A 72,089-nucleotide genomic window follows, 5' to 3' on the forward strand; every position below is an offset into this window, starting at 1 on the left:
CGTGGGGTAACAAGAACACACGCACGTTTGCTACTTTCACCAACAACTGACACACACTATACAGACTTAACACTTCAACACTTTAGAGATGATTAATTAAGTTTATCTTGTGGTCAATTTAAAAAATGAAAAAATAAAATTACATTCACGAGTTACACAGATTGTTTTGGTATAATTATCCTTCACTAATACACAATGTCAAGACACAAGATATTTACTGAAATGTTTTACGTCTATTGTCAAAATTATATTCACAAGCAACCATGCTATCACAAACTTATAATTAAAAAAAAAAATCAAACAATTATCATGAATGAATCATATAATTATATAATAGTATATATATAATATTAATAATATATATATATATATATATATATATACTTTCGATCATCTCTGCGTCAAAATAAATCTTTGTTTATTCTAAAAACGTCACAGAAAGATAAATAGCCTACAAATGTATCTATTGTGTACTATTTTGTTACCAACACGCGAACTGTATGGACTCAGCTCACGTTTTGATCTCGTGAATCAAATTAAATACGCATGTGATGTTTTCGCGTAAGCCTCGCTCTCTTTATTCAATCGACAAGTATAACAAACAGTGTAATATGTGTGTTGATAGCACCAATCTTTCATTATATCAACAAATGGTATAACAGCTTTGACGTCATATAAACCAACCAAAAGCTGGAGGCAAACTTTAATTTCATCAATAATAGTCTTGGAAATTATGTACAAATGGATAGTTTTGTGTTTTGTTTAGCGTCTGATTTCTTTCCAGTGTGTTGGAAAGATATCTTAAGTCGTAACACAATCTTATTGGAGATGATTTCTGGTCACGATCAATATCTTAGCTCGCATTGTTACACTTTTTTTTGTTCATGAGGAAAATCAATTTCAAGTCCGAGTCCTAGGGGGCGCTGTTGACCGCGTTTGGGGTCTCGGTGCGTGGGTTCCAGTGGAGGAGGCTGCGTCTCAAGGCCATTTTCAAATCTCATTGGTGGACTCGTCATGTGGTCGGGACGGATCCAGACTTCCACAGGGATGATGTTTTCCCAGACATGTCAGCGTCCTCAGGACATCTGACCATCTTTTCTCCAAAAAAATGTCCTTCCACAGCGGCTCACCGGCGACCAGCGCCTTCCTGGTGGACTCTCTGATCGGAACCTGCAGGTCGGACACTTTCTACTCCAACAGCATGTACATGCAGCCCGGTTCTGACATGGGAACGTACGGAACCTGTGGACTCCTGCCGTCCTTCAAACGAGGAGAAGTCAACACCCAAAATCTGCCCATGAACGTCCACTCCTATATCCCCCAGATTGACAACTGGACGGACCCGAACCGAACCTGCAGACTGGAGCCGCCAATGTCAAACTTCTCTCACAGCATCAAGGAGGAGAGCAACTGCTGCATGTATTCGGAGAAGAAAGTCAGTCCAGATCTGCCCACCTACTCGAACCTCATCCCAGAGACCGGTCCGGTGGATGGACCCGAGGTTCCGGTCCCGGGCTACTTCAGACTGAGCCAAACTTACGCGAACGGGAGGCATCAGGAGTACCGGCACGAGCAGACGAGTCCGAACCTGCTGCAGCTGAACCGGGTCACGCCGAAACCACAGATACCGACGAATTATCCGGAGAATTCCAGCGCGGAGGTTCCGGAGATCTCCAGGACGCCGGTGTCAGCGGGGAGTCCGGAACCGGGTTCCGGGTCGGAGGAGAAGAGCTGCCTGCTGGACGCCCCGGTGTCCAGCCCGGAGCTGAAGGAGGAGGGCGCAGGTGGGTCTGCTTTAGGGTCCAGCACCGAGACAAACAAGTAAAGTCGTAATGTTTAATGAGAAGCTGCTCAGGTTACTGCTGCACACGACACCGACGGTACCGCTGCTCACCTGAGTCACCACCTCTGCGTGGATCTCTCGTGGCGCTTCTTTACGAGCTCCATTTTATTTCACTTCGAAATAGTACATATTGTTTAAATAGAAACATAAACGGAAGAAGTAGTTTATTTGATATAAAAGATAACTAATACACAAAAAAAGACCACAAATGTCATATAAAATATAAATATCTGTTAATATAACCCAAACTGTCTCTTACAATCCCACAATATGATTTAAAATCCACACGTTTAGTGACCTGAAATAGGTCGGAAATGACATGAATGTACAATGAACAAACAAAACGAAGGAAAAAATGATTACAATCGCTGCATGTGCGACATGCGCGTGTTTTTTTTTTTGCGTCTGTGACCTCTAACAATTAGTCCAAAGAAATTATACTATATATGAAACATAAATACACCATATTTCGCAAAACTAAATTAAAACATAACATTTTAATATTAGTTTTTATATATTAGAGACATTAATTACACATAATCACGCGGTTAACGTGATTAACAATTAAAAAACGACACTTTAAAAACCAGACTTTAAGCAGAAATTTGGGTTGAGAAAAATTCAAAAGCGAATTAAAAACATTCTTGCTTTCAAAGTTGCACGGACGTTTACGCGCAAAATGATTTTAATATTTAAATTGATGTTGGCTATGGATTGATAAAACACTGTTAGGAAAAAAACTTTATTTCCCACCACTATTATTACCATTATTATTAAATAAAGAAATATAATATAGTCATGTTGTGATGTGGTAAGTGGAAAGATTGTACAATGTGGCGTCAGTGTTCAGGAAGTATTGCCTTAACGCCAGTTTGAGTTACAATGTTCCAATTTCAACATGTCGGATGATCCAGATACAATTTTATTGGATAACCCAGAGTGATAAGTGACTACTTTTATTGCAGACTGCAAGAGTGAAACTCCCACCAGCAACTGGTTAACAGCCAAAAGCGGCCGGAAGAAGCGATGCCCTTACACCAAACACCAGACCCTGGAGCTGGAGAAGGAGTTCCTCTTCAACATGTATCTGACCCGAGAGCGCCGCCTAGAGATCAGCAGGGGCGTCAACCTCACCGACAGGCAGGTCAAGATCTGGTTCCAGAACCGCAGGATGAAACTGAAGAAAATGAACCGGGAAAACCGCATCCGAGAACTTACCTCAAACCTCACCTTCTCCTGAAGGTCCGGTTCCCTCCCCAGTGTTCACTTCTCACTTCGGTGGACGTTCATCTTCGATTTCAAAGAAACTGTGACTTTATGTGCCATTTTTGTTCTTTCTGTGGCGTCTTGTGGTTGTGTTTATTTCATCACAGGGTAACGCGTGTTGGTTTTCACTGACTGGAGTAGATGGCAAGAAGAAAAAATAATGTTCTTGACTTAAATAACAAACCACTGTGAATAATTAATACTTTCACGAATATATCCAATTTATTAAAACAAAAAGAAAAACATTTTAAACCCTATTTCACAGCCAAGTATATATACTTGAGTCTTTAACGTGTGAATTAGCTTTTATGAAGAAATAAGTGTTTAGATAAACTAGTTCACATTTATCAAGTAAACAATCAGAACCTATGATCCAGCTGAACGTGCTAACAGATCAAAGTATTTCTTTCTCGGTACTACATGTCGTTAGACCCCAATTTAACCATGTCTGTAATTATTTGCTCACCTGGATGCTTTTATTCCACATTAAAACGGGTTAAATGTTAACTTGTCATAGTCGTCCGCTAACAGGAAGCTGAGAAGCTAGCGAAAACAATTAGACAAACATGGAGACGTATTTTTTAAGGTCAATAGATTCTGGTGTAAAACAGCAGACATTGTGAAAAGAAAAGGTGGATCTAGTTCAGTCATGAAAACGTCCATTGTGAGTCTGTGTTCGTGTCACAGTGCTGGGTGACGTCACGTCATGGAAAAAATGTTTCGAAGCCTAAAATGTGGCTGAAGACATGTTCAAACTGTGAATTTAATGCATGTGTTTGCATGTATATAATCTGCAATAAATAGATGACTCATTCATTTTTTTGTTTCATTTTTCTTTATAAAATGTTTGCAGCTTGAAGTTGCGCCGTACATGCGCATATGGAAGGAAGAATATGAAATTAATCAATGCATTGTTAAATCTTGATAATACTCAAATGTTCTTGTCGCAAAAGATCAACCCAGTATAGGAAAAACATATTTTTAAGGCAATATTAATATGACATGAATTAAGACGTTGTATAAACTCTCCGTTAGTTACGCTTTTAGATGAGCCAATAGTAAGTGAACTTTATGATAAAAAACAAAAACAAAACATACAAAACTTACAATTAATTGGACAACATCAAGATAAAATGTCACGTTTAACATATGTTCAAACCACGTAAAGTTAGTGCGTAATGCCATTACGCACATACTTGATAATATTTTAAGGCGAGATATAACTGGATTCGTGTGTAAACTATACGGTTCATATCTAAATATTTCTGCGTTAAACATTAGAAGCACTATTGTGCATTCTGAGTGAACTCATTTAACTTTACTTTTAATCAGCGTATGATACTGAAAATAAGTTTGTAAGGCATAGAGGTCCAATATGTTTTAAAGACGAACCGTGGGTTTTTTTCAGTGGTGGACATATAAATGCTTTATTTAAAAAGTTGATTACAAGCAGCGAATACTAGGAATAGTTTTACAAACCTTAACCATAACTTAGATACAATGATGTTGATTAAAAGGTGATTATAATCAGTTATAGATATTTGCTCCATTAAATTCAGAACGCATTGGGATTTCAACGAAAAAAACATCTTTATTTTAAACTCAAAATAAGGTCACAACTGAGAAATAAATCATCTTCTTTCCCATCAAATGCAGCGTTCAGAGAGTAATCTACAGATGGATTTAGCTTTTATTTTTATTGGTGGCAGGTATAATCACACGCACCTCATAAAAGCTTTTATTGATACATATATAGTCATTATTACTCTCTCTTTTTCGACCATAATTTCACAGCTGCTGTTTCCACTTTCTATCCCCACAATGAAATGTTGATTATTTCTGCTGGAATATTAACAATAGTTGAGTTTTCTGGATGTGTCTTTTACTTTTTACAGCATGTTATTACATCTATTTTTACGAGGATTCTGTAAGTCTATAAAGTGTTTTACTAGCAGTGGGGGTGTGACCGGTGGAGATTATTAGAGCTTTTTCTTTTTTTACCAAACTTCTACAAGGGTTTCAAAGACAAGAACGAGTGTATCATTTACATCCGATTCTGTTTATGATTATTAAAATGAAAGAGCTAAATTGATGTTGACGAGAAGAGAGCAAGGGCAGGATTGATTTACTTGACGTATATTGGTAAATATGGTCACGTGACCCGTGTAAACCAATCCCAGCAGTTGCAGGCCAGCAGCAAAAATACTATGATTGTTCATAGAGGGCAGCTTCGCGAAACAGTGCCAGCCTTTATTATAAGGGGAGAGATCAAAAAATGTCTTCCAGTGGCACGCTCACCAACTGCTACGTGGACTCGATCATGGGTCAGGATCCGGAGGACGTGTTCGGGACTCGGTTCCTGCAGCCGCCGCACTCGGTGACCTCCAGGCCGCCAGGTGCCGCGGAGAACGCGGACTTCTCGTCGTGTAATTTCGCACCCAAATCTGGCGTCTTCTCGGCGTCCTGGTCGCCGGTCCATCCGCAGGGGATCTACCATCCGTACATGCACCACCACCACCAGAACCACCACCCCGCCTCGGACGCCAGATACGTCCGCTCCTGGGTGGATCCGATCCCGAACCACGTTTCTTTCCCCGGGTTCCACTCCAGCGCGCGGCCGTCGTACGGTACAAAGCCGGAGGTTCTGCCCGCAAAATCCCCCCAGTGCGACCCCGTGGACGAGGAAGAGTCGCGGCCGACCCTCGCCGACTTCTCCCACTCGGAGTGTCCAGAAAAGGCGCACAAAGAGCAGAGTGGAAGTGACCACAGCGAGGCGAAGGACGAGAAACAACAACTTGACCCAAGTAAGTAAAAGACTGATTTACAACCCCAACAACAAACTGGAGCTTTTACTAACCTATAAAAGTGTCTGGTGCGATACCGAGGCTGGAGAAGGAGCGAGAACCCGCCCTGCGTGCCTTATTACGCCGGATTTCTCACAAGGACTCAATTCCCATGATTATCCACAACCTTTCTACATTAAACATTATCCATCAACACACATTACAGCTACAATTAAAACATTTTTTGGGAAATCCAACGTCATTTTTACCTTCATTCTACTTAAAATGCTACTTTTTATTTAACACATTTACTTGAAATTCCATTTGAACAAAAACAATTCTTATTGATCACTAGAGAACAATTATAATTGGAGCAATACATTTGACACATGTATTAATATAAATACTAATAGATCAATGTCACCACTGTAGCTACGTGACTAATGTTTGTATCTATTAACAACATTGCTTTCATCTTGTGACGTTGGAAAAACACACATGACAAAAACAATAACGCCATTCGTTTTATATTATTATTTAACCACATTTATAAAAGATACTGTAGTTTAGGTGTTAAATCCATATATTAAATAAAAAGTGCCGTTGCTAAAACGTCACGAGGACACACGCTTTTCACACAAACAGTTGTTATTTAGCTTAAGTATAACTACACAACTTTTTTCACATTACATTTTAAATCTAACTATTCCGAGGCAGTTTCTCTCTCACTACAACCCCTTTTTGAGTTTGAAAATAGACTATAGAGTATGATTTTGTGGAAAGTAACAACATCCCATACTATTGTGGTAACACACTACTTCATGAATATCCACTATATCACTGCATAAACAACATATTTGAATAAACGTTTTGCCCGCAGACTTGTGAAATACATAACTTCAGCAACGGTTATGACTACTTCCTGAATCCTATATACTCGTAATCCGCTCAACACAACCACACAACAACCAAAAGCAACGATACCAAACGTGTTTTATGTTTGTATATAGTAATGACGCCGTAATTACTACATTACATTGTTGTCCAAAACAAACACACACACACACACACACACACACACACACACACACACACACACACACACCCCCACACACACACACACACACACACACACACACACACACACACACACACACACACACACACACACACACACACACACACTCCTCAAACACATTTTCACGTTCTATTCTTTCCTCCAGACAATCCGGCGGCCAACTGGATCCACGCCCGCTCCACCAGGAAGAAGAGATGTCCATACACCAAGTATCAGACTCTGGAGCTGGAGAAAGAGTTCCTCTACAACATGTATCTGACCCGGGACCGGCGCTACGAGGTGGCCCGGATACTCAGCCTGACCGAGCGACAAGTCAAGATCTGGTTCCAGAACCGAAGGATGAAGATGAAGAAGATAAACAGAGAGAGAGGAGGGAAGGAGTTGATTTGAGTTTTGGACAGTGTTTTTTTTTTTTTTTTGATTATTATTATTATTTTAGACGTCGTGAAACAACAAGACATTTCGAGAAATAATTTGACTGAACATTTGTTTATTTCTTATTCTGCACTTAGAATATAAAGACGGGAACTTTCAAATGGTGTGTTTGACTTTTTTGTTTGTTTTTTTAATTGCAAAAACAAATTATTAAAAAATATATATTTTAAAGCAAAGCGGAAAAAATATGTTCTGATCATAAGTTTTTTTTTGAATCCAACTATTACTAATACTAAAATGTGTCTTTGGCTTTTCACTCAAAAACATTAAAGCATTTGCTTAATGCGGTTTAAACTTCAGAGACTCGTGCACACATTTTTCATTATTTAAAAAATATATATTCGCTTAACGTTAATTATTTAATATTCAAAATAAAGGTTTTCGTTTCTATTATTGTTTTAAATAGAACAAATTAATTATTCCTTCTTATTTGGAGGCTTTAAAATTCACCTACCGACTCTTGGTGGTGTTATTATTGCTAATGCTTATTCATAATTCCATGCGTACAAATAAAGCGTTTACGCGTAATAACATTCCTCATCGAGTGTTTACGGTCACGAGAAGTGTTTGTGCGTATTTCCAAATTTATTGTACGGAGACTTTAGAGCCGGAAGAGCGCCATAAAACCATAGAAGTGACCAGACGTCTGGCCTGAATGAGTTTATGACGCTGACCAGTAATTACACTCTTCTTTGAAACCCTTTTTTTCTCCTCTGCGAGAGAATGTCTTCCACAGGGTGTCTGCTTCACCGATTGTCTTGGAGGAAGTAACCCCCACCCCACCACCTTTATGGTCACGTTTATTCCTCAACTCCATTTCCCACCGACCAGGACAAAGAAACTTAACATTGACTGGCCTGGTTCGTCGTAACTCGTGATCTGATCGAAATGATCGATTTGATCTGACTCTGTTAAATACGTGATACAAATATTATAAAGAGTCAATCGACACTTGAGTGTGACTCGAAATGTAAATGTTTTCTACTTGACTCGAGTGACACAAAGGAGGCAGGAGCGGCGCTGGAGGGCGCTGTTGCCCCGTGCGACTCAATCACGGTGGACGGTGGAAGAAGAGAAGCGCAAGTAAACAAACATTTGTTCATCTGTAGACGACAAATGTTTTTTTTTATTCGGAATTCCATCCCTCGGATTCGAAATGTGTCAACTCTATACTTACAACTACAGTTGTTGCACAACTTGACCCACATTTTTGTTTCCTAATACTAGTACTACAACTATCCCCGTGAGTCTTGCTATCAGTACTATGGAAGTTATACAACTTTTATTATGCTTTGATCATTCTAATACGGAAATTGAAAATGTGATTTATTTTACTTCTTCTGCTCCCATTACTACAGCAACAACAACTATTTTGTACTCCTTCACGTCCTACTTGCACTTAGTCCTGCATTTGCTACTAGTAGTAGCACATTAAGTATTACTTGTACTACATATCTGTTACTCCTCCTCTGCGTCCTAGAGTACCTCATCTTACCTCGCAACTACTTATACTACTATAAGTGCCATGACTATTGTTACTTCTACTATGACAACCGCTACAATGATTACTTCTAGAATCCCTATTACTACTTATTCTACTACTAAAACAATTACCATGGTTACTAAATAACTACTTCCACAATGCCATCTACTACTTCCATGATAACCAATACTACAACTACTACTGCCACAATTATTACTATTAGAATGTCTACTACTACCTCCACACACTAATCACTACTACATTTTCCACTACTAATTCCATAACAACTGATACTACAACCACTACTGCAACAATTATTACTATTACAATGTACTGGCCCAATGACCGCTTTATACGCTGCCTACTAGTACTTCTACCATAGTACTACTACCTCTACTATTGCTAAATGATTAATAATAAACCCACTACTTCTACTGTTAGCATTATTGCTGCTATTACCATTACTACTGCCGCTATTATAACTACTGCTAACTATAGTACTAGCACATAAATAAGTAGATACAACTATGACCAATATTCCAAAACATGTTTTTTTTAGATAAATAAAAGAGGAGAACTGAGTCTGGAGAAAAGCAAACTATTGATCTATGAAATGCAAAAAAGATTCGCTATAAATCTCAAGGCACCGTCACTCAACATGTTAAAAAACAAAAAGTGAACATTTTAACACACAGAAACAACACACAACATCTCAAAACTCAGTTTCGAAGCTCAATCTTCATCCAAAGTCAAACGTCTGGTTTCCATTCCCCAGTAAATCTCACCTGCAGCCAGAAACCGAGTCAACTCTGCAGGAGTCTAATCCAACATGTGAAGATGTTGAAAGTTCCTGCTACGTTCTTGTCCACAAACTTAAAGTCGACGGATTGATTTTGGAGAATCAGTTGTTGCTGCCGAGCATCTTCACAACACAGTGACTATTTTAACAGGACCAAACTTTGACTTTAGAGAAAAACCATTAAAATAAGATGTAATAACAGAAAACATGACTAGTTTCCTATGGAAACACTAGCTGGTCTATTCATGTACAATCCATTTTTCAAGTCACCAAAACCCCTTTTAAGAATCTGAATCCTGACTAAAAGCCTAAAAAATTCAATTGCAATATTTTCTTCTTCCCATCTTGAGTGACGCTGACATAGATGTTTGTTTTAGGATCTTTTGAAGCAAGTGTGGGGGGAGGAGGGATGGCTCATCTCTCCCGCTCTCGATCATCTCTTTTCCTTTACAGCCTCAATTTTATGTGGAAAGGTCAGGTGACCTTTAATTAATCCACTAATGAGGAAATTCAATCAAGGCTGCCACATGACCGCGCCAGAACAATTAGCAGCTCTGGAGTCCTGCTCAAGGACGACAGCATCACCGGAGGAATGACCTTTCCAGCGCCTGCAGAGGACTGAATTCCTTCGGCAGCAGCTGCCTCTGAGCCAGGCAGTAAAACGCTATGTACGATTAAATACTTCGAGATCTTTCAGAGTTCACATTTTTTAGTCACATTTTGAGAGAAGCAAGAAGCTACCTGTCCGACAAGTTTTGAGTTAGAGACACACGCGTGTTTGTATGAGTAGGATTTTGTTCAGTCCCGATAATATAACTGTAATTTTGTATTATTAAGTCACTCTAATTAAGGACATGAACAAATAAAAAATAATCTCCCTTCTCCGATCACTTAGTACAGGCTGAAGAGTTATAGGGAGGGTGGTCATAAAAAAAAGATTTCAAAGCTATCAATGATTAATCTTCATTCCAATGATTCCTGAGCCAGAGTAATGTCATGACTGACTATGAAGAGTTAGAGCTGCACAATATTACTTGGTTATTGAGGCTTCCTTAACATTTGCTCTAGTCTGAGTCTAAGATGACAAAGCTCCTTCCATGAAAGATACTTCGAAACATCAGCATAATTTATTCTGGCATCATTTAAAAAAAACCAACTGATTTTAATGGGATATTTTATAATTTAAAAAGTTCCAATAGCATTCATCCAATGGTAAACAAAGATTACATGGTACTCTTAAGTCAACATTTTTACTTCTTTAAAGGTAGACACAGACGCATGCATTGATGCGAAACAAATAATCTTAACTGGAAGTTTCCAGAATGATATTGTAGATAAAAGGAACTTTTAATCGTAACAGTCGCCTATTTTCCCCTGAGTATATATATATATATGTATGTCAATAATAGAAATAAGAAAAATAATCTGCAGATTATAATATGTAACACTTAAAATGTATCAATAGGTTTTCACTTTGTGGTTAATGTGATGTCAGGTTAACAAAATATACTTGACTGGATACTTAATTCTTTAGATATCAAAAAGCTTACTTTTAAAAAAAAAAAACTTTTCGACACGTGATATAAGGCTTTTTTGGTTAGTCGCCGCACATGCGTATTGGCCCTGTTCGTGACGGGCGGTTTCTCACGATGACCAGCTTTCCTCTATTTTTATGTAGAATAGCAGGAGTGCAATAATTCGGAGGTAGATGTGGAATAAATAAGTAAACATAAATAGATTGTGTGTGAGAAATGGAAAAACATGGATCATAAATAAAAACAGATTTAAAAGAACCAAAGTATTCAGATGATAAAAGGGAGATGTTTAATAAAAAATATAATAACAATAAAAAATCACAATAAAATGCCGTAAAGGAGAAATACATTTTGTGTAACTATGAAGACGGAATTATTATTTCAAAGTTTTTTTTCAAATGGACTTTTCACCGTTTCTTTTAAGAAAAAAATAGTGTTGTCTAATTTTATTTGTTTGTACTCTTGCGACCTTGGAAGTCAACTTTCCACAAAACTTATCAACATTATTAATTTATCTTAGAAGTCGTGCATACGCCACTTGAAAAAAAGTGAAAAATAAAATTAATTGACTAAATCTCAAAAACATCTGAGAGGGAAACAAGGAGCTACGCTTATTTCTTCAATAGAAAAATAAAACGAAATGTGAGGCGAAATACACACAGACACCAATAGCTATAACAAGCACATCAATTTAAACAGCTTCCTAAAAATTAAATTCGTTCAGTAAGAATTAAAAACGTTAAATTCAGATTGTAAAACCTGTTTCATAAAATTAAATACTTAAATATATGATATTATTTATCTGGATTGTTTCAAAAGAACAATGATAAGTTCTTTAATGCTCATTTTTAAAAGAGGTTTTTTTCTAGCTGCATCTGCGACAATGCGCCAAAAAGAGTGGAGGAGGATTGCTGCAGTCTGAATTCCTTTTTGTGAGGGGGGGAAAATTTACAACTTGGCAATCGACCTTTTTTATGCGCTGCTCCGGCCCGCTATTGGCCGGCCCTGGTCATGTGTGAGCGCAAACGTCTTCATGGCTCTTTTCCTGATTTCCCTGGCGGCTTTTTTCTCCACTGCATTTTTTGCGTCCTCAACTCAGCGCGCCACGCTCCGCGTTTTTCCTCCTAAAAAAAAAAAAATCAGTTTCATTATCATCTGATGCTGGCTGCACGCTGGTGTCTGCAGGCGGACTGCGACACTCGCTTCACCCTCAACACTCCCAGCTGGACAAACATGGATTATCTTAATCCAGGTAAGATTGCGATGGTTGGAGCTTGACAGCTTCCTGTTTCGTTAGTTATGCAAATGAGCGGCGGTGACTCGTCTAGTTGTTCTGAATTGTGCACTTGTGACGCTCGTGCCCGCGACAAATCAGATTATGAGGCCTTCTTTATATCAACGAATAAATCGGGGAAGTCAAGCTTTTTTTTGCTACAAATACAACATTCATAGACCATTTTATTCTCCTTCTAATCTGATGCTTTCTCTTCCCACGGATGTGGCGCCGTTCTGGACGCTGCCTTTGCGCGGATATTGTGTGTTTGAGGCAGTTTGGAGGCTGAACAAAGACAGTATTTCACTGTAGGCTGACAGGCAGCTGCGAAACTATTTACAGCCTCACTGCAATGCGACAAAATGGACCCTGAGAAGAGAAGAGGTGCAACTTAAGTGCGCACAACAGGGCCTGTAACGAAAAGACGCTGGCTTCGTTAGTAGACAAACGTTATTAATATAGATTTGTGTTGCTGTTTTTCTTCATGACCTGAGAAAGACACGTTCAAAAGTTGTTTTTGAAAAAAAAAATACCTAAAGAAAAGCTTAAAAATGTGGTTTTGTTGTGAGAACCGACGTTAGTGTTAAAGGGTTTTCACACACAAATATGTTTTAAATCAAAGGGATTTTACTTAAACTTAAAACAAAATTGTGTTTCCTTGTGTTCACGTTTAATCATAAATAGTAGAATAAAATGCGTATGTTCAACCACTTTTATTTTTGTTTACTGGTTTGTAATGTAATTTAAAAAAAAAAACATTTGCATTTACAAAGATCAGATTTTTCTAAAACAAACTAGATTTTTAAGATTATTATCGGAATATTATTTTTTGTGATACTATATATATTTATTCTAAATAAAAGTTTCGTTGGAATTCGAAAATTCGATTTGAGACCTATTGTAATCTAATTTATAATGTTTATTTTAATTGTGGCACAAGTGAAAATATAAGTGGCATTGTATGTATCTGTGAACTATCTAATACGTGTTAGAACTTAATGTGTACTTTCTCTGTTCGTATTTTATGATCTTGGTTAAAATGACAATTGTATTTAAGCGTTTAATAGTATAAATTGTTGGAATTCTTCTGGTTTACATGGTCATGTTTTTGTTTCAATTTGGTTTCCCTTGGGTACTCCAGCCACGGGATGTACCAGAGGTCCTCTTTTGTCAATCTGAGTCGTTTCCTGATACTTGTCCTGGACCACTGACCTGTCCAGTTCCTCTTGCTGACTCAGCTCGGCTCAGATCTAAACGACCTACAATTTTTTATACAAAAAAACAACAATAATTATCATTAATTAATTATTAATCAAGGAACTGGAACGTTTTAACAAAAACTGTTAAGTATGATTTTCTCCTATATTATTTTCTCTTGTTCTTATAACTAGTTTGAATTAAGCGGTTTGTGTCACAACTAACATTTTCCAGCAGGGGTCACTGTTAGACAACACTCAACCCGGCCACTCACATGAAGCGGAGGGTTTTCGATTACTGTGATTGGTCGAGGCTTGACCACGTGACAGTGTCACCTGATTTTGACGTGTATCGTGATTTCCGCTAACATGTAAAGTGAAGATGAAGCTAAAACGTTCACAAAATCCTTCTTTTTCGTTTCCAATAATCTGGCAGACGCCGTCACTGTGTGGTAATTATAAATTATACTGTGATTATTACACGACGTCAGTTTAGAGCTGTATTCGGTTTTATAAACATGGTTTGTTGTTAGCTGTTAGCTTCAGGTACTATCTTCTTTGGTTAGTTGGATTTATCAAATATATAACGTAACGTACCTCAATGTTGCTGCGTTCATTTTGAGCTATTTTATTCTTTATTATGCATATATATTACGTTATTTGTTATTTGTTCAAATTTTGAATTGTAGCTTTGGTTGATTGAGCTATAGAATAGCTGTAAATGTGCACTGTTACTACAGCATTAGCATTAAATAAATTCAGATTGAAAAAAAAAACTGAGTAACTTTTTGTAACTATTTGATGAATTCAAATGGCAGTTGAAAATGACAAAACTTGGTATTTTCAAATGAGAAGTCTGGAAGTTGTTCTGATATAGTTTAAAACATTTTTTTTATTTAATTTAAAATTCCTCTCACATCTGGCAACAACATCCGAACTCAGGGATGAATGGAATCTGGCTTTGGCCCTGTAGTAAGAGTGGATACTTTAGGAGAGGACGTCTGTTTAGTTTATAATAATAAGAAGAAGTGATGTCTAGTAAGACTGTAGTATATTAAATCAGAATGTCTGTGAATTGCATTGTTGTCAAGTTAAACGACCAACCATGTCTGGATTTTCAATCCAGGACCTATTTGGCTCATGGGGGTCAAATAAATGTCAAGATTCCATCATGCATAGATAATTTAACTTGGGTTATATATAATAAAAACCGCGTGTAAAGATTCTACAGTGATTATTTGTACTCCTCTGCTATCGCAGTGTCATCTGAACAAAGTGTCTTCTCATTGTAAATAAAGATTCTGTGATTCAAATCTTTTGGATCCTCCCATCGTTTCTATTTATACTTCCACCCTGCAGTACCAAAGAGGAAGAGGCGGAGCAAACCATCAGCTGTTGCCTCTAAAATTAAATCCTCACAACCATCCTAATGTTTCTCTGAATGTGCGAACTAGTAACACGTAATACAAAGAAGAGTTTGTTGCTGCGGTGTTTCAGAATAAAAGCTTGCACATGTGTGTCCGTTTCCTAAAAGCCCAGCAGAGTAATCGCTGTTATTGAGTAAGTGCAACTTTCAGGGTTATTTATGGGCCCGAGCGCTCGTGTGAGTGGCTGCCAGGAAACACGTGACGCCATTAAACTTTGTTTTATGACCCGGGAGTTGACAAGCCAAAATAAAATTCTCATTGTGTATTAGCAAAGCGGTCCAGATGGTTTTGGACGGGGCCGGGAGCTCAGCAGAACTTCCCTTCCGCCCGCATGGATGCGTTTGCGGTCCGGTGGGCTCGGCTCTGTGGTGAGTTTACTCGGGTTTGCGTGATGTCACATGTTGGGGAGAGAAACACCTCTGGCTGCTCAGAGAACCAGGTCGTGATTTATGGTTTTACAACGTCGTGTTGTTGTTGACTCAACCTGTAATCACTGTAAATAATGATTGGATAGTGGAATTTGTAATTTCATTTTTATTTTTAATTCATAATTCATTATCTAAGAAGTTTATTTCGTGACCAGCGAAACCTTAAAATGCTGGTGTGGCCTACAGGCCACATGTGAAAATTAATACGAATTAAAGATAAATTAAGTGAATTATTTCTTAAATATTTTATATAGCGTTCCTTTTATAATATTTCAAAATGGAAGCTTTTATTTTCTTAGATGTTTCTGTTTAAATAAATACGAACGCATGAGCGACACACAGAGGCCTTTTTTAATCCAACGTTTATTTTACACTTTTAATTCGATTTATCGCCGGAAAAGGGCCCAAAATCCTGCTCCAGTCTCCGCTCGTTAGTTTAAAACAGACTCTTTGGATAAAACGCTGACGTTATCATTCTTTTGTTGACCTCCCCGGCTTTGACCTGTCTCAAGGACTCGTCGGGTCGAGGTGAAAGACAGGTCAGCCTGTCTCACAACTATTCCGTGTGATAGATAATATTTTTAAAGTAGTGATTACGATAGAGACTATTTAGAACCAATATTAACACTCTTTAATACATGATGACTCTCATTTTCAGGCCACGTTCTGGAGTTTATTCTACAATTATAAATAAAACCAAATGTGAAAATGATTACATAATTAAATACTTAGTTTATGGTTTGCTTTATACTCAAAACAGACAATTATATAATTTACATGGGATATTCTTAACAATATTTAGAATATGTGTCAGTTATTAAAAATGCAAGTTTAACTAACCTTTACTATTATATAATTAATTCTGACATTAATTAAATAATTTTCTGAAATTATAAAATGAATTATTAAAGCTGTGCCCATCTATATAAAAAAACATGGTTATAGTATTTTAAAAGTTTTTTTGTCGTGAATGCAATTACTACGTGGATATTACATCACATTGAAATATAAATATTTATATGTATGCATTTTGTTTTTATAAAGCCATTATTTAAACCAAATCAAACGAATTTCTTATTTATGTCAAATGTTGTATTTATCGATTCTACCAGTTATTTTGTTTGTACAATTTCCATCCTCCAATGAAAATCATGAATACATTTAACTTTTTTCTTTAATGAATTCTTAAAAGGTCTTTTTAAAGGAAAAAAATTGTTTTATTCTTTTTGTAGAGGGGTTAGAGGGGGGGGGGGGGTGTAGCAGCTGCTACTGTGTTGATAGCAAATGAGAATTTGGTAAACCTGTGGCCCCTTTGAGCTGTCATGTGACTGAATAATTGAACTTTCTGATAAGTTTGCTAAATGATTGAGGTTGACCTCTGAAGTGAAAGTGGAATTTGTTCCGGAGTTACTCGTTATGTTCAGCATCTGTATATCGACCCTAATGGCACAGATAATCAACAAAATAAAAGCACAATTTGTGACGTGTATACTGGAGTAACAACGTGACCATCCAGCTCAGATCAAAACACCAGCATGAGTGACAGAAGTGACTTTTAAATATTTGATTTCTGTGATGTAATTGTAAATAAATGCATGTGTATCAACCACGTTGCTCTGAGTGCTGGTGAGGCTTCCGTCGTCTATATATACCCTGTAGAACCGAATTTGTGTGATGGAACCACAGTCACAGATTCGATTCTAGGGGAGTATATGGTCGATGAAAACACTTCAATCGATTGATCCAGTGGCTCCTGATCACACACACACATCTGGAATACAGCGGTGCAGCGGCGTGTGTGTCTTATCGATTGTGGAGCTTCTGCTGCTCTTTGAGCTCTTGAGGAGCAGATGAAGGGATGAGATTCTTGTAACTTTTCTGTGACCTCTCGGTGACAAAGACAGTCTCAATCAATTGTCCTCAGTCATTATTCCCTGCCTTTATGCCCGGGGGCTTTTTGTCCCTCTTGTGCGCGTCTCTGTTTCACCACGTGATCGACTCGCCGCTATATTTAGATGGTTTTCTAAGTAAATATTCCCACAACAAGTCTTCGCTTTTCACGTTCGATCGCTCTCAAAAGTCAATTTTCCCACCGAAATTTAAGGGAGACGTTTACTGACAAAGCTTGACTCGCTTGTGTTTACTGGTGTGTGCAGCAGCGTCACCTCCATTGGCCGATCTGGTCACATGGTTCGCCAACTTTATTCAGTTGACACCAAGTAGGAGGGCTTTATGGAGGGAGGAAAAAAGACAACTCGAGAAAAATTAGTATTTTCTACCTTCAGAAATTAATGGCCATGAGTTCGTTTATTGTGAACTCCAAATATGTGGATCCCAAATTCCCTCCGTGCGAGGAATACTCGCAGAATAACTACATACCTGAGCAGAACTCGGAGTACTACAGTCCATCGCAGGACACTTCAGACTTTCACCATCCAGGGATCTTTCCACGCTCGACTTACCCGGAGCCAGCGTTCGGCTGCGCCACCGAGCCCACGGTGCCGGAGCCCCGGGGTCATGTCCAAGACAGAGCCGGTCACCGGACTCCCTTCACGGGGGACACCGAGCCAGAGAGTCCCGTGCAGGCGCCCGGAGCTCGCAACCAGCAGCAGCAGCACACGAAGACTCAAAACGGGATACAAAGCAAACAGCCCGCAGTCGTTTACCCGTGGATGAAGAAAGTGCATGTAACTACTGGTAAGATTTGTTCTCTCTCTTCTGGTAATCACTCAGTGTGATATTTATGGGAGTCTTTGAAAGGCCTCGCCAATTACACAAGCCATAAATTTTTATAGCAGAGGAAATAGGCCGCTAGGTAGAGCGACTGACGCTCATATTTACATCTCAACGAGCGCCTTCAGAAGTTCCCACTAAACACCGCTTGTTTCTTCTCTCTCTTGGTCCAAAAAGTGAACCCGGACTACACGGGATCCGAACCAAAGCGGTCCAGGACAGCGTACACCCGCCAGCAGGTCCTGGAGCTGGAGAAGGAGTTTCATTTTAACAGGTATCTGACGAGGCGACGGCGGATTGAAATCGCGCACACGCTCTGTCTCTCGGAGAGGCAAATAAAGATTTGGTTCCAGAACAGACGGATGAAATGGAAGAAGGATCACAAACTTCCCAACACCAAGGGCAGATCGGCACCGGGCCTTATGCAGAAGGACAACCAGACTGATATCACCTCGTTATAAAAAAAAAACATCTCCAGTTTGACTTTTGCATGTCTAAGCCATTTTTATTTCACCCACAGCAGCTCCTTTTTTTGTGGGGATTTCATTCACTCACTCTTCCACAGTGGAACTCTTTGTTTATCCAGACCTCTACTTGAACAGTATTTCACTTCTTTTAACTTATTTTTGTACGATAAAAGCTTTTAATTTTCTCTACTCCCAAAAAAACATTCCTGCGCGACCGAGTGCCCTTATAAATCACTCCTGCTTCTGCATGGCGTCTCTTCATTTTTTTAAAAAAACATTATTTATTTGTTTCAAACACATTTTTACGTTGGAGATGATGTGCGGTATTATTATTATTATTATTATAATTAGCATGATCGAATGCGATGTTTAGTATTAGTGAGATTAAGTATTTTGGAGGAGGACAAGTCAGGTTAAAGACAGATTTTTTCTTTTTGTTTTAAAATCGTCTTTGTGTTCGGAAAACAAAACAAAAAAAGCGCTCTCAGTTGTTGGAGGTTTTCAAGCTATTTGAGCCGAACTTCGACAAAAGCAGCCCCAGGTTCATCCAGGGGACACATTTCAGCCGCAAGGACTGACCCCGACACCCCTGACCCGCCGGACAAGCAGCATTCCCTCTCCCGGGCTGGAGTTTTTAGCTCTGAATGTAGTTTTGACAACAGTATTTATACCTAAATATATGAAATATTATATACCAAGAGCGGCTCTGATCTTCACCTCAATATGCAACGAAACAGTTTGTGTTTTTATTTTTGTATGCTTTTTACATTGTATTGTGCATTTGAGATGTGAGAAGTATATTGGCAGAAAATAAAGATTTCTACTGATGATGCATTTGAATGCACTAAATATTCTCTTTATTGGCCGATATTTTATTTTTGCTGAAACTCGCGTTTGGTTAAAAATCAGAATGTTATTGGTTGTCTTCGTTTGAAAAAAAATTATATATATATGTTGCGTAAAATTCTAAATAATGTATCAAATTTCTCACGAAAAAAACATTTTTTTCTTCACAAAAATAGTTAAATATGTATGTATATATTAATAATTTGTTGTGTTTATGTCTTCGCTTCATCGCCGTTGCGCGCCTTTGCGAGGGTCTATTATTGCTGTTTTGTTTATCAATACACATGAATTAGTGAAGTAAAAATATTATAAGCGTTTCTCAATTGTTAATTTAATTCAAGATTATTATTCTTCGACTATTTTAATTCAATGTATCCTTCTTGTAAAATCCGATTGGACGTTTGCGTTTGATTTGTTACAACAAACCAAGATTCCCAATTACAAATAATAAAACAAGATTTTTTTATAATTAATGCTCAATTATAGGTTTTATTTTTCCTATTTATACTCTCGTTTCTATATGTTTAATCTAAAACACTCCGACTTCTAGGCCCTTTCGCGTCATTATCGTCCACATGATCAAAAAATGTTCTGAAATTCATAGTCTGGTGGTTATTTTCGGGTCACAGAGAACCCCAGAAGACAAAGTTAAGTATTTCCGAGCATGTGGAGCCACATGGAGCGACCCATCATCCCCAAATTGTATCAAATGTGCGCCGTTTGCGCGCTCTGCTCCTGCCATGTTTACACCAGCAGCCTGTAAATCTCGACTGTTATTAGTGACGCAAACGGATGCTTCGGCGTTAAAAGCCACTTATTTTCATATTTGGGAAATATATTACGCGTGGATTGGGAGGAATATAATAATTACGATGCGTGAAACTGAAGATTTGAGTGACACGAATACTGACGACGAGTCGCCAAAGTGAGAGTGAAACACACATATCAGATGTTGTTGAGGAAGAAAGACCCGCTCGGATTGATTCAAATAAAGTTTTGCAGTTATTTATTAGCTCTCAGAAGTGGCCCTCCTCCCCCTGGGGGTCAGCTGTGTGGTCTTTGATATTAAAGCTGCTGCGATGATCTGATCGAGGATGACCCTCGACATCAGCTCCCATCCAAACACGCGGCAGACAAGAAGAAATATCATCCTCGGAGTGTGTGTCATGTGATGTCACAATACACCGCGCTGTCATAAGTGATCTGTGTGTGCGTGTGATCGTGGGGGGCTGGGTGGGAGAGGAGCCTCGATTAGACATGTTAGACGCACATTTCCAACACTGCAGCACGCATTTCATCATTTTTTTGTGTTGCTGTTGCCACACAGTCATTCGTCCTGGTGAGTTTGTGTGAATTGATTTATTAATATGAATCCAATTTGAAATATTTCAACCATATTTTAATAGTGAGGGTCGCCGTTTTTTAAACCAGTAACTCAAATTATAGCTACATAACAAATGTACGCTTCAAAATATTTGCTAAAACATTTAAAACAATAATTAAATACATTAATTATTTATTTTAGGATTAATTAATAGACACACGACATATCTACAGTGCACAAAATACATTTATTGAAATCTGAAATGCGAAATAAATCACAATATGTGTGAGTTTGAACCAAACATCTTTCTGTCTAACTGTGTTTAAATGGTGGACATTTATTAAGCAATAGCTATTTAAATTCACTTTTATTGTGGTAAGAATACATCAAGTAGTATTTATTGTGTTTGGTAGATGCCAAATAGTGACATTAATGTGTTTACATCATGGTTGTTGGTCAAATATTAATTAAAGTATTGTTCCATTTAAAAAACATATGAGTTGATTTGGGCTGTACACCCAAAATTAGTCTGCCAAATAGTGAACACAGATCTGCATGGCTCGCAAGAAGGTTTAAAAGTACTATATGTGTTTTTAAAAAACACATTAAAAGGTTTTATTACACATATTGTGATCAAAAGTTGTTCATCAATGTGTTTTCCAAGTGAATCCGTCACTCAGTCATCTTCATTATTGCTCTTACACACATGAGCGTGGATGTTAAGTGGTTATAAATCAGCCCTACATCACTGCAGACGTGACTGATCACTTGCCAAATAGTGACCCACCACACATGAAACGTGATATTTTTCAAATTATACAAATATCGGATGCTTGTTTTTCTTAATGTGGAGACTCTGTTTTCATTGTATTTAAAGATTAGCCGAATGGTCAGCCACATACACAGCCTTTAGTGCTACTTTGCTTCCTATTTCAGGTTTTAAATACACATTTATAGAACCACTGTATGCCAACATTGATCATCTTATATTTTTATCAATTCTTTACTTATTATTTGTTTGTTTTCTGTCTGTATTAAATACCCACCATTTCTGACTAATAGTGAACCCGCACTAATATTTGCTAAGGCTTAACAAGTGACATTACTCCAATGATTGAGTGATATATTCATACTTTAAACATCTATCATTGTAGTCATTTACTTCTTTTCACGTCTCATTTTCTGACAAACAGCAACACAAAGCCACACTGTGTTACACATCTTTATTGTTATACATAGCAATAGTATTTCTTGTCATTAATCTATATAAATATACCTGATTATTGTAATGAAAGGTCACCCGTATACAACAGTACTTCCTATAATACCACTGGTTATCAACAGAACTGACTGATCTTAGAGATGCTCCAAATATGATGATTTACTAAGTGTCATATTTTTTTGTTAATTCTTCGAATGTAGTTGAAATCATCAAATAATATCCTTCCATATAATATATAAATACTATAACACTTGTAAAAGATAAACTGTTCTAAATACGCCTCACTAGTGTTATTATTTAACATAACATGGACCCATGTTTACACATGAACGATCATGTTTAGTCAAAACCTACAAAATACTTATATTTTCATGAATCTATAGATTTTTATTACTGAAATATAAATCAAACATTTTACAACATAATACTGTCTGTTAATGCATCACTACTGTCGTCTTAGTCAACTACTACTAATACTACTACAGTGTCAAAAATCCTACAACAACAAAAGTCTACCCACATCTACAAAAAACCACTGTCAACAAAACAGTAATTAGATGTCTTATAAAGCAAAAGTGGAGTGCAACTTGAATTTATTTAAAAACACATTAACATTATGTTTGTTATTCTTACCATTTTTGTTTCAATATTATTCTTAATATTCTCCATCACAGTTGTAATTATACATACATAGCTAGTGACAAATCTACAAAGAACAGGTCCTAGTCAAAGTCTTTTGATTCTCTTTGTTATGACTTGTACATATTTCCTATCTCTGTCAATTCACCAAACTAGTTTTATTATACACACTATAAAGACAAATCATGATAACGTGATAATGTATTTTTTTTTTCTTATGTTTCTGTGAGGTAGATCACGCTTAAAAACAACTTCTGCTTAGGTTGTCTGTCTCCTATTGTTTGTGGTGCCATCACTTTCCAGATGAAAAAACATATTTTGAATGTTAATACTCCTGTTAAAGATTCTTGTAGTGATATTTAGATCGTCCTCTAGTAAATGTACAGCTCTGGTTCTTGCCAAAAAGTGAGCCTACATCTACACAAGTGTAGTTCTGTTAAATATATATATATATATATATTTGATGGATGATGCTTCTATAATAATGTTTCTTTTGACTATAACCAAGTTATAATATGCATCTACTCGCTCTAAATCAAATATAATCGTTATGTTACTAGTCTGCTATTGTTGGTGCCAAATAGTGAGCCTACACACAGGAAGGAAACGTAAGTTTCAGAGATCCTAACATCATTTCACTGTCGTGTCGGTTCGTGGAAGCTGCTTGTGCGTCGACAAAAAGCTGCATCTGATCTCCTCCACGATCATGTATGTGACGGAGGATCCTGCCTCCTGCCTCCTGCTGCAGCCTCACTGACCTACATGTGTGAGCAGCAATAAGTGGGCTCCGGGAGCAGGTCCATTCTCAATGACACTGCAGACACCGCAGCTCCACCACCTCGTCTCTCTCCCATCCGGCCATATTTGATTCTCCTCTTCCTCTCTTTCGGATTCAGACATATGAAAGTGCGCCAGTCGGCCGGACCACGTGATTGTCTCAATAATTAATGCAGCACGTCCCCCTAGAAACACGGCGTCGTCATTAATCGCAAGGACTCTATCAGACTTGAAGAGATCCTCCAAGAAAATAATATCCGAGGCGAGCGAGCCGCGCACTTTAACAGCACCAGAACCGAACCGATGGATGTTTGGGTAGGTCAATATTTCACTGTGTTTCGGGGGGTGCATGCGAGTGATTGATCGGGTCCTGAAAACAAGCGGAGGTATAAATGATCTTTGCACGGATGCCTCACTCGTCTTTTAAAAAAAATATCGCATTTGTTGTCTTTATTTGGGAAGTTTTTTTTCGGGGAGGGGGGCTTGTAAATCATTGCTGGAAGGGTGTGAGTGACTGTGGGGGTGCGGGCGTAAATCTTTCACTTTTATTGCCCTCGGAACATATGCTGCGGCACAACAGCAAATCTTCCTCACCGTCATCTCCACACTCATAACTCGGCACATTAAGAGGCGACACAGCAGAGATCGTTTTATTACGCGCGAGAATCACGATATTTATCAAGAAATGATCGCACATATCGTTGTAAGATAAGCAATTGATTTTAACGTTTTGACTTTCTTGTTTAATTAAAAGGCTTTATTTTGAAGAGAATGCGCCTGATTTGAATCAAAGCGCAAGTAACGCATTTAATTGTTTAAAATTCAACAAAAGGGGGAGAAAATTCGTCAAATTTCTTTACCATAGTCTATCTTTTATTTTTATTTTTCAATCCGAGCAATCTATTTAAATATACCAGTTTCATAAATAGTATTTTTTTTTAAAACATGTATTCTTATTCAAAATCCGTTTAAATATACACATATATTACAAATAATAACACTGTGATTATATTTCTCCTTCAAACGTATAACCATGACATGCATCTGCAGTTAGATCCTGAATTAGCGCTTCTATATCAAGAGGAAATGAGAACCAGGTGTAAATTTGTAGCTTCATTTGTGGTGGAGTTGAACCTGAGATGCATTTCTGGCTCGGATTCAGCAGCTGCAGAGCAAAAACAGCAGGGACATAAATGGGGAAATAATACAGGAGCTCGATTCATCATACTAAAAGCTTCTCCAAAAATCACGACGACTGAATGGAATCGCCAAAATAAAAGCTCGTCGTACAATCGACAAAAAAAATGCAGGCAAGGTGATTGATAAAGCCCTCTCGATTCTGATTTACCAAAATAAAAGCATGTAGGAAACATCAAAGTGTGTTCCTCTCTCTCCTTGTATTTGTCATCCTTCCCCCAAAATAATCCCGATGCTACCTCCAGGCCTATATATACACACTTCCTGTACATTTCACATCCATGATTGATTGCCAGTCTTTTTTTTTTCCTCCTCACGCTTTTTATTGGAAGCTGAATGTGAGTCCGTCCATTCTGTCTGGAATTGTGCTGAATGGAAATGTGTGGAAAACAGCGAGATCAGGTTTAGGACGGTGCAGACAAAGGTGGAGGATTTATTCCGGACTGGATTGTGTATTTTTCAAGAAGGTGAGAGGTGTTAGGAGTATCGACAGTGTCCAGCTGATTCTGAGGAGAAAAGTAGATGGAAGTTTTCTCTTTTTTTGACTGTTGGATCGTAAATCACATTAATTTGTTGTCTTATCGTCGCGGTGGCGTTCGCGGTGATTTATGTGTTGGAGGAGAACGGCTTTGTTAGCTGGAGCTTCTGGAGGAGCTGGACCGGGTTCTCACGTTTGCAGCTGATTCCTTTTGTTTTCTGGATCATTTCAGGAGCCTTTTGTTGCACATGATGTGGATTTTCTGCAATTAATTGTTGAATTTAAATTTATATCTCATAGGTTTTTTTTACATTCGTCACCTACTTTTTCACTTTTTTACGACATATTTGACAACCAGTTATTACCTCTGATTTCAAAAGCGCCTTTTCATGTTTACTTTACCTCGAGCATTTTAAATCTGTAAAACTCAACCATTTGACAACATAATGCCAAACGACTTATTTTTCAATTAATTATGCGTGTGTGAAAATAAAAACAGTTTACACTTAATTTAAATTCAAAAACGATATGGAATAGTATGAATTGTATTTACTATATATTTGTTGTATAGAAATAAAAACAATAATGTGGCCTTTTTTAAACTATTATTCGCCATTACTGCAAGCACAAGTAAATATTACTCAATCATCATATTTGTTTATACTCAAGATTATTTATTTAAAAAAAAGTCTATGAAATATAATTATCTTAAACATCAGCATTTAGAAATACAAAGCAGCAATAAACGTCTATGAATAACAATCATGATTTAATACTTTAAACCTCAACATTGGCTTTTAAAAATCTAACAAAAAGGCATAATCTTATTTATTATTTATTGTAATACAGGATTAGAGTTTTTCAGAATAATTTTAAAACTAAAAAAAGCTTCTTTATTTTTATTTAATTTATTATTTAAAATGCATACCTATTATTTATTATGTGACACACTTTACGTGCGTTTAATTTTATATAAAGGTAAATTACGAGTGCGATTATTGTTAAGAAGCGTCACACTTTTCACAATTCTAAATTATCCTGAAGATTATTATTATTATTACGTTGCAGTCGTTGAATATTTATTCCGTCTCCACTGTTCGATAGTACAAGCGTACGTGGGATAACAAGTCTCCAAATTGACTGCGGGTCTTTGTTTGCACCAAACTTACCGTAACAGCGCGTAGGCGAATAACACTGCGCAATGAAAAGAGGATCATGTCTGCAACCGGTTGTGTGTGCGCAAACACTCCAGGAGACAACTATGAACACTCTACCCATTCAAAGATAAATCCCAAAGATAAAAAAAAGTCATCCGTGTTGTGTTCGGAAATAAACAAACAAAATAAAAATAAAATAAAATAAAAATAATCCGAATTAGAAACGAGAAACTATTTTAGCTCTCATCGCTCGCTGCACTCGACGCTTCTGCTCCAGAGTGTGAAACTTCTGCATTTAAAACCTCCTAGTTTGTTAAACTTTGACTGACCCAGAGGTCAGCAAAAAAGCTTATGACTGCTAAATATTTGGAGTCTTTTGTGCAAAAGTGCACATGCAGGACTTTTTCTTTCTTTCTTCTCTGCAGGCGGAGCGCACAGGTTTTCTCACTCTTCCCTCATACGTGTGTTCTTTCTTTACAAATTAAAATAAAACCGTGGAAATAAATTAAATATAGCGTGTAAATAGAATGCACATTAAACCGACGCAAACACCCCCTTAAAGTGTTGTAACTATGATGTTAAACTTGGCATTAAAATGTTAAATGTGTCGTTTCTTTTCCAGGTCGAGGTCGCAGCAGTGATGTATGCGTGAGAGACACAAAAGATCTTTGCACAGATTTCGGTGAGTAACATGAGGAAACACTCAAAATGGCGCCCCGTGATTGTCACCTAAGACAAAATACATGACAAACACCAACCTTCTACAGAGAAATAAGATTAAAAAAAACGTCCAAAAGAGTCCAGTCTGGAGGCTTCGTGTTGTGCCGCAGCGCAGCGTCCAGACTGGATTTATATACGACAGCGCGACATTCTTTCGCTTGCCTTCCTCCTACGCTTTACACTTCTGAGGGCCACGGCCACTGTTTTGGTTCTCATTCCTCTCTCGGGCCGTTTACAAGCATAACATTTGCGGTCATAAATTCTGCCGCGGTCCACACTGACAGGTGCAATTGTTATGCGCGGCGCGCACTCCTTAAAACGCCACCAACATGCAGGACACTGACCATTTGACGAGTCTGTTTGCGACTCCAAAAACACACACACACACACACACACATATCGTCGTGATCAGACCCACAGACGTGATCGTTTTTTATTTCTGCTCATATCTGCGTCGAGGTCCAGACTGCGGCCTCGGTGGGCTGCTGCAGGGAACAATGAGTGGAGGTCTTTGTGAACCAGTGAAAAGCCCATTGTGTGTCCGTGTGTCAGATACTGATTCAGCTTATTTCTGAGACTCCCGGAGGGTCTTTTTAGATCCAGTTAAACTTTAACTGTTTTGTGAGGTCACAAGACTCGAGCTCATGCTTTGATGGGGATTCTAAGACGGTTAGCAACACCGAGTTTCACACCAGCGGTGAGAATGTTTAGAAAAAGTTAAGAAAACTTCTCTTATTTCTTTTGACTCATTGGACACATGCCCTGGTGGAGAAAATAAAGGAGCGATTAAGGGTGTAAATATGGCGCCACGTATTCAAGATTACTATTATTTCACGCTTAAAACGTTATTATTGTAAACAACATGACCCTCGAGGTCTTAAAATAGTTTTCAAAAAATACACTTATTTAAATTAAATTATCCAGGTCAATCCATAATAAACTGTATCTACTAATAAAGAGAAAAACATCTTAACTCCTTAAAATATAGAGTCAATTGATAAACAATGAAGCAAGACATAAAGAAAGCAGAAATGAATTAAATATAATAGCATTATATTTATGAAACAAAATATTTTAAAACTAAACTTAACTAATAATGAAGTAGAGTGCATGTATTCCGTGATACGTGTTTGTAAATATGGTTAAAATAAAGGCTATAAATTAATTAGTTAAATTCAGGTTTACTATTGTATATACTATACTGACAAAAAATCCCTTAATCATTACAGTTTAATAAATACGTTTAAAAAACAGAATTGTATATGTTCTTAAAAATATATAATATTAATAACTAGATGTTATTGTTTTATGAAATTTAAAAATTACTTCAATTATCTTTTTCTTTTTTTTAATCCTTTAATGACGTTATTAAATGGTTTATCTGCTTGACTTCGAAAATCTCTAATGAAGTAAAAAAAAAAATAATAATAAACTCCATATAAACCAGTAGTTATTATTTGAAATAATAAAACTATATTTGGTCTTTAATATGTGTCGTTCAAAAAGGTGATGTCACTGTTACATGATGTGCACAATATGTCACCACAGTAATTGTAAATCTTGATATTTGTGGTGAAAAAACATTCTTTATAATCTCTTCCTTCAGTCTGTTAACAAGCATGTTCTGATATAAACCTGGTTTCATTGAAAACGTTGAATTTAGTTGCTAAAAACATAATGGCCACAGATACAAGCGTCTCCAGACCGTTGACTGACTCAGCCTTGAACTGAGAGTGTTGTCTTGACTCCAGCTCACGGTTGTAACGAGTCATTTCTCTGTGACCTCTGTGTAGGTGACGGCCTGGAGGGAAGGTGGGGGAGACCTATCACGTGAGGAAACACCATCCATGCTTTTGGATATTTGAATCAACACCATGCAGAAGGCAACATACTACGACAACGCCGGGCTCTTCGGAGGTTACACGTACCCCAAACCTGACTCTTACAGCTACGGCCCCGCGGCCCACCAGACCTACCCCGCCCCCTCCATAGACGCCGAGTACCAGAACTCGGTGTGCCCCATCCAGACCTCCACGGTCCGACCCCCAAGCCTCAAAGATGGGGAGATGAATGGAGATTGTATGAGACAGAGCGGCGGGCAGGGGAACAGCCAGGCGACGGTGGAGCAGCAGCCCCCTCCCCTCTCAGCATCCTCCCCCAGCGCCAACAGCCCCGTGCCCCAGAAGAAGAAGTCTCCGTCCGGTGGTGCGTCTGGAGCCACCACCCCGGGCCTGACCAAGCAGATCTTCCCCTGGATGAAGGAGACCAGGCAGAATGCCAAACAAAAGGGCAACAACTGTAGCACGCCTGCAGGTGTGTGTCTGTGTGACATCATTGTTGACATGCATGACCAGGATTGGTGTGTGTAGTTGTGGTGTTTGAGGTAGGATTGTTGGCTAAAGATGTTAGCATTAGCTTCTTTATAATTGTTTGTCTCTGTTTAGCATGAAACATTTTTAGAATCAGAAACTTTTATTCCCACACACACACAACAAAATAATAATATATATTTTATATAATATTATAATATTTTTGTGTTCATTAATAGAATGAAATAAGATAACACACACAATAAGCAATAGAGAAACACAAGCACCTATGGCGCCTTTTTAAATATGAAGTTGCTATGACAACCTAGGAAACAATATTTAGAGAATTATTATTTTTAAACTGTATTTAGCTCTTTTTTTTCATCAAACAACCCAGGCCGGATGTGACCTCAAATGCCCCTCGCAGACGCACCTGCTATTTAAAACCGTTAGAAAGTAGAATTAATGTAGTTTATTTGTTATGTTAATAACAAAACAAATATAATATATTCGATACAATATTTCATTATTTTTTAATCTAAAGACATTTTTGAAATACATCGTTTGCTCATATGTGTTGCGTCATTTGAAAGATATTTCGTAAAATAATAGCAAATTAAAAAATATGAGACACGCTTTTATATCGTATAATTTCATTTTCTTTCGTATTTAATATGTTTTACTTAAAACAAAGGGGGGGGGGGGGGCGGTTTCGTTTAACCTAATCGTCTGAACGATGTTCTGAAACGTTGCAGGTGAAGTGGCCGACGAGAAGAGCCCGTCCGGACCCGCGTCCAAACGGGTCCGAACCGCGTACACCAGCGCGCAGCTGGTGGAGCTGGAGAAGGAGTTCCACTTCAACCGCTACCTGTGTCGCCCGCGGCGGGTGGAGATGGCCAACCTGCTCAACCTCACCGAGCGCCAGATCAAGATCTGGTTCCAGAACCGCCGGATGAAGTACAAGAAGGACCAGAAATCTAAAGGGATCGCGCACTCTCCCATGGGGCACTCCCCGGACAGAAGCCCACCCCTGAGCGGCTCCGGTCACCTGGCTTACACCGGGCAGCTCCAGAATAGTCTGGGCTACGACGCGCCGTCACCGCCACCTTTCTCCAAACCGCAGCAGAACATGTACGGCCTGGCCGCCTACACCGCGCCCCTGGGGGGCTGCCTGCCCCAGCAGAAGCGCTACCCCGGGTCCGAGTACGACCACCACGGCATGCAGAGCAACGGCGGCTTCCCGAACCCCAACTTGCAAGGGAGCCCGGTTTACGTGGGCGGGAATTTTGTGGATTCCATGCCGGCCTCGGGGCCCATGTTCAACCTTGGCCATCTCCCCCATCCCTCATCCACCAGCGTGGACTACAGCTGCGCGGCCCAGATCCCAGGGAACCACCACCACGGACCCTGTGACCCCCACCCCACCTACACAGACCTCACCTCTCACCAAGCGTCTCAGGGAAGGATTCAGGAAGCGCCTAAACTCACGCATTTGTAACAAGTCTCTCGTGAGCGTGTGTGTGCGTGTGCGTGTGCGTGGCGCTTTGATTACCTCACTGTACTATTACGACAGTATTATTCTCGATATTGATGTGGTTACTTTTCTCACGGCTTCCGTCCATCTCACTTGAACCTTTTTTTTCTATTCTGGACGAGACACTTGAAGGTAAGTCGGTAGTTCTAGATCATCTGTAGAAAAGTCTTTATTTATTTGACACCTTATTTTTAATCTTTTGTACCGTCATATATATTTATTGTTTCAATGTATTGCACATTATTTATCTTTTTACACGCCAGTATTTATAAATGTTTGTAAGATTGGACAGATCAAATGGTCAAACAGGGTTTTTGGAAAAATGCAATGTTGAGTGGAATAATAAAAAAAAAAAAAGATTTTGTAATTGTAAATTTGGGACAAATGGGGCATTTTGCTAGTGAGTAACCGCACTGCGTGTGTCCATGATTGACGTCGAACCTTAAATCGTAGACTATCCGAGTATATTACACACCAGCATGTCATTTCTGTCTGTTACTTTCTTCACTTCATAAATATATTGAAATGTTATATTTTATTGTGTTCAACATTTTGTAAATAAAGTGATCAAACTTTGCGTTGATTCCGTTATTATTCCCGCACCTTCACCGATCTGCCTTTATAAGCCTCATATAGCCAAGATTGATCATTATGAACATAAAATTATCGATCAAGAGCGGAATTATTTCGATAGAAGAACGAAGTGATGTGAAAAAGGAAAGAGAGTGTGTGTGTGGTTTGTGTGTGTGTGTGTGTGTGTGTGTGTGTGCGCGTCCATCCTTTATTGCTCCTGGAGAGCCATTTCAAAGCTCATTAATCAAAAACTCGTCGCTTTCAGACTCCTCGCTGATTCCTCCTCCGAGTGAACAAAGCATTTGCATTCCACATCTAACTCATTCGAGAGCCAAGCAGCCCAGCCAGCTCCAAAGATCTGCTCCTTCATTTCCAGGTTGGCTTTAAAACGAGAGCGAAAGTAAATACACGCGTCCTCAAATCCAACATTGAATGAGATTTCTTTGACATAGAACCCGAGATGTACTTCTATTCTTTCTTTTTACATGGTGTCATACAAAAGTTAGATTATTCTGGACCACATCAGTAATAATAATATCATACCAAAATTACATTTTTAAATTCCACCATCTGGCCTCACATTTTTCCTTAACTTCGCTGTAATTATGTTGAACTTGTGTAGTTACATTTGCATTTCATTGACTACTATACAACGTTTTCGTTTATTATTTCTGGGGCGTGTTTAGCTAGTAAAACGGCAAGTATTTATTTTATTATTAACTGTAAAGATTTACATCAAAACTGAATGCTACAACCAAATTTAAAATACAATTATGAGATAAACATGTAAAATATTTAAGAGTAATTAAATATTTTCATCTCTTAAAATAAACCTTTTTATTAATGCCCAATCATAGTTGTTTTTATTTGATTTATTCGCCATGTTTTGACCCGTTTTATATTTTAGCTAAAGGTTTTATAAAAGTGCTGATGGCGTTTAGTTTTCAGGATCAAATGTATGTATCTTTTTTTTGATCGATACATAAGTCCTAAAACAGTTCGTGACTACACGAGCACTAAATGTTTGAACTGAACCCACAAACTCTGTCTTGAGCTGAACTGTTGGTACAAAAGAGGACAGCTGGCTGCTGGTGCACTGTCAAATGTTTTGTTTCAGCATTTGGCTCCAGGATTCATGGCTCAGCTGTAACTGTAATCAGGAGAAGAAAAGGCAACATTTGTTTTTGCAGTTCTCTTCTTGCTGCCTGGCTCTGCTGTGAAATTCCTGATAAGAATTTACGCAATCTGATCTTCAATTCTGGATTTATGAAACCGAATCACATTTTTCTTGGTGAAATGGCAGCAATTTACTTTTCATATACACATTTTTTTTTAAATGAAATTAATCCATATTGCCAGTTCACATATTATTCTAATTCACATCTTCTTTTTATGCTTTTTATGTAATTTAAGTAAAACAACTAGACATATTTCAACCAAAAATTGGTTTATGAAGAGACACTGCTCAATTAAATTTAAATGAACTACAAATGTAGTTAATACTTAAATTAATAAATAAATACAAACTAATTCCATGTTTTCTAAAGTACTTCTCCAATTATTTAATTTATTATAACGATCATTGTCATGTAGTAATAACCCTTGAAAGTTCATAATTTACCTTAATTCGTTCGGGAGTTACGTCTTTTAATTTGCTAAGCATAAAACTGTATCATATTAATAAACCATTTGGGTATTTAAACTAAACTCGAGGCAGCGGTCGGTGACGTGTGGAGCAGTAAGTCGTGAAAACCGTAGTTAAATCGCTTCACAATGGTCGTCAACGCACCAGAAAGAAAACATTAGATGCTCGTTTGGAACTTGAGCTGGGATGAAGTGCTCCATGATCCATCTGCTCGCAGGAGCTGACGAGGGAAGAGAGTTTACTCACAGCGCGCAGGCGCAGTCTGAGGAATCCGCGTGTCGGGGGGGGGGGGGGGGGGGGTCTCGCGATGTCTTCTCCGAACTCTCGCTCCGCTCACTCTCACGTGTGAGCTTTTATTTTGGTGAGATGGTGGAACTCCAGAGAGAAGAGGCGGGAGGCGAGGAGACGATACTGAGGACAACAGCTGCATATCCTTCATCACTGCGATTTTAAGTTGAATTTTGTAGGATTTTGATTTTTTTTTAATTGGCGGACGTTCCGGCGCCAGAGCGACATTTTTTTTTTAACAAGGAGCGGAACCGACTCGGATTCCCTCCTACAAGGACAAGCTGGACTGTTTGAGTAAAAACTGCAGGTTAAGTGAAAAAGCAAACAAACAAACCTTACTGTTAAAGTTATTTTTACGTATTTTTTTTTTAATGAATGAATTGTAATATCAATTAAATAATTCATTGTAATAAAACTAATGTTTCTCATAATTAAACTCTCTTGCACTAGTTAATAGTAAGTATGTTTGCAGTGGTGATGGCTGCTCAGGGATCCGGTGTTATCACTGGGAGGAAAAGGATCAGACAGGAAAGAACAACATTCACCTTCAGTATCTCTGAGGTGATAAAACACAGACACACTCAAGTCTATATATGTAATACATCCTTATGGCACAGACGTTATACTTCTCAGAAACATCCTGAATTTGTCCGGGTGTGTCCAAAACAGCGTTTAAAATTATTGCCATAATTACTACCTTTCTCAGTATTATCTTGATCTTTAAAGTATGTACTTTTTTGAGTATTGTTTTGATTGTTTAAGCGCTTTGTGACCCTGGTCTCGAAAAGCGCTATATAAATAAATATTACTTACTTACTTACTATAATAATAATAATAATAATAATAATAATAATAATAATAATAATAATTGGAAATGTCACTTTATTTTTATTTCTGAATGACCTGATGCTAATTGCTATCAAGCATTCTGTTATTGTGATATGAAATACACTCTTTTTTGTTGTCCACTGTGACTTTAATTATGAATGCATATTTTTTCATTTTGTGATTTTTTTTGTTTGTTTGTAAAATATTGAATTTTAACATTTTTAATCGACAGCTCTTAGTTAGCTTTTTCTCCAAAACGTTCAAGTTCAAAGAATTCCTGCTAAAAATAAAATAAAATAAGCTTTGATGGTCTTCATCTACGACCAAATGTAAAACGGATTAAAGAAAATTGAAGATACTAAAAATACTTCTTCCAAAACGACGTTACAGAATATCGGTCATGCTAATGAAAGTCATGAAGATGCTAATCAAGTTCAAACCAAGTGGACTCAGCAGGCATGTGAAACTCATTATTGCATCAGGTCAACAACTTAAAAATAGCCCAAAAACACGAACTTACTAGACTCTATTCAAAATCAGAATCATGGAACGCTAATATAAGTTAGCATAATGGATAGTATCAGGAGCTAACACCTTACATCTGCTTGTTATCTCAGGGTCAAGGTGACCCAAAGGACTGAAACAAATGTGTTTGTTGAATCCCTTGTCTTGTCTCTGGGTCAAGGTGAACGACCTTCGTGGCTTCCAGAAATATAAATGCAGTGGATATTGTTCCCCTTGACCCAGAGACAACACAAGGGATACCAAAAACACATTTGTTTCCAAGTCTTTGAATAACCTTGACCCTGAGATAACACAAGGGTTAAGAAGCTACAGCTGTAGCTATATTTTTTGAAAATGTATTTCTACATCTTGCATCTCTTCATTTATTTATTTAGATTTCTTAATATTATTTACAAATAATTAAAGTTTAATTTTAGCATACGTGCTTCTAGGCTACATCCAATAACAGTTGACGGTCATGTCATGGTCAGAGATGAGACGCTTGGTCTTGATCACGAGTGAGGCAAATGTGCAGATGAACAGGTAGATTAATATAGAGGGCTGTATCAGTCTTCCTTGTGAATAAAGAGCTGAGCTAAAGGGCAATGTATGGCATCTTGAAACATGTCTCCTGGACTCCTCACTGCCGGGTCAAAACGGGGACACACTGGAGAGATGAGAGGGGGGGGGGGCGTTTGGGCCGCTTTACTTCTAGCGCTGCCCCCACGACCTGACTTGGCTTAAATCAGCCGAGGACGTGAAGGCAGCGACACCTCCGCGAGAGAACTGGAAGTCAGGATGAGTGAACGAGCTCCTGGATCAGAACTCCTGCGAGTTTGTGGAGTGAGATAAGCCCTGTAAACAAACTCAGCAGTGACATTGATCACGCTGGTTGTCGGAGGAGCTGATGGTGGTGGATTTATGGCAGCTCTTATGTGTTAGTGATATTGATATAATTGTAAGTGTAATAAATGAGTCAGCGCCGCAGGTATGATTTAGAGGGCTCGGCTGGGACGGCTCCTCTTCCTCCCTTTCCTCCTGCGAGATAAGTCAGTGATGTGAAGTAACTCATACATTACCTAGGCTTTAACTACAGCGCTCCGCTCGTCTATATCAAAAAGTATTAGGACTTCCACCTCCTTCTGAGCTCATATGGATTTCTTTCACGCTATTTTCTGTCCGTTATGAGTGAATAAATTGCATCTTCATTTATCTTCTAAAAAACCCCTCTGTGTTCACGGAGATACTCAGCTCTCAGCGCTTTCCATAATTATATTAGTCTTCTGCTACCTAGAAATTGATTGCCCAGGAAAATGAACCTGGCTTTGCTATAAATTATACCTATGGATCATAAGAAACCTGTTATTTTGTTTAAAATAGTACTGAATGTAATTAGAGCTCTAATTCATGGGCAGCTACAAGTGTGCCTATTACAGTAACAGGGTTTGGAATTTAATCTGTCCGCCGGATAAAGAATGATCCGCCGTGCTTTCCATTTGTATCCCGGACACATAAAATACTCTGTGACTCTTGGATATGAGAGATGGATCGTTGAGTGAATCACAATGTTCTTCGTTACTGTATTAAACTTCAGCAATTCATCTCAGGACATGAGTTTATGTTGCGGCTCAGCAGCGTGGGAGACGCTGGAAAGTGGGATGAAGATGATGAGGTGATTAATGGCGTCAACGGATCGTGAACTAGGGTCTAGAGCATGAGTCAAACACAAGGGGCTCAGGTGCTAAATCCAACCCGCCCGAGTCATTTTATGTGGTCGACCCCATGCTCGGCCCCAGAATAAAATCCAGCTCGGATTCAGACCTTCTGACCTATTAACATCCCTGTGTTCAGGCTTAGCTATCAAACTACTGAAGTTAGCATTAATAAGAAACGTCACATTTATATCAATTATTATTCCTTAGTCTTTCTAGTGACTATGAACAACTATACAACATTTTCTTTAGACTATTTTCTGCTTCCCACATGAGACATCTTTGCTTTGTTTTTTTGTTTGAAGAAGCAACTGTTTTACTTTGAACCTCGCTTGGACGAGGGACCAGATTACCTCCTGAAAATACGAATCGTAGCCACTGACACTATTTATCTTGTTTTTCTGCATCGACTGGTGAGTTGTTACTGCGAATGATCTTCTTTTCTTTATTTATATATATTTAGATATGAAATGAATTGTATTATTTATGAGAAATCTTTCATTTATAGGTTGGCTTGAGAGAGTTTGATTATATATTCTTTGTCCCCCTTCTCAGCATTAATAAAACAAGACATCTGCTTGTTTTCGTTTATTCATATTTGAAATTGAGTTTTTTTATGTCCTTGTTTTTTTAATCCTGATGATAATTTTTTTTTTCTTTTATACATTTTTTATACATTTTCTTCAGTTATAACTCTTTTTTTATTCAAAAAAAAAAGTATAACGTTTGTATAATTTATCAAAGAGTTTCCCTTCCACCCTCTTTCTCTCTATAGAATGAGTCATGAAGAGATATCATCTGAACTAAAGCTGTGTGAACTACTAGCAGATGCTGGAGCTTCACTCTCTAACAGCATGAATCCACTCCAGGATTTCCTTCCCTCCCGTTTCTCCAGATCAGCCTGATCACATCCTGCTGTGGTTGATGACATCACCTCTGCCTGTGGCTTCAGTACAAGAAGAACTCCAGCCTTTCACAGTCCAACTCTTTTTTTCACCTGGACCTACTGTCTTCTTCTGTGCTCCCATGAACTGTCCCCACAGTTAACAACAACAAAGCAATAAACTGACTTGTCTTAACCAATGTTTGTGTCTATTAAAAGAGGTCAAATGTCTTTCGTGATGTTATTTCTTCACACAGTTTGTCTCTTTGTTTTCCTCAACTATCCTTTAATTCATGACATCTCCAGTGTATTTATTAATAACGTAAGATGACTAGATAATTCACACAAATCACTCTATTAAACGGTAATACAAAATATATTTGATTATTGTTGCCCTTCATACTATATGTATGAAATGCTTAATGTCTGCCCCACAAAGAACATACAAGCTCAGACTGTAATCTATTGATTACAAAGACACTGTTTCTTTGAGAAGCAAAAATCTCAATAACGATTTATGATTTATAATGATGTAAATCTCTCATAATGATTGATAAACTAAAGTAAAAAGTGGCTAACATACCATTCAAACCTGGATGCTATACTTGCTAGCTTATTGTTGGCTAACACTGCTAGCTGTTGTTATTCCGGAGTGAAATGTACTGTCAATTATTACATAATTTTTTGTATAATTTCAGAGGAGTACAAATACAATTAAAACCCTAACCAGTGTAAAGATCTTTAAAGTTTTTGACTTAAAACCTCAGGAATAATAATAATCATATAAATGACTTATATATAAGAATACATGACACACAAACTGCTCACATGGCACCCATTAAAGGTAACATGACACAAATAATGTGCACATGATATAGATAAATGATCACATGACGTACATAATGTTCATGTGATGAATATAAAGATAGCATGACACCCATTAATGATCACATGACACAAATAATGTGCACATGATATAGATAAATGATCACATGACGTACATAATGTTCATGTGATGAATCTAAAGATAACATGACACCCATTAATGATCACATGACAGAAATAATGTGCACATGATATAGATAAATGATCACATGACATACATAATGTTCATGTGATGAATCTAAAGATAACATGACACCCATTAATGATCACATGACACAAATAACGTGCACATGATATAAATTAATGATCACATGACATGCATAATGTTCATGTGATAAATAAAAAGAAAACATGACACCCATTAATGATCACATGACACAAATAACGTGCACATGATATAAATTAATGATCACATGACATGCATAATGTTCATGTGATGAATCTAAAGATAACATGACACCCATTAATGATCACATGACACAAATAACGTGCACATGATATAAATTAATGATCACATGACATGCATAATGTTCATGTGATAAATAAAAAGAAAACATGACACCCATTAATGATCACATGACACAAATAATGTGCACATGATATAAATAAACGATCACATGACATACATAATGTTAATGTGATGAATATTAAGATCATGTGACACCAGTGAGCGTAGAGGAAGTCAGCGTTGTGTTACATAACAACAAAATGACATCAAGTTTGAAGTAAATATTTTGTTCATGGGAATAGAAAAGTATAAATAAAGGGCAGAAATAATAAGAACTTATCTTCACTCTTGTCCTTTTCTATCTCAAAGAAACGTGTTGTCTGATAGGCTGAAAATGTTTAGTTGTATATTGTTTGATAACAGTTTATAATTTGGTGTATGTGTGTAATTCTAGTTGATAATTCTAATATTGTACTTATATGATGTGTAAAAAATATACAATACATAACTGTTAAACTTCTGTAAATTCACGAAGAGAGATTGGAAAAAATAAATACTTTCTAACTCAATATCTTGTATTACAATCTAAGGTTTAGTTTCAAGAACACTATTCTCGATATTTTCCACTGAAAGTGCAGGTTTAATCTGCTCTGTTCCTCCATTGTTCTCCTCTGCACCAGTCTGAGGCAACCTTGCACCACTGAGGGTTAAGTAATTCTGCAGCACTGAGAAAGACATTTGATTTCATTTGTAGCGTGTCTCACAGCGGGCGGAGGTGAGCCCACCTTTGGCTGCAGGAGGAGTGAAGCGGCGCACGTATCTAGTGTTCGGAGACACCAAATTGACAATGCATTTATCTTTGAATAATGTAAATGTCCTGAGAATATGGTGGCAGCGGTCCTGGCGTGTCCACCGAGGGCGCGGCGCTGTCACACTTCCAGCTCTCCGGACCTGCTGCAGCATAATGTGGCCGGGCCGATCCCCCGGAGCCTCGGCTCTGCCTCGGGCCCACGTCGCTGCTCTGGCTCCACTTCATTTACACCCGCTTGATGTAGAATCACTGCCAAGAAGAATGCTGCTGCTGTTCCTTCTCTCCGAGCACTCACGACCTGCAGGAATCCATCACATCAACATACATGAATCTGACTCACTCCTTCACTGGTGTGGAAGCACTTTGTCTGTTTAGTCGCGGTGATGCTTCGCTTCGCACCAAGACTAGTTGTTAATGTTTAAATCTGCTCACATGACCTGGACTCTCACCAGGAGTCCACCAGGAGTTGGAGGTTTCTGGTGAGAAGGAAATCTTCGTCATATGTCCAAACCTGAAATGCAGATATGGACATAACAGTTTTAATCATAAATCCTTTGTGGATGTTTTATTTATTTTTTCCTTATTTTATTTGTCATTTTTAGTTGGGGAAACATGTTTGAAAGTATTGTTATTATTATTATTATTATTATTTTATGTCTACGCTTCGTACTTTTTTGTTGTTTCCAAATTAAATCAACGAAATGTTGCATAAAGTGCAATACGCTTGTTGTTATGTCCATTAATTTATAATTAATTATTGTTCTTTACATTATATACTGTATACATTGGGGGTTGGGGAGGGGTTGCAGTGATTATAAATTAAAAAAACATTTAGAAATATGAATGACTGAAGAAAGATGAATTAAAAATAGGACATAGAGGAGAAAGTGATTTTGCAATAACATTTAAAATATTAAGGACATTTCACATGACTTTAGAAAAACTCCCACAACAAACCACCAACATCTTACACATTTTAAGTCGGTTTACGACCAATCCTGAAAATAGTTTACGAACAAGCCGACTCATGACAGTGTTTCCACTAACCATATAATACTACCATATAATATTCAAAAATATTAGGGATTGAGCCTATTTCAGATTCTTAAAGTGAGAAGCTTGGGAAGCCCTGAACAGGATGTCAGTTTGTCGCAGGACAAACAGACACACACAACTATTCACAAAATATCCCAAATCCAGCAGCCATGTTACCTGCTTGCGCTGGACGTGGCCGCAAGTATTCTTGCATTGTCTTGAAAAATGGCAGGTTTGTTTCCTGTGTCTCGCATCTGACTCTTCGTGAACTCTGACCAATCAGTGGCCAGCAGTTAGACATGGTAGAGTCAAGTCAAGTCGAGCAGGGCTAAGACGGGCCGGTGGAAAAGTGGCAAATTGTTCAAAATTGGAAACTGACTTTTATGAAAGGTTGTAATGCTAACTTCTGTTACATTACATTACTTCTGCATATTTTAGTGTATAGTTTTACAGGTTTCTTGAAGACACATATAGTTTAAGGTTTAAACTTCTGACTTGTGTTTAGAGCTGAAATGATGGAAACACTGTGAGCGTACAGAGGTTATAGAAATCCAAACGCAGCAAACATAGCGCTTGCTAGCCCCGGCTAAAGGAAAGCCGAGGCCCAAAAGACAAAGTTTTTAACCTACGAAAATCTCTTTGAGTAATAAAATCCATTTAATATACATCTGCTGACATTTGACTCTGCTCTGGAGAAAAATCAGGTGATTCTGTAACGTATCTGCTTCATGTATTGGTGATCTTCTAGAGAGAGCATGTTTATTAGATGCCTTCAACACCTAATTCTGGATTTATCCATAAATGAAAACAGGAAACGCAGCTCTCTGCCAGTGAAAGTTATTCGTCTCACAAAGTCATGTTCGGAAATGTGTTTTCAAACCTCCAGAAAGTGTTTTACTTGCGTCCATGAAAGCGTGGCTCTAAAACATGTATTGTGCAGGATGGATGGTCTCTGGCAGGCTGACAGAGCTGTTCAGTGAGGCAAAGTGCCAGTAAATTGTTTGTCTTCTGCTGCGCTGCTCTATAATTCTTCTGGGAACAAATAGCATTGTGTTTGCCAAACAGAATAATGATAGATGGGAGAATCAAACCAGCGGATGGATTTTTGGGGATGCTCTCTGACCACCTGGCAGAATCTTCCTACATTTGTGTCCCCAGAAACAAGACTGCTATTGTCTCCGAACCAGGAGGGATAATTGGAATTTGACTGCATTGTGGACCTTTGTCCTTCCTGTTTGTGCATTATACCAGTGCTGGTGAGGGTTTCCTCTGGGCACTCTGGTTTCCTCCCACAGTCCAGACTCTATACAGAAGTTAACCCATTATTTACAAAAGGTGGCCCACGATATTTCATTTTAAAATGAAATGCCATTGGTCAAGCATCGAGGTTTGTCACTACACGTCATGAATCCAGAAAGCCTCTACCTCCAAGGGACTTGTTGTATAAACAAAGCGGGCATTATTACAGCCGACTGGAGGAGGAGTGAAGCCCATTCTTGCGTGACGTTAAGCTGGTGAGTTTAGTTCACTGAGAGGGAGTGAGATGAAAAGATATTGATGTTGAAAAACCTATTTTAAGGGAATATACAATAATGAAAAAAACGTTTTTTCATAATTTCCTATCGTTAAAAAATTATTAATATTAAAAAAACCTCAGTAATGTTGAATAACCGAGACTTAAAACCTGGAAAAAGGGGTAAAAACCTTCACCTTGAACACAATTTGAACAAAACAGTCGTACAATTGAAAACGACTGGTATGTAACTATGAAAATAAAAGGCTAAATAAATAATTGTAAATCATGTGTATCTGTAGGCAACTCTTTTGCCTTATAAACACATTTTTCTAATCATTAATTGTTGTAAAGGTTTCAACTAAGTGTGACTCTGGAATGTAAATGAGCAACCTGCTAGTGCCGACAACAGCAGCGACGTCCCCATCTGTTCCCTCTGTGGAGTTCCCAGACAATACAATCCCTCGCCACATTTGCCGGAGCAGAGGTGTCGCCGCTACCTTTTAAGGTTAGCAGCAGGCTAAATACCTTCCATCTTCTGATCGGTATTTATGAGGAAATGAGCAAGGCTGAGTCTAGTGTGTTTCTCGGACTGGAACTCTTGACCATCAGCTGAACGAGAGCTTCTGTGTTAGATCATTTTAGGGAATTATTTTTGACATTTGCATGTGGAGTTTCTCTATGTTGTTTTGCGAGACGATTTAAAGAAGCGCTCCGTCTATTTATGAGGACCATGTGTGGGGAAACTCCGCGAGGGTCCGTGTTCAAAGAGATTCGTTTTTATCGTGTGGATGCAGATGTTCTTTTCGTTGGAAGGTTGCACCTCATCCATTACCCACAGGCTGCCAGAGAGATAGCAAGAGCGGGACCATTCAAGAGGAGCACGCTGCCGTGTGAACTCTTCATGAACTAGGCTCAAGAGTGGGATCCATGCATCAAAAAAAAAGAAGTAATTCCTCTTTCTGCTCTGCTCTGTGTTTCCTACAGATGATACCATCAGCATGTCACTCGTTCTCGCATATCGACCTGTCAATCTGATTTTTGTTTGGACACCGAGGAGTCGTTGAACTGGAGCGCGAGCTGGGAGACTTCTCTTCTCTCGGAAATATCTCGGTAGAGATCCGCTCTGTACATTGATAAACCGCTGAGCTGTCAACATCAGCTCACACGTGGACGTTTGCTTTAAAGAAAAGCTCAGAACCGCCGACATCAGACTGAGAAGATTACCTCGTCATGGTTCCCCAATATTCAAGTCTTTTTAGAACCGGTTCACGAGTGAGGGACAGCTGGGAAGATTGACGATCGGAAATCTTCAGGTCTTTTCATGGCGAAAAACGAGCCACGGATAGATATTGAAGCTGAGTCATCCAGGAGAGACTCAAAGAAGAACCTTTGCTTCTTCACAATTAAGGAGGCCAGTTATTAAGTAAGTAAATAAGTAAGTAAGTAAGTCATTTTTATTTGTATAGTGCTTTTCCAGACCAGGGTCAAAAAGCGCTTAAACAATCAAAACAATATTCAATAAAATATATACTTTAAATGTCAAGATAAAACTAATAACACAACAGGAGTTCCAGAAAATCAAGGAAAAGCCTGAACAAATAGAAACGTCTTAAGATGTTTCTTAAAGGAGTCAGTAGACTCCATCAAGCTTTAATTAAGAAGACCTCTGGATGCTAATCCTGCTAAACTGGGAGCAGATGCAGGACATAGTTGAGAGAAGATGCAGAAATTGATTAATATTATATAATATAATATTGATATAATACAAGACCTGGAGGAGGTTTCTAGAAGATGGAATTATGGGTCCCGAGAAACGATTTTGGATAATTGGAAACAATAAATAATAATACAATAAGAATACATCAATTCAAACATGAAATGTAAAAAGTTAATAAGGACATAAAAAAAGCAATCGACAAAAATACATGTGAAAAGGGAACTGTATAAGATTAACACAATGAATAGTAAGTGTGGAACAAGAGTGAGTGATGTTTCTTTGAAGCATCTCTAACTGAATTATAAGCCTTCCTTAGAACTGACAAATAAATATAGATCATTTAGCTCTTTAAGTAGGTCACAGGTTGTATAACTGTTAAAGTTAAATAATCACAAAAATAAAAGATAATTAATTAATTAAATTAAATATACTTTAAGTTCTGTTTAAGTAACACATTAAAACACATGATATGGCATAAAGATGAATATATTTAAGTATTTAAAAACCATGTGTCATACTCAGTCGACGATTTTATGCATTTAGTCAAAAATACTTCATGAACTGAGCTCACAGAAAAACAAAAAAACAGACCTACTTAAAACACATATCTAGTGATGTCATCAACAAAACTCAACTTCAACTGTTAGTTAATAAGTTGTCTCAGGACCAGGTATCTGTGACTCTGAATATTCGATTGTCCGAAGATCCAAAACGACTAGTGACGCCTGCAGGAACACACACTTGATTCTATTTGCAGGGAAGCAGCTGACCTTGTTAATGCTCACATCAGAGAGAGAAAATAATTTTCTCATTCACACGAACTTCTTTAAACGGAAATGAAACAAACACGACTTTTGTGTTGTCTGAAGGGACGTTGATGCAAGTGTGCGTCACTTCGACAATCGACAATTGAGTTCTTTAACATCCTGAATGAAACACTGTCATGGATTGACACTGTTTTCTTTAGCTCGGGGCATTAATTCAAAGTTATTGCTTGTGGGCAACATCAGGTTCAACTTAACCTACATGGACATCAACCAACAGTGACACACCTATGTATAACAATCAAGGTTGTGTCTCACTAAACTGTAATAACTACAAAACTGTTTTTAACATGGCATTTTGAATTCGATTTCCTGAATTACGATTTGTTCAGATTCTTCTGAAAAATGTACACATTGAACGAGCATTTGAAAAAAGCTATAGCTTCCACTCTTTCTCTCTGGCACCTTGAAATGTCCCTCGTGCACACATTTTACACACAAACATAATTTAGCCCCAAAATAATGCTGACAGAACATAACACAGACGAGAAATGTTAACATGGAAACATAATCAAAACACTATTGTATTAAATTTACATTTTGGAAAATATTGTGTGTGTGTGTGGGGGGGGGGGGTTCTGCTGTAAAAAGGCGTCCCGATAGAGGACTGTTTTACCATTCTTAAATAAACATTCAGGGGAATGTTGAAACCAGTGGCTCCCAAAGTCTAGCACGTCACAATTACAAGGGGATGACAAGTTAGGGGAAAAAAAATAGTTTCTGATTTCCTTCAGGCTAGGACATTAAAAAGGGATAAAATCAAAACGACAGTCGAAAAATAATAAAATAAGTCATTAAATAAAATGTTTTAAACAAATAACTATGATTGTATTCATGATTAACTTCATAGTCTTTGGTGACCTTAGTTCACCTAAACTTAACTTGTTTTCTACTCATTCACATGTCGATTAAGGGTTGAGATTATTCTCAGAATGATCCGTAAATGTTTCGTTTATAGACAAAAATGTATGTCCATTTTAATGTAGTGACTGGAGCTCAGTTGTCTTCAACTTCGTCATAAACCCTTGAAAACATCCAGATACCTCCATACTGCTCATCTGTAATCTCCTTTTTGTATTCTTAGGTAATATCACGGTCAAGTTCTGTCAGGATGTTTCTTAACACTATTATCAATGCCTGGTATTCTGCTGCAACACATTGTTCTAGGTTTAAACCTCCATAATGTAATGCAAGCTAATTTGCTATTAGCTGTGAATATATGGACTTATGTTTACTCATGTGTTTGTTTGTTACTCCACACACAGACAAAGGAAACGGGAGAGAAAAGAAAATGGCTTTTTTGTGCCGGCTCAGTAATGGCACCAGGCTCCAGTGCTATTGACACAGACCTTGGGTTGCGATATGAAAAGTCAGTGGGCACAATTCAATTTCTGTCAGCTCTCCGCGGCCACAATGGATTTCTTTTCTGCTCCAGCGTCTGCCTCCTCAGCGGCATGTGTGCGAGATGGAAACAGTTGGGCCCAACCCCTTCCTGTCCACTTCCCGCTGTCTCTGCCCTTGAGGTGCATTTCATCCACATAGAAAATGAAGTTATATGTGAACTTGGGCCGAAAACATCGGCTCGCCCAGGGGAGAGCATTCCAGGGCACCGGCGCTGGTGTGAGCTCCTCGTCCACACACTCCTTATTACACATCTTTAACCCTTTCACGGATAGTCTGGGTTTATTTCGAATGAATGACTAAGAATTATTGGAAATGTGCTGACTCAGTGCTTTTGTCCCATTTAGCTTTTATTCAACATTACAGTGAGTTTTTGACTGTAATAAAGACATGATTGGATTTTTCAATATTATAACCTTGTAGGGAGTTTAGAACATTAATTTGAACTATCATACACCCCAATGAACTTTCACTGCAGGAATTTTATAATCCAAGTCAGTGTTCAGGTGTTTTTAGCTGCTGTAGTACAACTTCAAAAAATCCGGAACTGAGACTAACTTAATCTTTCTTTAGGATGTTTTTTGAGTGACACTCAAACATTAGAAAATCACCCTGAAAACTATTAATCCTACTCAAATTAAAGCACTTTTAGACTCACTTTCTAACTCAATAAACACAAAACAACTTCTTTTTTTTCTTCTGCTCACTCCCTCTCATTGAACTCATCGCTGCAACTATTTGGCTTTAGGAAATGTTCTACCTTCACTTTTCTGCTTTAATTTTTAGTTTTTATAGCACACAAGTTATTTAGCCTAACCATTAACCATTAACAAATGTGCAGGTGAATCTGCTCTATGTTTGGACAGTTTAAGAGAAAAGTGCTAGTGGCTACAGTTGAGCTTTAAGCTAATGTGTGAATTATGCGGATCGGAATAACCTTTCATGATAAACCATACTATGAAATGTATATAAATCCTGTCCACCCGGACTAGACCGTCAATAATAAAAGGTTAATACCTTAACTACGAAGCGGCTACGACGTACAGTAAAACCAAACGTCTCTATGATCCTGTGTTTAGCGTCTCTTGTTCCGAAGCTTTGCGCTGAAAGCTGGATTACGTCCAAAACCTCGCCGATGACTAATGTGTTGCTGACAACCTCGGGTGCAGAAACTCTTCCTGATGGTATGTGGTGTTAAGGGCGCTTTTGTTTTTGCTGAGTGACAGCAGCGGAGTCACGTTTGACTGACAGTAAACGAGAAGCGCACGATTTTCTGTTTTAAAGACGTGCTGACAAGATTCTTAAGTGCTGGAGGAATGTTTTTTTTTTAAGTCCGTCAATCAAGGCCGATTTTGGAACGACCCTTACTGCACGCTTACATCACAGAGAAAAGAGGAGTCCATTGTGATATCAGATTTCACTAACTGCAGATTTGACACTCCAGTTATTAGAAAGTGTGAAAAGATCATATCAGGAAGTCATTCTTTGCTTGCTTATATAGCAGAGTTCAATGTCAAATGGTTGTTTTGGAAATAGACGACGTGATCGTTAACTGAATTTTATATGATGAATTATTCTGGAAAACAGATGAAAACGTGTTGGTTGTTTTCTGGATTACCATCTAGATCCATGAATCTTTTGAAGGATTTATCGTTCTCTTATAAAAGACAGCCTTAGTTAGGGCTCTTTTTCTTCTTCTCTGCTCCTATGTGTGTTCTGTAAACAAGTTCTAGAGCACCCCTGCCACACATTGTCCCAAACATATTTCAAATATGTTTATTTTGTGATGACAATACATATTTATGGCAACATTATTTAAAAAATAAATTACTACAGGCTACAAGGTCTACACTATCTGAGTTCTTTGCTAGTCAGAGCTCTGGGTCCAGGAGATGTAAATGTTTTCATATCTAAATTCTATTCAAATGTTTGACCTCTGGTGACTTGATAATACCTTGTGTCGCTAACAACTCTTGTTGAATTCAACAAAAGAATGAACCTGTTTCTCTATCAGTGATCATAGATAACAAAGTACCTGTGTAAGAGTAACAAACTCCACTATTGCATCAACCAACATAAATGCTTTATTTGCATACAGGAAGACAACATTTCCTCCAAGAACAAATGACCAGTGCGACTTTGCTAATGGTCTGCGTGTAATTCAAAGGTGCTTCGTCTTCTGCCGCCCTTCATTATTAAAGATGGATTAGTTTAATATTTGTTAAGATATCATGGTCCTGCGTTGATATACCTGTTTCTAGCTGCCTCTCACCCTTGATAACTTGGACATGGACAGTCCTGTGGAGCACGAATGCCCTTCTCTGGTGAACCAATCTGTCCAGGCTCCAGTGACCACGACCCTCGCTTGCCAGTGGTAGAAGAGAAATGATTGAAATGAGACGATGAATACTTCAGAATTCAATTTGATGGTGGTTTTAAACTGCGAGACCTTTGGCTTTCAGAGTTGCAAGAAAGATGACCGGCGTGAGAGAAAGTGGCGTGGCCGTGATTTACCATCGTCCAGATAAATATTAGGGGAAACAAATGTGGCACCATTTGACTGATGTTTATCAGAGTGGAGAAACACCATAAATCAAAGTTGAATGTTTCAGTTTTGTCCTAGTGTTTATAGTGTAATATTTGGATTGAAAGTTCCCTGCAGGTCCTCAAAGTTACATCCCATTTGTGAACTTCTTAATTTCGGTAGCTACCAGATTTACCTGCACATGATTTAAAGGGATAGTTCACCTAGAATTAAAATTTTCGGTCGACCCTTCCGTCTAAACTGGTAGCTCTTGCGAGATTTACCTAGTGTTTCCAGTTGGTGTAGCATGTTAGCCTTTTAGCTTCTGCTAAAACAAGTTTAAACTTCATTATCTTCTTGTCATGGCTTCAATACTAGATGGACATTACAAACCAGCAGTATGGAGGTATTTGGATGTTCTTCGGTGTGTCTAAGACCTATTTTTACCATCAACTGGTCATAGATTTCTGCCTATGATTTCAAAAAGAGATGGTTTACTCTAAAAATAATTCCAACACTCATTGGACATGTGAGTAAAAATTAGTGAAATTTTAATGTTGGGTCAACTATCACTAAAATAGCTACTTTTGAGCTCAATAAATCATGAATTAAATGATTGAAATAATGGTTTCTGGAGGAGGAAAAAAACAGGGATGACAAATGATCAGATAAAATCAAAGACAGAGTGTCTATTAAAAACATATTGAGCCGGATTTGTAGGGTGTTTATTCAGTTGTGAAGATGATGTGGAAATAGATTTGCAATGTTATTCTTTTCCAGACTCAACATGTAACTGACAGATGTGAACTTCTCCTTGAACTTCCTTTTTTTTCCCCCTATTTCCGTGCATCACAAGGTGAAAGGGTGAGTGTGTGTCTATCACTCTTGTTCTTGTATAAAGAAGAATACCCAGTAGAACAGCAATATATGCGGCTTTAACTGCATTCAGGGAACATTCAATTGTTGCATTTGAACATTAAGCTGCTTGTTTCCGTCCTTCAAGTGAATTATGGATGCAGATCCGAGCGCCACTCCGGCAATATGTCGACGATATCGCCTCTCTTCCGTCTTCAGAACACCTACCGAGTGTAAACGAGACCTTAAATGATTTTAAATGACCTGAAAGACATTTTAAATAACCTCGCTCTCACTGATACGACCCCACAAGATGAATTCAGCGATGGAGGGACTTGAACAAATCCGAGGTGAGGGTCATTACAGATGATTAAGGGTGATCTAATGAGTTTAATCGCCATCTTTGTCTAATATCGGGCTATTACTTTCCTCCCAAGTAGCTTTATAATGTTCTAGCCTCGCCGCCTTTAACAGAAATTAGCTAAACCAACCCTGACCTCAATATCTCTGCTCCGGCTTTAATCTGAAGGTTACGGACCTCGGATGAATGTACTGATGCTATGTTCTGTAAATGAGCAGATATTATCGCTGGATTAAGCATTTCTTACCGGGAATGGCAAACTATTATGACCATTTGACCAGAACTAAAATAAAGGTTCCCTATCAAGCTGTTAATTGTCTTAACTCTTGTATTAACCGTTCAACAATTATATACACATGGCATGATTTTTATTTCGTTTCATGGCTGTATAATTATTAACAATGTACTACAAGTGAGTTCTTTTGTCTATAGGCTGTAATAATATGTTATATATATAATAGATATGGTAAATCGTCTAAACAGACATGAATAATCAAAGTGAGACGATGATTATTTCAGTGAATCTCATGCTAAAATCATATGAAACATCATGCCAAACTATCCCTCTACAATATTGGCAGTTGTATGTATGTGTGTAAATACCCTGATTACCTGTTTTCTGTCTTTCTTTTAATTTTGTTTTGACAAAATTCACACCTTATTGATCTGGTTTCAGTCAAAAGTGTTTATATTTCACTGTATGTTTTATATATGTATATGATATGATGTAGTAGAAACCAGAGCAACACAAAACATTGATGTTTGCTGATGATATGGTGATATGCAGTGACAGTAATGGGGGAGGTAAACTGGTTACACCATTAAAGTGTTAATTTCTCCAAAATTCTTATGTCGACAAAGGGTTATTTTCAGAGTAATCCATTCCTTGATAGTTATAGGCAAGTCCAGCAGAGCGTAGACTTTAAATGCTCGCGATATTAACCTGGAGTACTATCTGTGTAACATGTTAGCCTTTTAGCTTCTGCTACACACAAGCTTAAAATACACACTTGTTTAGGTTGATACGGTGATTTTGAGCACTAGTCGCTGCATTCAAATGGATTTATATTTTTGCATATAATTCTAAAAAGGAACAGATTTCTCTGTAAATAGTCCCAACTCTTAGTCAACATGAAGGTGAGTAGAAAATGAGTGCAGTTTGAATTTTAGGTGAACTATCACTTTAAAGGAAATCACAATGTTTTTGTCCCAGTTATCAGACTGACAATTGTAAATGTTTTGTAAAATTTAAATGTACAATATTTTGATTTGTGGGGTAGAAGGGAATGAAGATGAGGTGAGCTGATTCATAAGCAACCCCTTCTTAACTCTTACGCAAATTAATTAAATAAACAAAGTTCGGCCGACTCAAAAAACACAAGACGACCAACTTTCATGTTTGCTTTTTATGTTGTAGCAATATTTCTTCTGTGTCTTGTCACATGAGATTTCTGTCTTGTAGGACGAGTTCATAGATTGTCGAGGAACAGTATCGTGATGTGTCACACCACATACATTATGACCAACACCCGATCTTTATCTTCATGTGTTCTGTCTGTTACAGATACATTTTCTTTTAAGATTTGCAGAAAGATTAAGTGATGAAAGTCAATAGAAGGGGGGAAGAGAGAGGGGAGATTTAAGGTGGATAATGGATAGTTATGGAGGCAGGTGAAAAAGAATGAACCTGTAACAGTAACTGAACCAATGATCATGACTAAAAGACCAGGATGTTGGCTAGTGTAGCTCCTCACTTAAAGACAAGTAAAGATTAAAAAGAAGGATGTTCCGTCCTTCAACAGCAACATTGTGTCATTTTGTTAAGAACAGCGGCTGCAGGCAGGACCTCAGGAGCAGCCCCCCCTCATCCCACCAGTTCCCTAATTCCATTTACTTTCAAGAAGGATGAAGGATAAAACCACTGGAACGATGAAACCCAGTTAGCTGACTAACTGTTTTTTTGGAGGCGCCAGTGTGGGTTCACGTTTCCTTTCAAGTCTGAGCACAGGGGGAAATTATAATTAATCTGTTAATGACAGTCGGAGCTGTCATAAGCTCGGGGAGTGCATAATAAATTGCCGTAATAAAAATCAAGATTGCACGCATCATTGAGGCCTTCAGAGGGTTTATTTAATGTAGTTACAAAAATGGTATCAGCCGATGTGGCGACCACTGCTCTACCAGGAGGACGCTAATTTCTGCCTGACACTTAACCTGCTGCAGCTCAACCACAGCAGAGGGAGGTGAGAGGAAACCTAATGAGTTTTCCTGCGTCCCATTTGGAGAACCACTGGACTGGATGGTTCGGTTTCGTATCCGAAAGGCAAAGAAAAAAAAAATAACCTCAATAATTGGTTGCAGGTCTTTCAAGATAAACTTGAACAATCGCTCGATTGTTGAGACCGATTGAAAGTAAGTCAATGTCAATTCAATATCACTCCAATGACAGATTATCAGGAGTTTAAAGGTTGAGCTTTGGTGTGAGGACTGTGAACGGCTGACACTTTGAAGAGGAACAAAGAATCTTCAGTATCATCGACACAACTCAGATTTATGATCCACTTCCTGCCTGCACCGACAAATGAAGCTCATCTTAAAAAATATAATTATTTTTGCAATATTCTGTTCAAAAATATAATATTTAGACATTTTTAAATATATTAAAATATATATGGATTTATTCTTTATTATTGTTAGTATCATGTGCAATGCTTGGTTCGGCAAAGTAGCACCAATTAACTTTCTGTCACCTTGTTCAGTTAAGAAAATATTTGGCTTCTTTTTTAACATATTGTGAACAACAATGTCAACACATCACACGTCACAAGTTATTGTTGTCCTGATTCCTCCCACATTCAAAAAATGGATTCATTGATGAATCTACATTTCTAAGCTGGTTTCTCTCTCTAGAGTGGCTCTTACCCTTTGTAGCTGGGACAAACTACTCCCAGACTTGGTAGAAGTGTGGCCCAGGGTCACATGCAGCCCAAAACCAGAAATATATTTTGAAAATATTATTAGCATTTCAATTATAAAAACAAGTCATTTATTTTTTTAAACCATTTATTTTCGTCTTTATTCCCACATACAACAAAATCAAATTGAACGAAAACAATTGAAAAGGTAAAACAATGCTTCTACTTTATAATTTTCTTGCAATGTTTCCTCCATATATTTTGATTTTTTTAACATTAAAAGTTAAGAAAAATTGCAACTATTTAGGTTATGATTATTATATATATTGTATTTGATTTTAAAATAACATTCATATAGATATGTAAGACAATTCAATAAACACATGTTAAAAAAAAGGCACTAATAAACAATAAAATGCAAAAAAACAACATAATTACTTCATAATATCCTTTATTTGGTTTGCTTTGTGACCCTAGTCTAGAAAAGGGCTTACTATATAATGTACCCCCTTTAGAAAATGTAACCTTTGAGAATCACCAAAACAACAGGATGTTTTGCATGGTGATGATATATAGTCACACACATTCAAATAGATATATAAAGTATTTTAAAACGTTTTTAAAAAGTCAGCAGGATGTTTCAAAGTCCATGTCCTGAAATAATTAAATCAAATGTCTGCGTTTTGGCAACTAGCAAGTGTCCATCTTAGGATCAGTGCTGCCTTTCAAAGGGTTAATTTTTTCTGTTCCAGTTACCTTTTTCTTGGTCCACGACAACAACAGCTCCTCCTCCCCCTCATGTTCTGCACCTCACTTGTGACCGGCTGACAGACAGAAGAGCGTCTGGCTGACCCGCTTCCTGTCCTCTCGCCGAGCTTTCAAGCAGAAATATTTGTCAAGGAGAAGACAAGCAACCTTATCTGCCGCGAGGTTGTTTGGGACACAGTCAGCTTCGCTCAGAGATCAGCCCCCGGGGGCCAAACTGCTGTCTCGCACTTGTAGCCCGACACCGCAGAATAGCCGGTCACCTGACGCAAACAATGGAGATATTTTTGGTGGACTCAAGGTGACAGAGTGAGAAGCCAGGGTTGAACAAAACAGATCAGACAGTTCATCCTCTCGTTTGTCATATCTCTCTGCACGGAAGTGAAGCAATGCTAATCATGAGCAGTCACTAATCAGGATCACTTTTATCAGTATTTTAAGTTTATCTTTAAATGTTAGAGATTATATTTGACACTGGGAAGTTCATTTAATGGAAAGTCATTTTAAGTTTGTTCCTGAATCTAAGATGTGAGTGTGTAAAGGGTAGTTATGCTACATCAGACCATGGGAAAGTAAGGCCGTATTTGGCTGTATTCATGTGGCCCTCAGGGGTCAAGTATGGTCTCATAAAAATGCATCTGTTATTTTGTATTGATTTCTATTATTAATTTCAACATGCAGAAAATAACATTGTTTTTTCTTTATTTTTATTTGTCCTTTATGTGTATATTTATTTTTCCTCAAAATAATTTAGATGGAAAATGAAAACATATAACATCAACAAACATGGATTTTGTACGGAGCCCCTAAGTTATAATTAGATTTGTGCCAAATTCTTCAGATGATGATCCTGTGATACATTTAAAGACAGGAAATCCACACAAGGGAGACGCTTGTCATGATTTCTAGGAGCAGAAATGATACTGTTCCTGAAAAACACTTAGAGCTAATATAAAAGACATCAAATCTGTACCCGTCCTTATGTGTAACTTTTCTTAGGGGCTCAGTACTACTATTTTATTTTATATAAATTAAATAAAAATGTGGAGCTTATTTTGCTGTAAAATAAAATGTCATGTCTATAATGATCATTTTTATCTTTTTTCAGGTTTTTTTCTTTGGGCTTGACGACCCCTTACAACAGTCATAGTATATAATGTGGCCAGTGAGGAAAGTGAATTGCCTGCCCTTGTATTGTAGCAGCAACTTTTAAGATAGCTAACATGAGCTAGCATTATTGTAGCAGCAACTGTTAATAAAGCTAACACGAGCTAGCATTATTGTAGCAGCAATTGTTAAGTTGGCTAACAGGAGCTAGCATTATTGTAGCAGGAACTGTTAAGGTAGCTTATACAAGCTAGCATTATAGTAGCAGCAACTGTTAAGATAGCTAACACAAGCTAGCATTATTTTAGTAGCAACTGTTAAGATAGCTAACACGTGCTAGCATTATTGTAGCAGTAACTGTTAAGATAGCTAACACGAGATGGCATTATTGTAGCAGCAACTGTTAAGATAGCTAACACGTGCCAGCATTAAGGTAGCAGCAACTGTTAAGATAGCTAACACAAGCTAGCATTATTGTAGCAGCAACTGTTAAGATAGCTAACACAAGCTAATATTATTGTAGCAGCAACTGTTAAGATAGCTAACACGAGATGGCATTATTGTAGCAGCAACTTCTAAGATAGCTAACACGAGCTATCATTATTGTGTCCCTGCTCTTCAAAAGCGCTCTATGAATACAAATTACTTACTTACTTACTTAAATTATTGTATCAGCAACTATTAAGATAGCTAACACGAGCTAGCATAATTGTAGCAGCAACTGTTAAGATAGATAACACGAGCCAGCATTATTGTAGCAGCAACTGTTATTATAGCTAACACAAACTAGCATTATTGTAGCAGCAACTGTTAAGATAGCTAACACGAGCTAGCGTTATTGTAGCAGCAACTGTTAAGATAACTACACGAGATGGCATTATTGTAGCAGCAACTGTAAAGATAGCTAACACGAGCTAGCGTTATTGTAGCAGCAACTGTAAAGATAGCTAACACGAGCTAGCATTATTGTAGCAGCAACTGTTAATATAGCTAATACAAGCTAGCATTATTGTAGCAGCAACTGCTAAGATAGCTGACACGAGACAGCATTATTGTAGCAGCAACTTCTAAGATAACTAACACGAGCTATCATTATTGTGTCCCTGCTTTTCAAAAGCGCTCTATGAATACAAATTACTTACTTACTTACTTACATTTTTGTAGCAGCAACTGTTAAGATAGCTAACACGAGCTAGCATTATAGTAGCAGCAACTGCTAAGATAGCTTACACAAGCTAGCATTTTAGCAGAATTTGAGAGACAGAAATGAGCTCATAGTGATAATAAATCACATACATACACACTTTGAGGCATTATTTGTTCCACTTTGTATTTAAAACTTTTTTTCTCTTTTTTAAACATGTTAAAAAAGCATAAATCTTTTTTTCCGAGAGCTCAACAGTAACTTGTTCGGTATCAATCATCCTCTTGACACGCTCTTCCTGATTTATGTTCGACAAGTCATTGCATCAGTGTTGCAACATGTTGACTCAAAGTTGGAAACAAAAGAGTGCTGAAAAAAAAAGGCGTCCCCGGGCCCCCGCCGACTCCGTCATGCATTTAGGGAAAAATATAATCATTCTTTTTAATTACTGCAGCACGGCACTCTATTAAAATTCTAATTCACCTCATCCACCTCGATTGATCTGTTCGCAGCGGGCGGCCGCGGTGAAATGCACTGTATAATATTCACGCTGGTACGCCTTGGTTGTGCTGCGTGTCAGAAGCCATCTTGCAGCGAATCCCTCACCCACCTTGGAGCGCAGCCTGTGGAACTGATGAGGTGAAGAGCATTGCTCTGCAGCTCCATGCTAGTAATCACGGGACTGAAGAAACACATACATCATCCGCCATGCAGGTTGGCATGGCGAGAGAAAAGCCTTCGCATCACGTAAGATGTCGGACAAATGACGGCCATACGTGTGTTTGTCTGCACACAGATGGCTGTGCATCTTCGGGCAGGAAAAGCGCTGAGCTTGGCACTTCTCCCCTCCCCCAGCCTGTTCCTCTCACTCCTCTGGCTTCCTCCATCACTCTCTTCCCGCCTCTCCTCGGCAGGAGGTTTGATATTGGCAACACAGTTAGCGCCCTCCGCGGAAATAACAGTGGAAAAGATGACATAAATTATTTGCCGATTGTTTGACACATGCAGGGCATTGTCCTTGCTATAATCATCAGCAGTCTGTCACCCGGAGGTGCGACGCTGCCACCGCCGCTTTGTGTCTCTGCTAAGCTTCGGCTGCTGCTCTCCTCACTGACACCAGTGAGATTCATCAGCGGCTGGACTGGAGGAGGAGCTCCAAAGATGAATCCATGCTCCGATGGTTCAACAGTTGGACTTGAAATACATTATATATACTTAAAATATCCACTCAGTAGCTTCTAGATGAAATGAAACCGATGTTCTTAACCCTTGGGTTATCTCAGGGTTAAGGTGACCCGAGGGCCCCAAAACAAATCTGTTTGTGGTATCCCTTGTATTGCCTATGGGTCAAGGTGAACGACAACTCCCTGGAGGTTGTTAAGGGTTAATGAAAAGACCACAAAGTGGTTAAGCTAATTGTTAAACTTAGACTAAATCAAGTTTTTACATATGTTTTTAACTTGATGGTGGACAAACCTCAGTCTTTTCTCGTTTCTTTAACATAGTTTATCAAGTTTAAGTGAGATATTTGTGATGTTTTAACAAAAGACTTTCACAATTCAAAGCTATGTAGCTAACCTCCACGGGCCTCAAGTAACTTTTATTTATGTGCCTTAAAATTCCCTCAATTTATGTTTTGCCACGAGTATTTAATTTGGTGTACATTGATTTAGATATGTATAGTATTTTATAAACATTCTGTTGAGTTACGTTCATATAAAAATGTTCACTATTATGTCACCCTTTCTCTTTCAATATATATATATATATAATTTGTATTTTAATAACCATGTACATATAGGTTTTAATTGTCTGATTTGTTAAAATATTCACAATGATACGACACAAACCTACAACCATATTGCTTTGATGTAATTAGAAAAAAATACCCTTTTTTATTATACATTAAAAAAAAAACTTAAGGTTCCATGTCATTTTTCATGAGCAAAGTGACAGTGAAAACCTTTTTTGAAATGTATTTTGTATAGGCCTGTTTGCTAATTTGATTTAAATGAGAATATTCTCTACATTGTAGAGCAAAACACAAACATTGAGCGGAAAATATCTTTAATAATTTAGTGGAAATGTAGTCAATATTTCCTCAAATATACTTTTTTCTCAAACATTGGTCTTTAGATATTTCCCCATGACCTCATTGATTACAAATATGAATTATAATGAATAATTATTAATATAAAGTGTATCATAATGTTCAATTCAATAAATCATCCAGAGCTTCTGACCACGTGTTTAATTCAACAGGTGCTTGAATCTCCTGATCATGTATGTCACAATATACTCACAATACATTAAATGCTGAGGTGGTGTATGTGACCGGAGAGCTGTCCAGGGTGTCCCTCTCCATCTTTAACTTTGGGGCGGGGGGGGGGGGGGAAACGGCGGCGTCAATCACGCTCTCATTTCCTATGATGAAGAATGAAAACAGGAAGACAAAAGGAAACGTTCGCCCACCTCTTCTCCAGAAACACTCATTATCAATGGGGGAGGTGTTCCCGTGCACACGTAATGAGATGCTGTCACGCTGGGGTACAGTGCAGAACACGCCGAGCCACCCCTATGCAGCGTGTACCATTCCATAATGTCTTTGCCCTTGATCAGTTCCTGCTGCCTTCAATTGCTCTCAAGCACATTATGAATTAATCACCCCGTCGTCTCATTTGCATAACACACACCACGTCCACCGTCAGGAGGAAGTGCATCACACGGCAAACACAGAAGCAGATCCCGTCACGTTCTGCTGAACTCGGCCTGTTGTCTCGGGGAGAGATGTAGCGTCCTGGCGTCGTCGCCGCGGGTTCTCGAGAAGATCTTCCTGGAGAAGCTAGGATGAGATACATAGTGTGAGCGTGTTGTTAACACAGATATTCAATCAAGAAGGTTTATGTGGAGAGGGATTCTTCCTGATTCACTTCCTAATTTAACATTTCTATAATCCGGATTGTTAGAATTGAGTGTTTAATATCACGTATGTCGCCTGAAATGTGTAGCTAGAAACACGTCATGATCCTGCTACGTCTCATTCTTCCTGTGTGGATCTTTTTTAAACCCACCTGCTGCTGAAAACTACCAAACATCAGCAATATTTAGTGGAATCGTTTCATTTAAATGTCAGTTTATTTGTTCTCTGTGAAGTTTATATTAAAAAATTTTTTTTTCCTGAACTATGTTTGAGGATCCGGGAGGATTGTTTTTTCCTCTTCCAATCTAATTTTTACATCGATCTGTATTTTTTGCTAATATGGCCATGTTTCAAAATGTCCTCAAAAATAAAATGTTTAAAAATACAAGAACATTTTTTTCTGATCCCAAAGATGTGTGTAGTCAAGGATACACAGGTTCTTTCTTTGGACATTTTCTGTATCATTCCTTCCATTCATCCATCCATCCATCCATCCATCCATCCATCCATCCATCCATCCATCCATCCATCCATCCATCCATCCATCCATCCATCCATCCATCCATCCATCCATCCATCCATCCATCCATCCATCCATCCATCCATCCGTCCATCCATCCATCCATCCATCCATACATCCATACATCCATCCATCGGTCCTTCCATCCATCAATCTATCCTTCCATCCATCCATCCATTCTTCCATCCCTCCATCCATCCATCCATCCATCCATCCATCCATCCATCCATCCATCCATCCATCCATCCATCCATCCATCCATCCATCCATCCATCCATCCATCCATCCATCCATCCATCCATCCATCCATCCATCCATCCATCCCTCCCTCCCTCCCTCCCTCCCTCCCTCCCTCCCTCCCTCCCTCCCTCCCTCCCTCCCTCCATCCATCCATCCATCCATCCATCCATCCATCCATCCATCCATCCATTGATTTTGTGTTACTTTCATTGTAGACACATTAGTTAGTATTTAAGAATAAATGTGATGAGTGTAATAATAAGATATAATTTATCATCCATACTAACATATATTAAGTTGTATCAAAAGTTTGTACCAAACTGATCGTAGCCGTTCGGGTCACACGAGCCCTTGTAGTAGCTCACAGATAAAAAACGTTTGGTGACTCTTGGGTTAGAGGAAGTCTTCCCCTATCTCTGTGTGTTATCTCAACCAAGCATTGATTTAGATGCACTTTCAATTGCTATACAATTATTTTCCTAAAAAAACAGACTAAACTCTTGCTGGTCGCATACAATGACTAGTAGACAGGCCAGACTCAGACTGACTGAACAGTTTACATTGACTGCTACTTATTTCCTACTCTCGATGCTACGCTGACCTCACTCTGACGTCGTGCTGCCTGCATTCTCTTCTTCACCTCCCAAACTCAATCATACGCTTGTATCCTGTCTGAAAATACACTTATAACATATCATTATTTACGTTTATTTACACAAACTCTTCCTGGTTTCTTTTCAGTGACTCTCTTCACACTCTTAGCGCGGCCTGCTCTGCTGGAAGGAAACAAACTGACTGTGTAAGGGACACGAGGCGTACGAAACTGCCGGCCGAACAAGTTAGCTTGACAGTGACAACCCTATTAACAAACGCCGAGCTGTAATTCTCCCGGTGCTTTCCTAAATGTCACAGTTTGCATTTGTCAGATTGCAATGCATCACGTGGAGGGGGGCGATGGGAAACCCTCCAACAGTAACCTTGAATGGCAGCCAATCGGCACAAGACCAACGGCCTCCCGTTCCTCTGCCTGGATGAACCGCCGCTGCGTTCTCCAGTATATTTAAACTCACGCCGGCGCCCGCCAGGAGGAGGAGGAGGAGGGAACAACACCTGACCTCCTGAAACAGATACTGTGGAAGCAAGAGAGAGGGGAGATTATTTAATGAAGATGGATCACAGTGATGGCTTTACATTTCATTTCTTAACAGCAGGCATACGGTTTTATCACAGCCAGCCCTCACCTTTGTCCTCGCAGGCTCGGGAGACTCGGTGTAGTTTTGAATTCTTTTCTTTTTTTCCCGCTAAGAGTGTTTTGTTCTGAATGTAAAAATGTGACAGCTCAGCCCAATTCCTGGCTGGTCTTCCTGGTGGAGCTGCTCTGTGAGGTCTCCTGTGAAATGGTGTCCTCTATCACACCTGAATGTCACCGGCACCGCTGAAAAATAGGATCCCCACAGACTGCACATGCATGGACATTTCCTTTGTGCCACTTTCAAATTCTTCCCTCCCCCACATGCAAGAGGAAAAGATGCATTGCAGTGAGGTGACTCCGTCCTCAAGTATCACTGCCTCTGACTGTAGTTGTTTTGTGTTTTTGCATTTTTTCAAATGCATTTTGATGTTATCACTACTGCAATATTCAGCAAAATTAACAAACATTATTCATCATTATTAAGAATAGGTCCAGCCCTGGGTCCGGTCAAGGCGCGTACACACATGTGTGTTTGTGTCCCGGGTCTGCCCTGGGGCCTCCTCCCAATTGAACATAAGACATTAGATTTAAAGGGATTTTAGGGCCATTAAAAACCTGTTCCCCTACTTTCTTTAAGTTTTTGAAGTTTATTTAAATAAACTATACTTTGTAATTTTAAATAATTGCTCTTAATATTGTTTTTTTGATTATCACAATATTGAGGTATAAGTGTGTCAACAAATTGTGTGTGTTAGTACTATGCTTTTGCAATAGCATTTGCTTTTTAAAAAAATCTTTTTTGCATTTTTTCCATTTTAATGATTCTTGTTGACCAATTATTTGAAAAATGTATTAAATTAATTTTTTCCTTCAATATCTTTTCAATAAATATTTTTACAAAAGTACATGGAACAGTTTGACATGACGCTAACTGACAACACTTCATGACACTATTAGTATGTTCTTCTGTAAGCCTTAACTTAAGACTTCACCTCTGACCTCCTGCCCTCTAACTTGAGTTCAATCACGTGACCAAAACTCGCCTTCGATCTTAATTAGAGAGCAGGAATGACACTCGGCCGTTTACCTGTGACAGGCGTGTGTGTGCGCAACACAGCAGAGATGGAGACGAGTCTGCACTCCGGACCAAAGGCCACCGGTTCAAACGGACAGCAGAGCCCCGAGGCCTTAAATCTGAACCTTCTCACCTCTGTTAAGAGAACTGAAGAGCATCATCAGCGAGGGAGCAGCTCAGTGACGAGAAAGAAGTACATGCTTTTTGTTCTGTTTAACATATTTTAAGTTGATTTGAATTAAAACGTAATGATATGTATTTAAATATTTTGGTACAAGTAGCAAAGTTGGTGTCATAAATTGGGCCCTTACACAATGTTGTAACTTGGAATAAATATTAAGTATGAAATGATCTTGCGTTGTACACAAAGTTCATTTAAAAAATGTTTTTTTAAATGTTAAAAATATCAACCATGTTGCTACTTAAGGGCTATTCAACTTGCAGGACGCGGGAAGATACAACCGATAAAGCAAATTGGACTGGCGCACGGCCGCTTTAAAACCATAAATACATCATTAAAAAAAATAAAACCGTAGTTTTGCTGATTTAAATCCAAGAGCCCTGCTCTTCAGAAATGGTTGGCCAAGGAGCAGTTTAGACAATGTAGCGTGGCCCTCTCGAAGCTACGTAAAGTTGACACAGAAAATAACAGACTGAAAAATATCCACAAAAGCATTCCGATGTCTTGACGTCTATGACATTAAAAAGGATAATAACATGACGAGAAATTGTTGCTAATTCATTACATAAGTGCTGAATGATTTATAACATTGTGTATCCATATTCTGCATCTGTTTGCAGGTTACAGGATATGATAGTAGAGGTTTGACTGGCCCAGAGGCAGGACATGCTCCTGAAAAAATCTGTCCCTCGGGAAATTTTAGTTGAATAGCCCTGCACCTTTATGACGCCAGAAGTACAAACAATATGTTGGCTGATTCATTAACAAGCAGTTCAACTTCTATATGAGAAAAAAACACGTTTGGTAGCATCTAAGTGTTACAATTGTTCTTCTGACTATATAAACCTGTTTTCCGTCCTAAAAGATCACCACATAGAATGTTGGTTTGAATTGATCATATGAACTGCAGCGACCATTTCACTGTGTGTGCAGTTCAGCCTGGAAGAGAGAGAGAGATGGACGAGGGAGAGAAAAAAGCTGTGACAAAAAGCCTTCATGCACACAAAAAAAATAGTTGTATTGCTACTATTTTCAGATACACTGTCTAACAGGTTGTCAATTCAGGTGAACGCTTCTGATAATGATAATAATCTTCTGATAATGGTCAGACCCGTGGAGAAGAGTGACAGCACCACACACACATTGTGTTCTTGAAAAGCTTCTTCGAGAAGTCCAGATGAACCAAAGTGGTTTTAAACAGTGAGAAAATTCCAAAAGGAGTATTGAACGATCACAGCAAGTAAGTTGCCTGTTCGCTTCCAGGATCCTCAGGGTTTCCTCCCAGAGTCCAAAATCATACAGTGGTTGATAAGGAACTTGGGGAAATTGTCTGTAGGTTCTATGTCTTTGTGTGTCCTGTCCAGGGTGTCCCCCGCCTCACGGCCGAAGAAACTTGGATAGGCCCCCCCGCGACCCCCATAAGAGAACTAGCAGCACAGAAAATGAATGAATGAAAGTACGAAACTCGCCTGAGTCGTCAAAAACTCGAGTGCAAGCATCTGATATAAGAGAGAGTCCCAGAAGAGCTGCCCCCTCATCAGACTGGAATCATCACAGCACAACACGTGCAGCCCAAAGCTAGAGCGCTCATGAATTTCTATATTAACAGCCCATCCAATACTTAGAGGAATAATTAATGTTGGGCTAAATTGAGTTTGAAGAGCCTGCGGTTTGCCGTGTCACTGGTGCACGCTGTCGGCCATTTGCGTCGTCTGAGGGATTGGGAGGGTCAGCGTGTAACGTCCCGATGATGAGTGCCGCCGCTTCACGACTTCCATTTGCCGGAGTGCAGGCAACCTTCCCACTGGTCCTCCCTAATAACGCGTCCCTAATGCGGGGCGGAGAAGGGGATTGTAAGTGCAGACCAGGGGTAAAAATTAAAACCTGATAGTTGATCAAGTTTGAATGTGGCGTAACGATAAAGATCTGTCAAATGATCAACAGGTCGATCAATAATTAATGAAGCAAACACTGACTTCAGATGATCATTACTACGATAGATTTACATATAAGGAAACTTCTATGTATGTAACTATTATGCCATACGCTTCTTTTATGAGCGTCTGAAACTTCAACTGAAAGGATTGGAGAGAACGTTGTAGCAAACATAAAAGATTTATATTAACAAAAAGACTTATGTGACTTTCACCCCAATTCTATGTGTCCGGGCTACATGTGACGCTGCCGCTGATTGGCTGAACCGTTTCCTTTCAAAATTTGAGCAGCTCTGTATAACCTTACCCCTGCTAGTATTTGAAGGTTTGTATTAGTAAGTAAGTAAGTAAGTAAGTAAAGGTTATTTGTAAATGCCTTTCTAGACCAAACTCACAAAGCGCTTTAACAATCAAAAATAATATACAGTTAAAATAAATGCTTTAAAAAGGCCAAGACACATAAGACAAACACAGGAGTCCCAGAAAATCAGGGGAAAACCTGCTCAAATAAAAAGGTCTTAAGATGTTTCTTGTCAGTCAGTAGATCCATCAAATGCAGAGAGGGAGGAAGATCATTCCAAAGCTTAGGAGCAACAGCCTGGAAGGATTTCTCCTCTGGTCCTGAACCGTGTTCAGGAACCATCAGCAGATTCTGATCCACAGACCTCAGAGCACGAGCTGGGGTGTAAGGCTGGATCAGATCACTGATTTAAGGAGGAGCCTGACCATGAATATCTCTGAAAGTAAGAACCAGCATTTTTAAATTGATCCTGAAAGGAACTGGAAGCCAGTGAAGAGATTTCGGAGAAATGTGAGTTCTTCTACTAGAGCGGGTCAGAATTTTTGCTGCAGAGTTTTGTATTTGTATTGCATTGTACAGTTACTTTGTTCGTTGATCTGATTGACAAAAATGTTCTTTTTGTTAATATAAATACTGAATGTGGACTAAAGTTTCCTCAAATCATAAACTTAAAGTTTTGTTTATTAAAAAAAACTTTTAAAAAGAGCATGTGATCATGTAGGAAAAGGTATCACAGTGTTTGTTGTGTATGCACCTTAAGAAAGGAGACATTGAACTTGCCCGTCGGCTAGTGTGCGTTAAAAAACAGACATGTTTTCAGCCCTGAAAACAGCAAATTGAGTCGAACTGGAGCTGCCATGTTTCCATCATCATCTGTCCTTCACGTGCTGACACATTCTTAACTTCCTATTGGCAGCACACCTTGTTCCACGAGCCGTTTCATGGGTGCCCTGTACGAGCAGAAGAGGGGTCAAAGGTTGTCCAGGCATGGGTGCACCGAGGGGGTCGTCGGAGCCTCGTACTCTGGCCGTGTTGTGCTTCGGAAGTGGAATAATTGCAGGAAGCGGAGGAACCCGGACGAATCGTGCCAGTCCGCCGAGAGCTGGGCAGCAGACAGGAGCTGAACTCTCCGCCGCCAGAATCCAACACCGGCACTTCCCGTGCCGTGACCCCCGTGATCCAGCTGTTACTGATATCAGAAGATGCTCTGTTTATGTTTGTAAATCAATTGATATTGTGCATGATGGATGAGCCGCTGGGACGCCGGCCCTCGCTCCGGAGCCGAGTCAGAGGTGGGCCGCTTTAATGGATAGCTTGTCTGCCTCCAAACTAAACTGCGCGAGCTGTTGTTCCTCCTCAGTCCAGACGACTCTCTGAAGAGATATATCCGCCTGTCGCATATTAAATGTGAAGACTAAACACTTTATTACAGTTTAATTTAGGGCCTTCAAAAGGTGGATTATTAGCCGCTGGATTGCTATTTAATGGAGCTGTGAGCACTTCTGCCTTCAGAGAGTGTGGGAAATACAAGACAGATAGGTAGCCTAGATTAGATAAAGCTAAGCGTGTGTGTGCGTGCGTGTGTGTAGTTGTGTGTCTATGCGCCCGGCAATAGTGCGAGCGTGCACTTTCATCCTGGTGCTGCTTCTTGCCTCCAGCGATGGGAGTGGATGACCTTTTACTGTCAACTTCTAACATGACAAATTACAGAGGCTGGATGACCGTGTTTTTTAGGAATGCAAGAGTTCACTGCCTGGTCAGGCCGCGAGCGGGGCGGCCGACCGCTGCGACGGAGACACATCTATTAATTGGTAGACAATAGTAAAACATGGATCGGAGATGTTTGATAGCGGTTTGAGTGACTAAAAAATTGGTTGTCCTGCTGGATTCTCCCTGCACGAGCGTGGCTGACTCATGATGTCAACGGTGGCTTTAATTGAAGATCAGCTCGACCAGATGCATTAAGAGCTTCACTCTCTGACCTCCTCGTGTCGTCTCTGCAGCCACATCGTTCACCTGATGTCGGCGTCTAAGTGACTGTTGTGGTCATCGCGCCCAGGAACATGAGTAACTTCAGAGGCTCCGACTTCTTGACCCAGTTCACGCTGACCACAGGTTCTCGCAGTCAGTCAGATGCAAACGGTTCCTTCATGTCAATTCGAACACTTCCATTCAATACAAATTTTAGAACATTTAAGGGGGTTGCTTTTGTGTTTCTGTAATTTTAATTTTAATTTTTAATTTTGCTCCTTGTAAGACATATGCAGTAGCTTCCTTTTGTGTTAAGAAAAAAATCAGTCTCAAATGAGACTCTTAGAGACTCTTCGAAGGCTAGATGTGGCCCAAGGGCCGTCAGTTTGTGGCCCAAGGGCCGTCAGTTTGTGGCCCCTCATATAAGCCTTCGACTCATGAGAGTGAAACACTTCATTTTGTGTCCTTATGTTTCTTGTTTTCTGCTAAAGTATTTAGTCCACTGTTTTAGAGGAAGCACAGCCATTCAAGAGATATTTTTGTAGATATTCTTTTGTATATCTAGGCTAATAAATACTAATAAATACTTTGAAAACATTTAAATAGAGATAAAGAATATAAAGTTAGGAAAACTAATAGATAGAATAAAAATTATCAAGTAAAATAATATACAAATAAACCTTTTATATATATTTATTCCATTTTGAATTATTCAATCAAGAAAAAAACGATCTTCAAGTAAAAAAAAATCATTTGATCTAAAAAATAATTTTCAATCAAACAAGTTGCTCTAATGTAAAAGTATTCTTAAAAAATGCTTCAATCAAATGAGAAAATGCCAACCAAAAAAAGCCTTTTTTTCTATTAATTGAAGCAACTTTTTTATTTGATTGAATCATATCTTATACATCATTTATTGAAACAAGCCAATACATATTAATTTAATTAATTAATGCAAAAGCTATTGACATTAATGGCTTGATGGAGTCTACTGACTCCTTTAAGAAACATCTTAAGACGTTTCTATTTGTTCAGGCTTTTCCTTGATTTTCTGGAACTCCTCTTGTGTTATCAGTTTTATCTTAACCTTTAAAGTATATACTTTATTGAATATTGTTTTGATTGTTTAAGCGCTTTGTGACCCTGGTCTGAAAAAGCGCTATACAAATAAAAAAATCGTACTTACTTACTTACATTATTGAAATATTTTGAAATAATAACTTCCTTTATATCAACATAGTCTTTGAAATGAAGGCGGCACAACTGTCTATGCAGAGCTAGCCTGCTAATAAACTAATAACTGTCTCAGTCTTCTTGTGACTTATGCAGAGACAGTAAAGCAGGACCACCAAGAGAACAGAGCAGTGGAATCATTTGAAGCTGCTTCATACGTACACATTTCATTTCCGTAAGCTGCTTTCATCGCTCACATCCAAGCAGCAGTCGTGTGGAAATGCTTCCATATTTACTCGGAATCTTCATTCTGAACAGACCGGATCATTACGTGTTTCTCATTTGCTCAGCGGAGGAGCCCAAATGGATTCAAATGGATTCAGTCCCGTTGACCACGTGTAACTGCTGCAGTTGTCACTTATTGTGGTGTGACCGGCAGGAAGTGAGAGACCACCAAGTGGAGAGAGAGAAATGGATAAGAATTGTGTTTGTGTAAGTTTTAAGCTTGATGTTTTTTAGCATCGACTTGAATGTGTTTTACAGTGTTTTTTGGGCAGGATATTTTGTGTTTTTGTTAGGATTCTGTCTGTTATAAAAACATATTTCCAAGATTAAGTTCAATTGCTTCAGAAATGTTGAAAATTGAGTTTTTTTAAGGAAAAAAAATCTGAAATTCATCTGAGATCTAACAAGGGCTGGTTAAATGGCGACATGTGGCCCCTAGCCTATACTTTGTGTCCTCTGATTGACCGGTGAGCTCTCCAGGTTGTCCCCAAGCCTCACTCCTGGGGTAGCTGGGATAAACTAGAGTAGATTCTCGGTTCCTCTCTCTGAGTGAAAGGTTGAATTGCTGCTCCTTGTCGACCACATGAGTGAGATTCATGGCTGCCCCTGGACGCCACTTTGGACATCGTTACACTCACCAGGCCTTCATTGGAAACTTTGAATATGATTCTTGTTCGGCAGGAAAAAAAAAAGAAACTACTTAAATCCTGAGTCTCCGTGTGCAGCTTGTGGGAAGATCTGCGGCGGATTTGCACTCACTTCCACCTCATCAGTCTGCCCGACATCAGCTATATGGAGCGTATACATTTTCCACCCACAGTGGAATTATCAGGCCTGTGGGAAACTATTAAAGACACGAATAACATAATTACTTAATGATACTAAATTAAGCTCGTAAAGCTAAAGTTTGCTGGTGACGTGGAGGCCGGTGGTGAGGGTAACAAGTCACCTGTCGAGAGGCTCATATCGCTCTCTCTCTCCGGGGTTAATCTCTTTGCTCAAAACGTTTGACCTCATGTGTGTACAAGAGGATTACACACTTCCTCAACAGAGGATTAGTGCTGCCCCCCCAACAGAGCAAAGAATCAAACCAAATCTCAATTTTTTTATTAAATTAAAAAGGTTTATAGAGGCTCACGTACATGTAGTCACCGGCAGTTGTGCTGAGAATGACGTCACAGTGATAAAGAACTCGTTTCTCTGACCAAATGACGACAGCGCTGAACATTCCTCTCTGCATGTGTGACACCCAGCAATGCCAGACCCCCCCTACAGGTTTAGTATAAGTACTGCAACACAAATCTTCACTAATTTACTATTCGAGCTGTTGACGTTTGAAACACAAATAAACAACATTCAAGACACACGATAAAATTAAAAAGCGTGGTTAAAAAAGTGAAAAATAACTTTAAATAAATGTTACTACTTTTAAAAATATACATATTTTACTATTTAAAAATTAGTGAGGGACACATGCATATACGCCTAAATTGATTTAACAATATAAATCACATTTATGTCATTATTAACTGTAATACTGATTGATATAAAGTCAGAGCATTCCAATAAGTAGTGGTTCAGATTTATTGTAGCAGTGTTACGCACATGGTTATTCAGTAGTAACGGTAAAAGTAGTAGTGAAAGTAATATTAAAGAAGAGAAAGAACACAATAACATGTCAAATATCTCATATAAATAAAAAATAAAAAAACGTATTTGTATCATAATATTAATAAATTAAAAAAAAACATTTATAATATAACTATCGTAAGCACATAAAAAGCAATATATGTTTTGGTTAGTAATTAATACACAGTATTAGTCAAATTGCTAATAATGCTAATAGTTATTGTGTAGTACTAAAGATGGTTGTAACAAAGGGGTTATAACTTGAAGTAACTGGTGTGACATAAAAAGTAAAGTTAATTATTGTTCCTGCTATAAAAGTTTTTCTACTATAGAAGTAAAATTGAGTAATTTAGTACACACAGCTTGCACATTAACACAACACTGTAGCAGCCATAGAGTGATTGTGTTTAATACTAAAGCTCTTAGTCATTTTCAAAAGCAGGAACAATAGTGTGAGAATAACAATTAATAATAATAATAATCATCTTAATGTTGATATAACTCTGAATATCCACGTCGCCTTCATTGACACGAGGAATATGACAAAGCAAAGACTGACTAAGTGGCCACTTTACTCTCTGACACGTGGGCTTTTGTGTGTTTTCTGTCCTGGGGTGTGAGCCAGAGGTGTAACCTCACACTCGCCAGATCCAGTTTCTCATCTGCAGAAACACACATTTTCTCAATTTGTTTGTGGCTCACTTTTACAGCATCCCCCTTGTCAAGGGATATTCATGGAATTCAGGCGCGGACGCGACTGTGAGGCAGAGCAGAGGTGCGGGAGAGCTGACAGAGCTAATGGCTATAAAGATAAGTGGAAGAATGTGAGAGCGCCACAGGCAAGCAGGGAGGATGAAAAAGGGAACTCACCACGTCGACCGCTCCTTCTTCACAGGAGAGACTGGCATTTATCAGCTCAGACTCTCCAGATTATAAATAAAGATTCACAAATCTTCATTTATTTCACCCACTTCAGTTTTTTTTTTTTAAGTGAAAATATCTTGACTTGGTTTAACTCGAAAACTGATTTAGGGAAAAATCTCTGGTCACCTAATTATTTATGATTTAAATAAGTATTTTGTAATACTATAATATACATGTCTTGTTGATTCCTTTAAGGTGCTATCAGTGATTGTGTTTGTCAATTATATAAACTAACAACTACTGTCACTGTCCTTGTCTCACTCCCTCTCAGTGAACTCACTGCTCCCAGGTTTGTACAGGTATCGTAATTAAAGCTCTTGTTTTTCAGTTTCACAAACCATTTGAATTGTTTTAATTATATATTTTTTACTGCACACTCAAAGCATAATCAGGTGAATCTGGTCTATCTTTGGTTCGATCCTACTGCAAAAATGTTCAAGGATACAGTTTGTCTGTACTTTCAGTTGGTTTTACTTTTAAAAACATAAATAACTTTTGAAATTAGTGTGGGACACATGTAGAAAAGCCTGAATTGATGATAACAAAAAAAACACATTTATGTTATTATGAGAAGTCAAAGCAACACAATAAGTAGTGGTTCATATTTATTATAGTAGTGTTACACATCTCTCTTGTTCGACACTGCAGAAAACTGACCAGAAACTGTTTCCTTCAACTGAGAAAAATCTCTAAACTTAGGAAAATGTTGTCGGAACATGATCTGGAGCGAGAATTCTGACCCACTCTAGTAGAAGAACTCACATTTCTCCGATCCTTAAAACTCTTCACTGGCTTCCAGTTTCTTTCAGGATCAACTTTAAAATTCTGGATCTTACTTTCAGATCTATTCATGGTCAGGCTCCTCCTTACATCAGTGATCTGATCCAGCCTTACACCCCAGCTCGGGCTCTGAGGTCTGTGGATCAGAATCTACTTATTATACTTACTGGCTCAGGACCAGAGGAGAGAAATCTTTTCAGGCTGTTGCTCCTAAGCTTTGGAACGATCTTCCTCTCTCTTTGCGCTTGATGGAGTCTACTGACTCCTGCAAGAAACACCTTAAGACATTTCTATTTGTTCAGGCTTTTCCTTGAATTTCTCGAACTCCTGTGTTGTTCTCAGTATTATCTTGATCTTTAAAGTATGTACTTTTTTGAGTATTGTTTTGATTGTCTAAGCGCTTTGTGACCCTGGTCTCGAAAAGCGCTATATAAATAAATATTACTTACTTACTTACTTACTTACATGTAGTTATGTAGTAAAGTAAAAGTAGTAGTTGTAATGCTAGTGAAACTAATATTAAAGAAGAATAAGAATACAAGAAACTGTCAAATATCTTATAATTAATACACAGTAGGAGTCAAATTGCTAATTAATGCTAATGGTTAGTGTGTAATAAGTTTTAAAGATGGTTGTAATTAAGGGGTTATTACTATGAAGTAAGTGGTGTTGACAGGTATTCTAGTGACATAAGAAGTAAAGTCAAATTTTATTATCTCAAATTATCAGTTAAACTTCGTTCATTACTTCATTACGTTTTGTATATGGATAATTTAAAAATATTTTTAAAAAAAAGTTTTATTTTTTATTTTTTATTAAGAAGCAGAAATATTCTCCAAAAGGCAAATATGTAAAAAGAACATATCAAAATAATCATATTTAGTTAAACATCTAAATATACCTGTATTTGCTTTCAAAATAGGAAATCAAATAAAAATAATCGTTACAACTAAAATGGTCATTATTGCCGCCTCAACCGGTCGAACAATGATGGCAGAGACGTGTCTTCTTCTCTTTCTTCCTCTCTGAGGTCCAGCCAAAGCAAACACACCCCCGTGCTCTCAATCACAGGATCTCTGGGAGGAAGAGGGGGCAGTGCCCGCCGGACCCTCCTCTAGGACCCGGACCGGAAATACCCCGCCGCTGCTCCAGAGCATGATCCGGGTCCTCTCGCCTGCTGGGAAGACACATCTATCAGAGCATGCGTTCGCACTCTCAAGTGCTCTCACTTGACATAAATATTTGCATGACATGACCTGACACGGGAGATAAGT

At 38.4% G+C, this 72,089-nt stretch overlaps 4 protein-coding genes across 4 annotated transcripts; all 4 read left to right on the forward strand.

Moving 5' to 3' along the window:
• Positions 1 to 1,084: 1,084 nt before the first annotated feature.
• hoxd10a (homeobox D10a) lies at positions 1,085 to 3,918 on the forward strand. The gene is made up of 2 exons (XM_087804167.1): positions 1,085 to 1,784; positions 2,809 to 3,918. The coding sequence occupies exons 1-2, from the start codon at positions 1,109 to 1,111 to the stop codon at positions 3,081 to 3,083; spliced, it is 951 nt and encodes a 316-aa protein (XP_087660293.1). The 5' UTR covers positions 1,085 to 1,108; the 3' UTR covers positions 3,084 to 3,918.
• A 1,077-nt stretch (positions 3,919 to 4,995) lies between these two features.
• On the forward strand, positions 4,996 to 7,689 carry hoxd9a (homeobox D9a). Its single transcript, XM_087804168.1, has 2 exons — positions 4,996 to 5,913; positions 7,116 to 7,689. Exons 1-2 carry the CDS (start codon positions 5,385 to 5,387, stop codon positions 7,358 to 7,360), a joined length of 774 nt encoding a protein of 257 aa, XP_087660294.1. The 5' UTR covers positions 4,996 to 5,384; the 3' UTR covers positions 7,361 to 7,689.
• Positions 7,690 to 17,366: 9,677 nt separating this feature from the next.
• On the forward strand, positions 17,367 to 19,576 carry hoxd4a (homeobox D4a). The gene is made up of 2 exons (XM_087803496.1): positions 17,367 to 18,243; positions 18,457 to 19,576. Exons 1-2 carry the CDS (start codon positions 17,838 to 17,840, stop codon positions 18,738 to 18,740), a joined length of 690 nt encoding a protein of 229 aa, XP_087659622.1. The 5' UTR covers positions 17,367 to 17,837; the 3' UTR covers positions 18,741 to 19,576.
• Positions 19,577 to 23,607: 4,031 nt separating this feature from the next.
• hoxd3a (homeobox D3a) lies at positions 23,608 to 31,045 on the forward strand. Its single transcript, XM_087803495.1, has 4 exons — positions 23,608 to 23,869; positions 27,009 to 27,068; positions 28,900 to 29,419; positions 30,171 to 31,045. The coding sequence occupies exons 3-4, from the start codon at positions 28,981 to 28,983 to the stop codon at positions 30,911 to 30,913; spliced, it is 1,182 nt and encodes a 393-aa protein (XP_087659621.1). The 5' UTR covers positions 23,608 to 23,869; positions 27,009 to 27,068; positions 28,900 to 28,980; the 3' UTR covers positions 30,914 to 31,045.
• Positions 31,046 to 72,089: the final 41,044 nt, after the last annotated feature.

This window comes from Callionymus lyra, chromosome 12, assembly GCF_982586985.1.
Source record: "Callionymus lyra chromosome 12, fCalLyr1.hap1.1, whole genome shotgun sequence".
Lineage (NCBI taxonomy): Eukaryota > Metazoa > Chordata > Actinopteri > Syngnathiformes > Callionymidae > Callionymus > Callionymus lyra.

Bases quoted from the DNA above. Each gene is read 5' to 3' on its own strand.
- hoxd10a (XM_087804167.1), top strand. From the start codon at position 1,109: ATGTCCTTCCACAGCGGCTCACCGGCGACCAGCGCCTTCCTGGTGGAC. The intron at 1,785-2,808 runs GTGGGTCTGCTT...CTTTTATTGCAG, and splicing joins GCTGAAGGAGGAGGGCGCAG to ACTGCAAGAGTGAAACTCCC.
- hoxd3a (XM_087803495.1), top strand. From the start codon at position 28,981: ATGCAGAAGGCAACATACTACGACAACGCCGGGCTCTTCGGAGGTTAC. The intron at 29,420-30,170 runs GTGTGTGTCTGT...GAAACGTTGCAG, and splicing joins CAACTGTAGCACGCCTGCAG to GTGAAGTGGCCGACGAGAAG.
- hoxd4a (XM_087803496.1), top strand. From the start codon at position 17,838: ATGGCCATGAGTTCGTTTATTGTGAACTCCAAATATGTGGATCCCAAA. The intron at 18,244-18,456 runs GTAAGATTTGTT...TGGTCCAAAAAG, and splicing joins GAAAGTGCATGTAACTACTG to TGAACCCGGACTACACGGGA.
- hoxd9a (XM_087804168.1), top strand. From the start codon at position 5,385: ATGTCTTCCAGTGGCACGCTCACCAACTGCTACGTGGACTCGATCATG. The intron at 5,914-7,115 runs GTAAGTAAAAGA...TCTTTCCTCCAG, and splicing joins GAAACAACAACTTGACCCAA to ACAATCCGGCGGCCAACTGG.